This window comes from Lotus japonicus, chromosome 3 (assembly GCF_012489685.1).
Source record: "Lotus japonicus ecotype B-129 chromosome 3, LjGifu_v1.2".
NCBI classification, from domain to species: domain Eukaryota; kingdom Viridiplantae; phylum Streptophyta; class Magnoliopsida; order Fabales; family Fabaceae; genus Lotus; species Lotus japonicus.
In genome coordinates, this window is record NC_080043.1 from 79628341 (window position 1) to 79699394 (window position 71054).

The following is a 71054-nucleotide window of genomic DNA, read 5'->3' on the forward strand; positions in this document are numbered from 1 at the left end:
ACAATCTCCCCCTTTTTGATGATGACAAAACTAAGATTTTTGATGAACAATTCTTAAACATTAAACTGAATTCACTCAGAGTTTAGAGATATAGAATAATACTTATCCTGATGTGAATAGTTTATCTTGCTCATTCTGAATTCAAGTCACTGCTTGATTCTGAGCTTAGCTCCCCCTGAATCTAATACTTGATGAAAACGTTAGTAAAGTCTAGATTCTGAGCTAAATAATATAAGAGTTCAGAGTGAAAAACTTATGACATAGATGAAAATCGAGTAATCAGAGCGCATAAGTAATCAGAGTCATGGACAAGGTATCAGAGTCTTGGGTATCAGAGTCAACTTATAATCACTTCAGAAGAAGTGAAATGTATTCCTTGTATTTGCCCAGTGACACATCTATGGTCATGAAGGTGGAACTCTTAAAATCTCCAAAAGAAAAATAAATCACACTAACACATCTTACACATCAAAAACTGGGTTTACTCCCCCTTTTTGTCATAAGCAAAAAGCTTGGGGTGTGAAAAACTTAGCTTGAAGTACAAGGTACTCCCCCTTAGAGAAGGTCTAAGTTTAAAGAAAAAGAAAAAGATGCAAGAATCAGAGTTAGGCGAAATAAATGGAAGAGTTAATGCAAGAGAAGAACGTTTACCACCGGTCAAGTGAGTAAAGAGAAGGGTCAGTTACCAAGAACTTAACCTCGAGAAACCGTAGGAGCATTAACTTTCAGAGAGAAAGTGAAGCCTATATAAAGCGTTGGAGAGAAGGGTAAGCTTCACACCTCGAACAATTTTCAGTAAAGAAAAAAAATGGCATCATACATCGTAGCACTAGAAGAGCTGAGGAAGAAGGCCTTTGAAGAGGACTTGTTCCTGAACATCAGGCATCCAGAGGGCACAACTACCATCGCGGAGCTGACACGGACACTGCTGGAAGAGGACCTGCGTCCAGAGTTGGAGAGAGACCTGAAGGAATTTCTTGCCTTCGTGGAGGAGGTGCAAGAACTCAGCCGGCTTGAACTCAAGCTGCTGGAAGAAAAAGAAAGTTTGGAAGAGGAGCTCAATACTGCAGAAGAGATTCTGGAGAGGGATGAGCTAAAGGACAGGCTCAGCAACATCCAGCATGTACTGGAGCGTCTGGAGAAAGATAGGTCAGAGCAGCGCCAGGAGTGCAGAAGAATGAGGAGGGATCCTCCATTCTAGATTTTATGATGTAAAGAAATATGATGTAAACATAGAAATATGATGAATAAAAAAGATTTTTGCAAACATATGTGACACAAATATATATATAGATATGCATATAGAATCACAAACGAATAAAATAGAATAAGTAAATAAAAAGAAACAGAGTTTAAATAAAACAACGTTAAATAAAAAGAAAGAAAATGAAGAGATCCTAAAACTAAGGTTTGTCAGATCGTCGCAGAAGTTCCATCATCATGTGCTTCATCTCAATCAGCATGGATTCATGAATGTCAAGACGCTGTTCCATGATGTCGAGTCTGGATGAGCTTGTCTGAGTAGAACTGGAAGGAACATTCTGAGCAGCTTGAGGATCTGGAATGGAAGCAGAAGCAGCAGGAGTAAACACAACTGGTGCAAGTGCTTGGCATCTAAGAGCTTCAGCCTCAGCTTCAAGTCGCTCTGCCTCAAGTCTGGCTTGTTCAGCTTGAGCTGCTGCTAGACGTGCAGCTTCTTCTGCTTGAGCCTTCTTTCTCTTGGCTTCTTCAATGGCTTCAAGAAGCTTATTTCTCTGTTCTTGTTCATGAAGAGCCACCCTTCGAGCAAACCTTTGCTTTGCAGCCTCAATGCTCTGACTTCCCTCTGCATGCAGGAGCTGCATCATAATTGGAACTTGAGCCACTAGCCAAGTGCCCAGATTGTTCCACTCATCAGCCACACATTCAGCATTCTCACTGAGGTCAGTCTGACCGTGCACATTGCGGAGCCTCAAAGAGGCTTCATGATAGAAAATATTGATGCACTCAGAGAGAGATGTGGGTTGGAGGTGAGTATAGGGAATTATGGAGAGGTTGGTTTCAGGAGAGGCTGGGTGATTGCTGCTATGAGCTTCAGAGGCACCTTGTGGAGAACCAATGTTAATCAGTTGAGCATTGGGTTCAGAGGTTCCAAGGTGAGGGTCTGAAGTTTCAACCAGAGGATGGGGTGATCTAACCGAGGATTGGTTAGACACTGAATGTTCAGGTTCAGGTTCTGGTTGAATAGGCTCTTGTTGGTCAGGGACAGGGTGAGCTTGTTGAGCCAAAGGGTCTGCCTCTTGGATAGGATTGGCCAAGATAGGTTCATCTGGGTCAACTAGACGTTCAGGTCTAGGGCCAGGATATCTCCTAGGGCTTGGACAAGTAAGGTAATATTCCTCTAAGGTAGACACCTTTTCTTTTCTAACCTCCATGAATTTTCTAATGGATTCAGAGTTATTGGAGGGAGAAGAATCAGCAACATTGGTTGGGAAGGATACAGGTGTAAAGGCTGTTGAAGAGTCTGTATCTGTGGTTCTGGCAGCAGGACGTTCTGATGCTCTGGGAACAGAGTGATCAGACGTTCTGGGTTGTGGTTCTGTTTGGTTTGGCTCTGGTTGTTCATGGATGATTGGCTCAGAAGATAATGGGTCGTACGGAATGGTGAGGAGAGAGGTTGAAGGTTTGAGGTAGAAGATGAAGGTTGGAAGATGAAGAAAGATCGAGAGAGAAATCGAGAAGAGCGGTTTTGAAAAGCAGAGAGAGCGAGAGCAAAAACCGGAAGTGAAAGAGAACGTGTGTGTATAGTGGGTTTTATCAAATAACAGTTGTTGATTCAAAAAAGCACTTTAAGATCAACGGTTGAAAATTAAAGATAGATAGTAACAGTAAAATACACAATCACACACAGGAGAGAAGCACATCTACACGCAATCATAACAGACTGTCACACGGGCACAAGGAACTATGCATCAGAAAAACTGACACACGCGTTGTTGTCTCAGCTTCAGAGTCAGTACCAGTGGGCACACACACTCTGATTGAGTTACCTTCTGGACTAGACATCTTCTGATCAAGAAGTATCATAGTCAGAGGTTCTGATCCATCTTCACTCTGGACAAAAGTCCATGTTTAGATTTTTCAGAATAAAATTAAATCTATCCTCTGCTAAGGGCTTTGTAAAGATATCTGCCCATTGATGGTCAGTATCAACAAACTTCAGAAGAAGTACGCCCTTCTGTACATAATCTCTAATAAAGTGATACTTTACCTCAATGTGCTTTGCCCTTGAATGCAAGATAGGATTCTTACTCAATAAGATTGCAGCAGTGTTATCACAATAGATTGGGATATTGCTCTCAAGGATCTGATAATCCTCCAGCTGATGTTTCATCCAGAGCATCTGAGTGCTGCATATTGCTGCTGAGATATACTCTGCTTCTGCAGTTGATAGTGCAATGGTTGATTGCCTCTTGCTTGCCCATGAGACTAGATTGCTTCCCAGAAATTGACAATTTCCAGAAGTACTTTTTCTCTCTGTTCTATCTCCAGCATAATCAGCATCACAATAACCTGAAAGCTTATACTCTGATGTTTTCTTATACATCAAGCCAAGGTTAGTGGTGCCTTTCAGATACCTTAGGATCCTCTTAACAGCAGTTAAGTGGGTTTCCCTTGGATCTGATTGGAAACGAGCACATAAGTGAACACTAAATAATATGTCTGGCCTAGATGCAGTTAAGTATAGAAGTGAACCTATCATGCCACGATAGAGCTTCTGACATACTTTACCACTTTTATCTTCTTTCTCCAGAATGCATGTAGGATGCATTGGAGTCTTGGCCACTGTAGATTCCAGCATATTGAACTTCTTCAGAAGTTCTTTAGTGTACTTGCTCTGATGGATATATGTTCCTTCTGGTGTTTGATCAACTTGTATTCCCAGAAAGTACTTTAATTCTCCCATCATACTCATCTCAAATTCAGCCTGCATCATCTCAGAAAATTCTTTGCATAGAGATTGATTAGCAGAACCAAATATAATATCATCAACATAGATTTGCACAATTAAGATATCATCTTTATAAGTCTTGCAAAAAAGAGTTGTATCTACTTTACCCCTTACAAACTCATTCTCCAGAAGGAATGAGCTAAGTCTCTCATACCATGCTCTGGGAGCTTGCTTCAGACCGTAGAGTGATTTCTTCAATTAGAACACATGGTCTGGTTTCTTCTCATCTTCAAAACCTGGGGGTTGATGAACATAGACTTCCTCTGAGATATAACCATTTAGGAAGGCACTCTTTACGTCCATCTGATGTAGAACTATGTTATGATTTACTGAGAAAGAGATCAACAGTCTGATTGCCTCCAGTCTTGCTACTGGAGCAAATGTTTCAGTGTAGTCTATTCCTTCCTGCTGGCTGTAGCCTTGAGCAACTAGCCTTGCCTTGTTTCTGACTACATCTCCTTTCTCATTCAGCTTGTTTCTGAATACCCACTTCGTTCCAATAACATGGACACTCTCAGGCTTCTTCACTAAGCTCCAAACATCGTTCTTGGAAAATTGATTCAGTTCTTCTTCCATGGCCAGAATCCAATCCTTGTCCTGAAGAGCTTCATCTATGGACTTGGGTTCAATTAAGGACACCAATCCTTTCAGACTGAGCAAGGTCTCTTCAGAAGGTCTGAAGGCAGATCTGGTTCTGACTGGTTCGTCTTTGTTGCCCAGAATCAATTCCTTAGGGTGAGCTGCAGTGATTCTGCTCTTCTTCAGAGTTTGTGAGTTAGAGGGACCAGCTTCTTCCTCTGGTTCATCTTCCTCTGGCTCATCTTCCTCTGGAGCTTTGCCTTTGTCAGAAACATTAATGCTTAAATCTGCAAACTTTTCAACTATCTTTGACTGGTCATAGTCAAGCTTATCGTCAAATCTAACATGAATAGATTCTTCAATAGTCTTAGCATCAGTATTATAAAATCTAAAACCTTTAGATCTCTCAGAGTAACCGAGTAATAGACACTTAGAAGACTTAGCATCAAATTTATGCAATCTATCCTTCGTATTGAGAACATAACAAACACAGCCAAAAGGATGAAAATAAGAAATGTTGGGTTTTATGTTCTTCCACAATTCATAAGGAGTCTTATTCAGAATTTGTCTCACAGAGATTCTGTTCTGAATGTAACATGCTGTATTTACTGCCTCTGCCCAAAAGTGCTTAGCCATGCCAGTTTCTTGGAGCATGGTTCTAGCCATCTCCTGAAGAGTTCTGTTCTTCCTCTCAACAACACCATTTTGTTGAGGAGTTCTGGGACAAGAGAAATCATGTGCAATTCCATAGGAATCAAACAGACTCTCAAACTTGTCATTCTCAAACTCTCCACCATGGTCACTTCTGACACGCACAATCCTACAAGCCTTCTCGTTTTGCACTTGAGCAATGAAGGTAGAGAACACAGCATGAGACTCATCCTTGCGGGTTAGAAACTTTACCCATGTCCAGCGGCTATAATCATCAACGATAACCATCCCATATCTCTTGCCACCTATAGACTCAGTTTTCACTGGTCCAAAAAGGTCGATATGCAGAAGTTCCAACGGCCTTGAGGTTGAGACAACATTCTTTGCCTTGAAAGGGACTTTTGTGAATTTGCCTTTCTGACATGCTTCACAAAGAGCGTCTGAAGCGAACTTCAGATTGGGTAAGCCCCTGACAAGGTTTAGCTTGCTCAGCTGAGAAATCTTTCTCATACTGGCATGCCCTAACCGTCTATGCCATACCCACTGCTCTTCATTAACAGACAGAAGGCACTTCACATTCTGAGCCTCCAACTCAGATAATCTGATCTTATAAATGTTGTTCTTCCTCTTGCTGTTAAACAGAACAGAGCCATCGATCTGACTTACAGCCCGGCAGGACTTTTGATTGAATATAACATCATAACCCTTGTCAGCTAATTGACTTATAGACAATAAGTTATGTGTTAAGCCGTCTACCAATAACACATTATCAATGCATGGACTACTATCTACACAAATAGTACCAGTACCAACAATTTTACCCTTTTCATTTCCTCCAAAGCCAACTTCACCTCCAGGCTTAAGTTTCAGCTCTCGGAACATACGCCTTTCTCCCGTCATGTGACGCGAGCATCCACTGTCCAGATACCATGATTGGTGTTTCAGTGGAGCTATCAAGGATATCTGCAACATAGATAATCTTGTCCTTAGGTACCCACTTTCTGGGTCCTCTCTTGTTAGTTACCCCAGAGGTTCTGATCACCTTGGGTGTCTCAACATGATATTTTAAAGGAATATTTGCATGATATTTAGTCATAGAGAAGGATCCCTTTTTAAGAGGGTTTTTAGCGACTTTAGCAGGTACAGGATCAGGCAATATGGTACCAGAGGGAACAAAGCATTCATACAAGGATTTAGCTTTAGACACAGAGGGCTCATTTCTAATTGGTTTAGAATAGCCAATGTCATGCATTCCATTTCTGCTTACGCCATAGATCATTGAAGCCATTAAGCTTCTATCCACGCTTTTAGCTAGGAATCTTTGAAAAGACTTTTCATACTTAGATTCATTTCTACAATCAGAGGCATCACAGGCAACAATTTCTTCTAACTTAGCAATATGGTTCTTAAGCACAGAGTTAGAATTGATCAAGGCATGATTATCATTTTTCAAATCAGAGATAATTTTCTCATGTTCGGAAGGAGTTTTGGAAACAGCAGATAAGTTCTTTTTCAGCTTCTTATGCTTAGACAATAAGGAGTTATACTTATCCATGATATCAGACAATGCATGTTTCAGTTCAGAGGTAGAGAAAGAAGCGAATACCTCGTTTTCATCGTCTGAGTTAGGATCTCCTTCTGATTCTGAGTCAGAGTCAACAGCTTCCTTTGACTCTGCTTCCTTGTCTTTGACAATTGCCATGAGTCCTTGGACTTCACCATCAGAGTCAACATCCTCTGACTCTGATTCATCAAATGTCACCATCAGACTCTTCTTCGTCTTGAAGTGCTTCTTTGGCTTCTTGTCTTTCTTCAACTTTGGACAATCACTTTTGTAGTGCCCAGATTCTTTGCACTCAAAACATGTGACTTCCTTGATTGAAGACTTCTTCTGGCCTGAGGACTCATACTTTCCTTTTGCCTTTCCAGAGCCTTTGAACTTGCTCTGCCTGTGCTTCCAGATGCGGTTGAGTCTCTTGGAGATCAGAGTCAGCTCATCTTCATCAGAATCTTCTGATGCTTCTTCAGATTCCTCTTCTTCAGCTTGAAGAGCCTTTGACTTCTCAACCTTATCCTTTTCAGATTTGGATTTCAAGGCTATGGACTTTTTCCTCAGATCTTGCATCTCTGAGCGCTTCAGCTCATGGCATTTCAAAATGCTGATGAGTTCTTCTAAACTCATATTCTCAACGTCTCTCGTGAGCTCTATTGAAGTCACCAAAGGCATCCAACTTTCAGGAAGACACCTGATGACCCTTATGACATGATCTTTTGTTGTGTAGCTCTTGTTGAGAGGTCGTATGCCAGCTACAAGCAACTGAAATCTAGAGAACATTTCTTCAATGGACTCATTTGGCTCCATGATGAAGGATTCATACTTTTGGATCAAAGACAATGCCTTTGATTCTTTGACTTTCTTGTTTCCTTCATGAGACATCTTTAGAGATTCGAAAATGCCTTTTGCAAACTCACGATCTGTAATCTTCTGGTACTCTTCATAGGAAATAGCACTTAGAAGAATTGCTCTTGCTTTGTGATGTTGTGAGTACAGCTTCTTTTGATCTGCAGTCATCTCTGACCTTGGGATCTTCTTGTCATCTGCATCAACTGGACGCTCGTAGCCATCCACAATAATATCCCAGAGATCTGCATCGAAACCCAGAAAGAAACTTTCCAGTCTATCTTTCCAATATTCGAACCTTTGACCGTCGAACATAGGAGGCTTTGCATTGTAACCATCTCTTTGAGTTTCACTGGTGGTGGCAGCCATTGTTTTTCACACCGGCCCGGATCACTGAACACTGTTAGGTGTGGTAATCAGAACTTGCGCTCTGATACCAATTGAAGGTATGAAAAACGGTAGAAAGGGGGGGTTTGAATAACGTTTTCAGTATAAAACTTCCACCTTAAAGATTTTGACAAATCTTTCGAGAACTTAAGTGCAAAAGATAAGAGATAGAAAAGCACACAAGGATTTTATCCTGGTTCACTTGATAAATCACTCAAGCTACTCCAGTCCACCCGTTAAGGTGATTTCTTCCTTCTTAGAATGAAGGCAATCCACTAATCAGGTAAGAGTTACAACTGCACTTGAAACCTACAAGTGACTAACAATTACACTGACTTAGCTCACACTAAGATTCACTCTCTTAGTCTTCTCTAGGATCCGATCAACCTTGATCTCCTAAAGGAACTAAACAAACTGTTTATCAAAGAATCGTTTACAAGAGATTTGCTTCTAAAAAGCTAATAGTAAACTCAATGAATTTCAGATGAAAGAAAACTTAGAAGATTTTGAATATGTCTTGTGTATGTGAATGCTTCTAGCTTCTAGCCGTTTCTTTCAGTCTTCAGCCTCTTTATATACTCCAAGGATTAGGGTTGAGCGATGCATGGGAAATGCTACCGTTGGAGGGCAGTTCTGGAAAATCCAGCTTCTGCTGTGGCTGAGAACGTTAGGTAGGTCGTCAGGAAGGTACAGTTGCTTTTGTACTTGGATAGCGACGCGACCTTTAAACCTAGGAGACTTCTGATCAAAGGAATGCTTCGTATTGGAACTTGTGAAGCCGGTTGATCAGAGTCAGAGGGAAAGCACAGATCCTCTGACCATTGTATCTTCTGATTCTGAACTCAGAGGGAAGAACATGGCCTTCAGAGTTTCTTGCTTCTGGACTTCAGAGTTTCCACTATTCAGCTTCTGGATCTTCAGAGTCTTCTACACCATCAGAACATCTGAACCTTCAGTGTTTCTTGGTTATCAGAACTTCTGGATCTTCAGAGCTTCTAGCGACTGAGTCCACATCAGAGTTTGTATAGCTTCAGAACTTCTGAAGCTTTTCCACTGTTCATACTGAACATGGTGAATGCGAAAGCGTTGCTTGGGTCACTCTTTATACACAGTGCTTCTGATTTGTGTGAGATTGAGTTGAGGTCAGAACCTGCAAATAGCACACTCAGAAAAACACGTTAGAGTACCACAATTGTTCATATCAAAAGGTTAACTTGTAATCATCAAAACATAGAGTTGTACTACTAGATCAAAACTTGATCTTACAATGAGGTAGGAGATTAGGGTTCCCAATCTTGCAAAATCAAACAGAGGAAGAAGAACCAACATTGTAGGAAGAGGGAGGCAATGTCAAGGTTCACTTTTCTTCTAACTCTTCTCATTCACAGTTTAGGGTTTTCACCAACTTAGGGGTTTTTCACCTGCTTATTATTGATTCAATTCCTTTGTGACAAACATGACACAGAGCATGAAGGTGCATCATCTTTTGATGGACGGCCTCAATCCTCTCCATGGCGCAACAACGACATCTCAGGTATTCACTTCCTTTTTTTTTTTCTTTTTTTTTAATGTTCCTGTGTTTGTTATTTTTTTATGCAGCTTAATGTTTTTTATTTTTTTATGCAATTCATATTTTTTTTTAAGAGAAATGACCTAAATGCTAATCAAATCTAAAATTTAAAAAGGTACTAAATAAATATAGATAAAAACTATCAAAATCTAGCAAATCACAATAAAAACTCATAAAATTCTGAATTAATTAAAAATCTGAAAATGCAATAAAATACATAATACTCTAAAAATAAATCAAAAATAAATTAAGATAAAATCAAGGAAATAAACAACCTAAATCCTAATCAAATATAAAATTTTAAAATGTGTTTTTGTATGAGAATTAACCTGAGAATGACACGTGTAATTTTTTTTTATGAGAATTAAAGTGAGAATGACACATCACTAAGAATTAACGTGAGAATGACACGTCACTAAATCAACCTAGTGGAAGTTCTTCTTTTCTAATATATATTGATATTGATATTGATATTGATTGTGAATGAATTTCATTAGTATACCGGAAAGAATATATACTTTGCATATATATAGATGTCAAATATGATGATGTATCATATGAGAATGATGATTTTATGCGAGAACATGAGAATAAATCATGACCGTCAGATCTAATCATGAACGGTCAAGATTAAAACAATTTAATGATCACATGACAACTTAAAAATGTCATGTGACTTTTTATGACATTATGTTTTAATCTTAACCGTTCATGATTAGATCTAACGGCCATGATTTATTCTCATGTTCTCACATAAGAACATCATTCTCATATGATACATTCTATCAAATATTATCTCCTTTTTTGGTACATTAGTTCATCTTTATCTGTTTATCTTACTTTTTAATTTATTCTTTTTAATCTTAATTATTCTCATTCAATTATTATTTTTTTGAAATAATTAACATTCAAATATGATATCGAAAGATTTTCAAATCTAATTAAATATTTTTCATATATTTTAGTCCATGACCATTAATTAATTCATCAAGGATTTGGAGGTTATAATTTTAATTAAGTTTACTAACATACGAAACCAATCAAATCATTGTAAAAATAAACTAAATCGATAAAAAAGGAAAATAAAGTATTTGTGTCATTGCCACCACCTGATCAGCAAGGCCCCTTTGACTTCACAACACACCTCAAATGAGGTTCTTCACCTAGTTACCCGGGGCATCAAACAACAACCTTTGACTGCAATAAAGGTGAGCCATAACTCCTCAACTATCTCATGTATCAAAATGTGCCCCAACTAAGCAAAGTGTTTTTTTAGGGCATGTTTGATAGCAGTTTTAGTTTTCAGTTTTTCAAATAGTTTTTAGAAACAATTTTTAAAAACAGTTTTCAGAAAAAGAAAACAGTTTGAATGACATGTTTTCAAACATTTAGAAAACTGATATCTGAAACTGAAAACATCTTTTACCTGTTTTAGTTTTTTAGTTTTAAAAACTGAAAACTGTTTTGGAAACAGTTATCAAACAAGCTCTTAGTAAATTGTTTTGTATATTATTTAAAAAAAAAAGTTGTATCTCACCATGCCTAAAGTGCACCACTAGTGTTTTTAAATACTTAAGGACAAACCTAAAAGTACTTTATGCGCTGTTTGTGTAGTTGAGTGTAATTAAAAATGAGTTAGGATTCATCATTTACCAACACTATAAACACTCCTAAAAAATGAATTTTTCTATTTATGTCTTATTTTTTTCACATCTCATCATGTCTCACATTTATTATTTTTCTATCTTATCTTTCTTCTCTAAATGTCTACCAATCACTTTTCAATTAAAAAGTGAGCTACCAAAGTACCAACTAAAAAATGCATAAACCATTTTTTTTAAACTAAACATTATTCTAAGTTCTATTCATAGTTTAAAAGAGGAAAGATACATGCACTACACTGAATAATTTTTTTCACTTTCAACCAATCACATTTTAGAAGAGTAATGTTTCATCCACACCTCTCTTTTGAGGTGGAGAGGTGGAATGGTGAGAGAGATAGGAAGAAAAGAAAAAGCAAAAGAGAGAAAATATGAGATGTGATAGATGATAAGATGAGAGAGATAGAAATAAAAATAGGTGGAAATGAAGTGTTTTAAAAATGAGGTGTGTATATATCATTACTCCATTTTAGAAACATGAAAAATTCACAGATTCTTACCTTATTTAATTATTTCCGAATGTAAAAACTTGTACAAATCAAATTCAAACTCATTTTAAAATTGAAGATGATGATGAATGACATGACACAGGTTACATGTTACTGTCACTGTCACTGTCTAGTCATTGCTAACGTTAAAAAGCCATTACAATGGTTGGTGGGTCAGACCACACTGGGAGAGCGCCTTCTCTGAAAGTTCGAACTTACCCCTGATAACTCTCAATGTTCACTTCCGAAAGAAAGGGCAAAACTGTCCAAAACAAAATACATAGGTCTACCGTACAGTATAAAAGTATATACGCCCTTTCTTTCGCCAAAAGCATCGTTGTGTATTTGTACAGTATAGCTACGTATACAACACCTGGCGGCTATACGCGTCTTTATCTTGTTATCTTGTTCCTCAATCCATTTCTTTCGTGGTTTTGAGTCAGAGTCAATAATCAACACCCTTCCCTAATTTCTCGAATATTTAATTGAAAACCCTTTCCCTTCGTCTCAAATAGCAAAACCCCCAATTTCGCTATTTCGATTTCCTATTCTTGGTCTCAAACCTCCAATCTTTCTGCTTCTGGGTAAGATCCTGCTTCATCTCTTGTGACCCTTTTGTGATTTCATCCGAATTCTCAAATTTTTGGGTACTGGGTAGGTCTGATTTTCGGTTTTACTCTGAATTAGGGTTTCGAATGTCGATCTAAAGATTGTTCCTTTTTGTGGGTGTTTTGCTTTTGGTCTCAATTTGAGCTTGTTCGGTCATCTGGGTAGGTGTGTAATTACCCCAGGTAGATCTAACTGTATGAATGTATCTTGTTGTGAAAATTGGTTGGTGTTAGGGTTCTGGCTTGAGTCAAAGCCTCAAGCTTTTTATTTTTCATTGTTTCTTTCGTTGTTTCCTTTATCAATTGTGAAGATGTCATCTGCTGGTGTCAACAACACTCTTACCCGTGTTCCGAGGGAGACATTGTTGTAATAATTGGTTAGTTTTAGGGTTCAGGCTTGAGTCTCAAAGCCCTCAAGCTTCATTGTGTCTTTGATTTCCTTTAGTGAAAATGTCGTCTGCCGGTGTTCGCACTCTTAGCCCTGTCCCAAGGGAATCCTTGTTGTCTCCAGTTGGGTTCTGTACCCCACTGCACTTGTCGTTGGACCACGAGTTCATTTTCGTGTATCTGTCTTACTCGGGGTCGTTGACGCCAATGCGGGTTTTACCCTCGGATACCATTGAGTCGGTAAAACTCAAAATTCAAAGGACTGAGAGGCTTCCTTCGTTGACCAACAAGCCGAAGTTGGTTTGTGATGGCCGGGAGCTAGCGCGGAGCAATTCTCTACTCAAAGACTATGGGGTTACAGAAGGTAATGTTTTGCATTTGGTAATACGACTGTCAGATCTTCAGACCATCAGTGTGAGAACTTCTTGTGGGAAGGAATTTACCTTTCAGGTGGAAAGATGCAGGGATGTTGGGTATGTTAAGCAACAGATTGCGAAAAAGGAGCAACAGTTTGCTGATCCTGAACTGCAGGAAGTTATGTGTAATGGAGAGCAGCTTGAGGATCAGAGGCTTATTGATGATATCTGCAGCAAATATAATGATGCAGTGATCCATCTTTTTGTTAGAACAAAATATGCTGAAGTTAAGACAGGAGTAGATGAGTTGTCCATTGCCGCAGCTGAGTTGAACGAGACTAAAAGCTATGATGTTAGTAAAGATACAATGAGGGAGTATGAAGCCACCAAGCACTTCATGCCAAAAAAGGTTATTGGCAGAGATCTTCTTTTGGAGCCTATTATTGTTAACCCTAAAATTGAATTAGATTCAGGGATTTGGAACATGATAAACTCTACATATGATGGGCTAGATAATGGAAATTATCCAATCAGATCTGCAGAGGGTACAGGAGGGGCTTACATTATGCTAGATTCAACAGGGCAAAAGTATGTATCTGTTTTTAAGCCTATTGATGAAGAGCCAATGGCTGTCAATAACCCTAGAGGTTTGCCTTTGTCATTAGATGGTGAAGGCTTAAAAAAGGGTACCAGAGTTGGTCAAGGAGCTTTCAGGGAAGTTGCAGCTTATGTTTTGGACCATCCAATGAGTGGCCGCCGATCATTATTTGGTGATGAAAAGGGCTTTGCTGGGGTTCCCCCTACTGTTATGGCTAAGTCCTTGCATAAAGGATTCAACCATCCAGGGGACTTGACTGCTAAGATTGGCTCCTTGCAAATGTTCATGGAGAATAATGGAAGTTGCGAGGATATGGGGCCTGGAGCTTTCCCAATTAAGGAAGTGCATAAAATTTCTGTGCTGGACATGAGACTGGCAAATGCAGATAGGCATGCAGGGAATATTTTAATCAGCAAAGAGGAGGAAAATGGCCAGACTACTTTGATTCCGATTGATCATGGATACTGCTTGCCCACAAGTGTAAGTTCCTTATTTTACTGTTTAGTTGTTATCTTTTAATGCATGTCATGGTGCTTCATTGTTCTCTTGGTGAGAAGTGTAAACTTTGATTTATTTTGTTTTTTCTTGCTTGGTTATTGATGGTGGATGTTTATCCACAGAATGCGCAATTCTCCAGCTCCTGAGTATTGACTAGGGTTTTCTTTTGTTTTTTTTTTTGTTTTTGTTTTTGTTTTTCTTTTGTGTGAAACCATATAGTCTGGAGTGTGCTTGTGTAATCTGGGCTCCTCCATGACAACAAGGACAAGAGTGTTAGATGCTAATCTTCCCACAATGATATTCTTTACACAAATTTTGAGAAGTGGCCTTATACATTATTTTCTCTATGGAATTAGTTTCCTGTTTTTTCAAAGATATTACTGAATATTTTCTTGGTGGTTTGGAGGAAGGGGTTCAGTGATACTTTCTGCAAGTTTTCTTCTTGAATCTTATTTGAACTTTAAATTATTCATCTGAGGGTTTTTTGCTGTTTCAACAGTTTGAAGATTGTACATTTGAATGGCTTTATTGGCCTCAAGCTCGCCAGCCATACTCCCCAGAGATCATTGAGTATGTGAAGTCACTGGACGCTGAAGAAGATATTGCCATTTTGAAGTTCCATGGATGGGACCTGCCAGTTGAATGTGCCCGCACTCTTCGAATCTCAACCATGCTGCTGAAGAAAGGAGTGGAGAGAGGGATGACCCCTTTTGCCATTGGAAGCCTTCTGTGCAGAGAATCCTTGAACAAGGAGTCCGCGATTGAAGGAATTGTAAAAGAAGCGCTGGATTCTGTTCTTCCTGGCACAAGTGAAGCTACATTTCTGGATGCTGTCTCCGACATCATGGACCAGCATCTTGATGAGATCACCTGTTCCAATTCTTAACCGAAGTTTAGTTCTGTAATAGAATTCGTTTCGTAAATGCTGTGTTAAGTGTACATGTGTTCGAGTACATATTTATAGCTCAGATGATTATCTTTTCATTGTTTCATAGTAATGACTCCACAGGTATTGACTCATATAGTAGTTTCCAATATTTCATAAATTCTTTCATCATGTTTACCCTTTAACTTTGAATCCAGTAATGGAAGACAAATCCTTTACCTCATAGGTTAGTGTTGTTATATTTTAATTACTTAGTATTACTTTCTAGAAGTGAAATAGGCACACTGATAGAACTTGAGAGTTGCTAATTGTGTGTTGGGATACAATGAATTTAGGATAAGTCATTTTTCTTCCCTTTCTTATTTTTACTCCTCACTCTTATTTTTAACTTTCTCACTCTTGTCAAGCTTAGCCTAAAGATACCAAAGGTTGATTAGGCCTTGCATGCTTTGGGTGTAGTTGCATTAAAACAAATCATATGACATTTGGAGAATTTGTTACTCTCAACTGTCGTTGCTGTTAGGAAATGCATTTGGCATACCTATGGATGTTGCAAATTCAGGTTCTGAGATTGCAATACAAAAATGCTGTTTTCTCACGGCAACACATTTCTTACAAGAGCAAACCGCCAATTTGATCCCTAAAAGTTCAGCTTGCTAACGATTTGGTCCCCAGAAGCAGAAAATGGTTTTAAAAAGACTTGAATGTGCAAACCTGAATGTGCCTCATAGTATTTCCGCTAAGTCTCGCTAATGATGTGAGCTTAGAACTAACATGTCTGGTTTTTGCATGTTCAGGTCTTTTTAAAACCATTTTATGCTTTCAAGGACCACGTCGTTAGCGAGCTGAACTTTCAGGGACCAAATTGGGGTTTATTCTATCTTACAAACTTCTGCCATGCATATTAGCCATGCATAATAATGGTAGCCTTTTTGGGGAGAAATTAATTTCTAAAATATGAACTTTTTTGTCTGAATGTGGTGGTAATCTTATACTATAATGCCTGCTATAAGGTGTTGCAGTGACAATGCAACCCAAAAAAGGTGGGGACATTGCTTGCGCCTGCGCAATTTGACTCTGCCTTCAAAAATCCAAGCAAGGATGATATTTTGGAGCAACGAAGTCTTCAAAGCCATGCGTACCACAACTTTCAAGTCAAAGGCATGTGGTTGATGGATACAATCCCCCTATCTACACACTACGCATGCAAAGTCCTACATGTTCTTAGTCCGCACAATAGATGAAGGCGAGTTACAAGAACAACCCTAATGTTCAACTTCAGGTGAGAAAAGTAGGATAATAATAAGGGCGTTGTTTCGGTACCCTTTTAAAATCGGATCGTTTGGGACTCTTCAGTTCATTATTTAGAATATAAATAACTAAATTGAAAATAATAAAATTTCACCTATTTAAACATGCTTAATAATGCTACTAATATTTAATTAAAAACGAATACATTTGATAGCTTATAAATACGATATTTCTTAATTTAAAAAGATTAGTAAAGATGAAGAAGTCGCTTCAACAAAATAGTTGTCATCCCCGTAGGTCAAGAGTTTGAATCCCTCTTTGTCTAGTAAAATTTTAGTTGGTGGGCAACCCTTCTCAAAGAGATCGTCTGGCGCTCCTATATCAAGTAGTGGGTCTCCATTGGCTTCCCCAACATGTCATTAGCGTCCGCTCGATGGTCGGGGAGTGATTTCTCTCATTTCTACCTTTTTTTTTTGTTAAAAAAATAATTTCCTTCCCTAAGTGTATATCACCTCTGAAAAGTAGAAACAATAAGATTAAGGTGTCTCTGGAAAACCCAAATAGAAAATAGGTAACGGTCAGATGACAAGTTCAAAGACTCGAAGCTGTTTTTTGTCATAAAAAAATGTGGTTTCTCTTTCACATTTCATTATCAATAGAAGCATCTTTAGTGCCAATAATAATAACAATAGAAGCTTCACTTCTTACTTTCTTTTGTCTACCTATCACCAGCAGTAGCTTACGTGCGCCTAATGTAACAAGGTTACAACTATATCTTCCTCAAATATATACATATACATACAACTGGAATTTGGGTAGGAAAAACCGAGACTCGAAGTTTTGACTGATGATATCACATGCCAACATTCAGGCATGGCCATTTTCTTGAACCGTACAAACTTCTCATGCCATATTGCCCCGTAAGTGTTAATGGAGCAAGGAAAAACTGTTTTGAAAAATCATGCATGCCTTTAGACCAAGAAAAAAGGCGGGCATGCATGCTTCATGTTCGACGACTGAAGCATAGGACTTTCACTGTCTTCATCTGGTTTCATTGTTGAAAGTTTGAGAGTCATCATCCCTTTCTGGGTTTCTTCAACTTCCGCTTTAGCCTTTTATTGAGACAAACAAAGAAAAACACTTAAAACCAGTACAAAGTACAAACAATCATAAAATGATGAAAAATTGTCAATCTAAGCTTTTAAGTAATGTATCCTCAACACTGCTATATTATGGAACAATCAAGCTATGATTACCTCTTGGTGGTGCGGTCATTTAGCCCGAATACACCCTTCATTAGTGAGTTTATATCCACAGATCGCTCCTTCGTGATCGTATCATGATACACCTTGCTGCCAATCTCTTTAATTTGTTCCTCCACTTCTTCCAGTGGTTGGTCAATATTGAGCTGAAGTTCACCCTTCTTGATGACCGTAACACCAAACCCATTTGCTTTAGCATCTCGAAAAGCATCCTACCACGAAGGTTCAAAGAACATTCAAAATTACCCAAGGAGAAATAAGAAATTTTCATCATACAGAAAATATGTCTTAGCAGACCAAACTAAAGAAATTCTCAAAGGATCACATTGTGACACTGGAGTACTGAACAGTCTACAAAAGCATAAACAGAAGTAAAGCTTTATCTAGCCAATCTCTACTCAACAGATTCAATTCTAAAATCATTAATGGAACAAATAGCATTGGCTCAAACAACTTCATACCTTAGGAGGCTGCGCAACAACAAAGGCATTGCCATTTCCAAGCATATCCATATGAGCCTGAATTATGTAACAAAGGCTTTTACAGTCACCAGGGTCTTGGAAAGCAATCACATGATATGGCTTAGGCTCCAATTCAAGATCTTCAGCCATCTCAAGTGAATAAAATCCTACCCTCTGTTCTCCATCATCAATGGTGTACATCTCAATGCACTGACAGGAGAGAAAGGACAAATTGAATCGGCATAGAGTCATAAACAGGTAGAAGAATAAAAAGAAGAAGAAACAAAACCAGTGAGAGGAAAATCTGGAATTTACAAGGAGGAAAAGTAGCTTTGATCCAGTGGAACAATCATGCAAGGATAAAACATTGCTATTTCATCATTAATTTCATGTTTGCTAGTGAACTGGTGGAAAATAAGAATAAAATATATATACATACCAGTACATATGGAAGATCTAACCACCATAAGTAATCTTCTTCTTTATCGTCTGCATATTCACGATATTTGCTAACCACTGCTTGAGGTCCGTATAACTCCATCTCTCTTTTAAGCTTGTTGAGTTTCTTCTCCACGAAACTTTTATTCCTATCCGGTAGTTTGTCCATTAGTTCAGCTGCTTCCTCTATTTCTTTTTCAGTTATCCAGCGATCCAAATCCTTCCCAATATCCTTCATTGTAGACTTAATTTCAGGATCTGTCTCTGCATTGTAAGAGTCCAGAAAACCCTGAGACCATTTCTTTGTGTGCTGCCAATATTCCTTCCCTGATTTTTTGCCAACTTTAACAGAACCATCACTTCCTTCAATAACAGTCTTTGGATTTTTCAACTTCGTAATAGGTGCTATAGAATCATTCTTTTTTCCTTGTAAAGAGGAATCAGCTGATTTTTTAGCAGAGCTATTCTCATCCTTCATCACTGGTTTCATATTTCTGGTGGAATTTGCCTTTCTTTTATCCAGGAATTCATTTAGGACCTGCGGAATTTGCTCCACCGGGGGGCCTTTCCAACGAGGTATGATTTTCTCTGGCGGATCATATATGCTAATGCCATCTAGAAAAATTAAGGACATCTATTATCACGATGCTTATAATTATTCAAAAGAAAATGCTAGCTAATATATATTAAGAATTGAATCCCACAAAATAAGCTTATAAGAAATCCAGGAAAATGTGAACAATATTTTCATGTTGGCATACTTCCAGAAAACAATTAATTGCTAAAATTATTTCAAGAAACTGAAATTTGATCAAATTCTCTACATGATATAATTTTAGGAACAGGTAACTCTACCTGCTCCGTAATCAAGATTCTCAATATTGGAATGGAGCCATTCATGGAGGTGTGAAAGTTTCCTATTTTCTTTCTCCACGTTTTTCTCAAGACCTCTAAAGAAAGCTTCTTTATCTCCAGCACTCATCGAGTAAAATGGGTCCCGTCCAGACAGTTCATTCTCACGGACACGAAAGACAATATCTCTAAGATGATCATCCTGCATCCAGTCAAGTTCTCCTCCATCTTCAACAACTCCAAGTGATTCCATCTCGGTGGGTATATCTAAAGGTTGATCAACCCTCTCTCTTGCTTCCATGTAGTTATCTCTAAATCCAGCTCTAATTTGCTTAATAATGGGCTCAACTTCATGGAAGTTTTCCTCCAGCCAATTTTCTGTTTTCCCAGATAGCCTGTTTGCAGTATTAACACCATTAACTTCATGGTCTAAACTGGACTCAGACTTTTGAAGGTCTCCCACTCCAAGTTCAACACCAGAGTCTTCGAAGTAGTCATCCTTTGTTGAGCCAAACTCAACATCCTTCTGATTAGAATCTTCACTAGGATTTATGGAAGGCTTAGAATCTGATATTCCATTAAAAGCATCACTTCTAATTTGCTTAATTACAGGCTCAACTTCAGGGATATTTTTCTCCATACCAGGGCCATCAACTTTATCGTCTAAAGTGGTCTCAGACTTTTGAAGGTCATCAAGTCCTGGTTCAATACCAGAATCTTTCAAGCAGTCATTCTTCGTGGGGCTCAGTTCCATATCCTTGTGATTAGAACCTTCACTACCATTTATAGCAGGCTTAAAATCTGATATTTCTTTAAACGTTTCACTTTTGGACACAATTGTGTTCATCTCCAAATTCTGGTACCTCTGGTCATTAAAATCAATAACACTAGAAGACTTCAAATCAGCAATATTTTCTTTCACGGGTTCAATTTTAGGTCCTGTATCAGGATCTAGTTTGTCATGTCTCTTCGAAAGATAATCCCTAGCTTCCTTAACAGAGCGTATTATCCTTGGTTTCTTGTCCGTAGAACTTCCATCTGTCACAGAAGAGCCATTGATATGAGTATTAGATGACTTGCTATCTTCTCTGTCCTTCAGGTGCACAGCATTTTCAGTAGTTTTTACTACATGTTTATTGATTTCCCTATCACCATCTGAAGCATACAAATTGCTTTCATCAAAAGGAACTACCTCATGCAGAATTGGATTATCAATTTTCTCAGTGACATCAACAGCACCTGTCATTAGAATTGCATTATTATCTGTTGTTTCCCTTGCAACTTTGTTCTGATGATCACTCAAACTGTTATCTTGTTTGTTATCCTTTCTTATGACTTCAATCTCATGGGATGGTTTCTCAATCACAGGGTCATTCATTTCCATATCCCTGCTAACTAAAGAACGATCTCGTCCCTCAATTTCTCGTGCCTGCCTTGCCATTTCTCTAATTTCTTGAACTTTATTGTCCATATCCATAGATCCAGTTCTCACTTCAGCAGATGAATCCTGAACTAAAAGTTTATCAGTGGAAGCCTTAGCTTTCAGAATATTATTCTTGAGCTGTTCCTTATCTAACGTTGGCTTTTTTATGTTTACCACGGGTGTCTCCGAAGGTTCAGGAATAACTTCAACAACGCCCTTTGCCAACACCCCTCTCTCCTTTCTTGCCTTGATCTTCCTCCTCATCATCTCCTTCTCCATTTCTGTGTGCCGCGCCTCCTTATCTCCAAAAGCAAACAATTTCTTCACCGCCCACAGGACAACCAAGACACACAACACTTTGCCGCCATTCCCTGAAAGCTTAGGAAGCAATCTAGGCTGAACGACAAAGCCACGAATCGCCTTAACAAAACCACCCTCCTCCTCACCTTGAACCACAAACTTAGCTACAGAACTATTCCTGGCAATCACATTATTACCAGTCTCCATCTCCCTAGCCAGGTTCTTCGCTTCCATAATCTTACTTCCCACTTCAGGGGAATCCTCAATTACACCTCTCCCAACCCTGCATCTCAGTAATATCTCATCTTCATCAATTGACACACTTTTGACAGCACCAGATGAATCCTGATAAACAGTAAATATAGGACCAGACCCTATCCCCCAATACCCATTATCTTCCTTAAACTGCTCAACCCAATTCTCCAATTTACTCAACAAAACAGACTCACCCAAAACTTTAGATTTTGGTTTTTCTACTTCAACCACATTGTCAACAACAGAAACCCCTTGAAAACCTGTATCACTCTCTTCCACACCATTAACAGAAGATGGGTCAGTGGGAATATGATTAGTACTCACCTGCTGATCCTGAAGAAGCTTCTTCCTGAGCGAGTTGCGGCGGTTGGTGGGTCGGCCAAACTGGGCCAGAGTTCGAAAGTTTCTGGAGCTGGAACTTGATATATAGAGTGAAAACGGGTTTCTCCGAAATGGGTAGGTAGCTATGGTGTGGCTTGATGGGTTGAGAGTTTTGGGGTTGCAGAAAGTGGGGATTGGAAAGTTGAGAATGTCCATGGATGGATGAAGAAGCTACAGAGAAACAAGGGGTGGTGGTGGCATGGTTGAATGAAGCTTTTGGTTAACTATGGAGTGTGAAAATTGCCGCAAAACCTCGTTAGCTGAGATTGGAATTGCCATAAACCCCAAGACGATAACCTCTAGGGACTTTGCTTTGTTTGTTTAGCATGAAAACAAGTGGAAAGAGGGTGGAAGATGTGTGGAAAACACTATTTCCATCTGTTTGGATACATGGAAAATGCAGTCTTGATTAAGTGAATTTTTTGGCTAATTTTGAAAAGCTTGATATGATTTATAACAAGTTTAATGTTAACAACTACATTAAATTCATTTCTTTCAGCTATTTTTAGTCTTTTGATTTTTTTTGTGATAAGTTTTTTGGATGGGGGATGATACCCGTTTAAGGTAGAGAAAACTGTCGGGCTCAAATAACACTTACAGAAAATGTACATTTAAAAGCTGTCAAACTCAAAATTTTAGTTTTCTTTTATGATTTTCAAATTGTTGCCAATTTCATAAATTCACAAATAACGTCACTTTTGTTTGGAATTTTTTTTTTTTGCATTGTCACCACATCACAATATCCTCCAACATTATCACTGCTATCCTCCACCATCGCTATAAGTACAACTATGTAGTGCTTTTCATCGACTTCACCGCTCGATGCCCTACCATAAGGGTTCCGCTTGGAACCCTTCACTATTGCCCAACTTCATTTGCCATAACCTGACAGGCTGACACGCTTTACTCTTTGCCATGGAAGGAACTATGTGAGTGCAATGAGAATGAAGAGTTCCATGTTGAAATTATAGCGATGGAGAATGATAAGAAGTTACATCACTCAAAGGTGCTGAGTGGAGGCGATATTAGAAGATTATGGGAACAACAATTATAAAAAAGGTTTTCAACGATGACAATTGCGGCAGAGGGTATCGAGTGACAGTGATAATTGGGAGTATCGAGAAGCAAAGGCGATGCTAGAGGTTATCGAGTGACAATGGATGATGTCGAATGACAGAGGCAATGATGGAAGTTGTTGGGAGGTAGTAGATATGGAGGGTGTTGCGATGGTAGGGGTGGTGGTGGAGGGGTGTCAGCTAGTGATGGAGGTTTCAGTTGGTGATGGTGGTAGTGGTATTGATGGAGGGTTTCAGTTGGTGATGGTGGTAGTGGTAATAGAGGTTGCTAGCACAAAAACACGAGAATTGAAGTGTGACACAATTTTCAAACAAAGTTATGATTTTTTTATTGACTTTAAAAAACAAGATTTAAATCATAATTGGATTAAAAATCATTTTAATTTCATTTTAACTAAACACACTTGATGTGAGACTTGAATGAATACTCACTTTAGCGCCACATATCTTCCAATATCCAAAGTCTAACATTTCTTTAACTTCATCCTCACAAAGTAAAAGTCAATTCTCATGACTGACTTCGTTTCTGGAATGAACCCTCTTCAGCTTTCGTCTCTTCTCTTTTAGCCACTTCTTAAAATTCTTCTTTTAATTCTGTGACCCGTTGCAGTAATAAGTAGCATCAGTTTGTGGAGACAGCTTTTTAGTCTTTACATCTAGATGCAAGGGCATGATAATGCCCACTATGAGCCCCACATTAATACTCTCAAAGTAAAGAGCTCCTCTTTGGTCCTACACTCCAACCTTTTAGAATAAGAAATAAAAAAAAGCTATTCACACCCAAATTTCAGCTCCCTGGGAAAGAGATAAAAATAGTAGATAAGTGAGAAATATGATGTGAAATGTGTGGAAAGAAAAGTATGCGGAGTGTGAATTTATAAGAGTTCGTTAGAATATGACTCAGAAAACGATGCAGAACAACTGTTTAAACTATTATAGACATTAAAGGTAGGAAATAGCAGCATAGTATATGATTTCTAAATGGTTAGAAAGGATGATAAGTCAGGTTGTCAATGGAAAGTTTGCAGAAAATGTAAAACAAAAAGAATGAGAGAAAAACTGTTCCAGGAATTTAGCATATGATACACGTAGGACCAAAAGATTTGACTAGTATATATCTTGGTTAGAACTCCAAAAAAGGGAGAGGTACTGCTAGTGCTTCTTTTGTAAGTTGAAACCTCAATCAACATTCAGCAGGCTTAACTACTTTCCAAAATTATCAACAGCTTGCAAGAACATTACCCTCTAAATAAATTACATGGAGGGGAAGATGCAAGCAAAATCTAGCTATACATGTTGGGTATGTCCACTCCACCCACAGGGGTTCGTTGTTTCCATATCTTTCCCGTAACTTCAACTCTTTACTATCCCCACCTGAGAAGAAAATTGCCATGTTACGATGCACAACAAGGCCGTCATGGCTGTCTCTAACTTTCTTGTGGCTATCTCTAATACTTCTTGGACTGCCCTCATATGTTAGTTTACGCCCGCTTCCTCCAACCTCAAGACTGTAGCTGTAGCTCCTGGCTTCTCTTTCATCTCCCATGAAACGGAGGAATGCCATGTAAACCGGAGCCGTGCCTAGTTGAAAGGCTTCAAAATGGAGACAGAAATAGTGACCATAACAGTGGAAGACCTAACATAATAAAACAGTTAGCCATATCAATTTGGATGAGAAAACAACAAGTGCATATAATATAGATGTATTTGTGCATGAAATCAAGGAAACTCTGCTGCAAACGCCTAGTAATGAATATCACATCAAGGTATTGTAGATGTATTTGGCATTGTTGTTTTCTAAAAGTGATTATGCTTGTATAGTTTCATTGTATGCATGTTTGGAAATTATTCTAGAATTAATTCTGAAGCCGGAATCAATTCTGGGGAGAAGCTTCCTTGAGTAGCTTCTGTGTGTCAGAATTGATTATGAGGAAAAAGAAGTTGATCAAAACGTGCAAATGTCTATAATCTCAGACGACTTTCTTTCCTTTTCTTCTTCCAAGTGTTACTTAGAGAACAGCGTACTTACTGTTAACATCCATGTAGCATTTTCTACTTCCATGGGATTAGCCTTGACGTAGCGGTGGTTAAAAGTGCATGCAGAATACATATCAACACGGTGGTCGTCCCTTAAATGAGCAACAAGGTGTGGAATATCCCCAACAACAGAGCAGTCTGACCCAGTGTAAGGGCAATTGTACGGTCTGAAGTTACAAATAGACTCATGTTTGAGTTTTCTGTAATAGGGGAATATCTCTGGACACCCAAGAGATCTGTATTCGCAAGGCAGTTCAAGTGATTCTGCTATCTTCTCCAACGCCAGACACCTTATATCACCCAGTTCCTGTCTACAAGTTGGGCACCTATTGTGTACCCTTGTCTTACATGTCGAACAAAGGGTATGCCCGTTGCGGCACTGCAGAAAAAAGTTAACATTGGTTTTAAAATCCACCAAAACATTAATCAAATTTATCTCTGTATTCATCAAGGACGAGAAACTCCATACCTAAAATATTCCTCCCAAAAAAATAAACAGTCTGATCTGATACACCATTACTTGTTGAAATAAGCAAAAGCTGAATTGTGAAATTAAATAAATTACCAGATTTGCTCAAACTCCAATATTTATAAATATGCAAGATGTGTGAGAACCCAAACCTGATGAGTGAAGGGATGTTAACACCTTATACTTTTGTAATTTTATTGTTTCCATTCCAGGTACTTTCCATTCGAAATTAGTAAGATGATGAACAAGAGTACAACAAAAGTTTTAATATGACTCTTATAGGCTACTACTGTACTACGCCAAAGGAAAAAACTCAACTAAAACCCAACAATGTCTCATGACATCTCACTTGGACATGTGCGGCATTTTCTAAACAGAATGTGTAAAATTTGTCACTCAATAAATTCATTCGAAGCAGAACTCAGAAACCCTGTATGCATGTGACTTATTTTTTCTTCAAGCTCTTTTAATAGCCTAATAGACTAAACAACCCAATAAATTCCTCTTACACTTACGAATTGAATAGTCCTTGCCAAACTAAGTTCTTGATTGACCAAAAACATTGATGAAAATCCTCAATCCTCATAGACACTTCATTAATTATATAGCCTAGTAACTAATGTGTTGCAGTCTACAAAGTATATATCCAGTGTTATTACAAAAAAGACCAAAAAGCTAAGGCTTTTGTAGAGATAAGTTTTAAGTCACACCATACCCTGCCACTACCACATATAGGTATGTAGAGGATGGGGCAATAATTGTCTTGTTTAGACATTAAAGTCATTTAAATTTTCATCATCCAACATATCCATCTAGCACCACCCCGTAGGTCAGGCAAAATCACCAAAGCAAGCATAAGTTATCATTGTTAGAACCACCATGGATTGAATAGTCCTTTTTTCCATTGCTTTGCAAAGCAATGTAAACATAAGTGGTTTGGAAAAAATAGCCTCTCTAACATTTAATCATGGCAATGCCAGTACAAAATATATAAACAAAGTCCAAACGAAAAGAAACTCATGGCCCCTAAGAAGTAAAAGTAGTTAACAAAAAAAGGAACATAAGATTAACAGAAGAATATCCAACTAATGATTAAAAAAATGAGGAAACAAGGTACCAACTCAAACCAACATGCACTGAAAAAGCAAGCAGAATCGGAGGAAAACAGGGCATTCAAGAAAGAACAGACCTGATGGATTGGAGGGTACATTGCATTGGTGCAAACAGGGCATTCAAGAATCTCGTGGACACTGGTAGCAGTAGGACCATTGCCATGTAGCTTGGTGACTGAAGAAAACAGATGGGGACGCACATCCTCATCCACCATGATCAAGGAGGGTACAGTACTATCAATGCTCCCTGATTCCATTGTTTCAGCCAGAACGACAACGATAATAATTGATACCAATCCAACAAAATCAAATGACAGAAACCAAACCCCAAATAGGAAGTTTTTGTTTTCCTACCTTGTTATTCTCAGACAACTAATGACATTTTTGTCAGAATCAAAGGGGTCTCAGCATTTTACCAAAAGAACCACACAGAGAAGAAGAACAAGAAGAAGAAAAAAGGGAAGCTTCATCAGATAGAATACAAAATAGAAAAAGGAATGGAAAGAAAATTAAAGAAGAGTATATTTTAGGATGAGCTCAGAGTGGGTCAGTTCAAGAGAAGAGAAGGCACATTATTTAATATTTCGCTCAATTCCAATATAACTGTCACTCTAAAGGTCGTTGCACAAGTATTAAGAAATAGTAATTAATGTTTTTGTTTTATTAAAATTATTATTCAACTTCCTCTTATACCTTTTATGTCTCTTATTAATTATAACTTTTCAATTTTCCTACCACCAATAAATGAAGGGTACAATTGATAAAATATAATTAATGTTCTTTTGAAATCGTGAAAATGACAAATAAATAGGAAAAAAAATCAAAATAGTAGAAGTTATATAGGAACAGGGGAGTAACTTATTAAGTAGGTTATTAACATAAAAAAAATAAAAAAATAAAGTTAATTTTAATTTAATGTAAAATTATTATATTGTATATTTTGTAACCAAGAAGGATAATGGAAGGAAAAGGGAACAAAACCTCTAACCTTTTGCAACAAAGAAGCCAACCCTGCATCAATGAATGGTAATCGGGAGTCGGGACAACAGCTCCAACGGACACATATGTATCATATGTGAATTATAATAGTATTCTCAATCCTGGTTTCCCTAATTACGAGGTTCTTTGTTTTAAAAGATTAAGAGATTAATATTCATTAAACGCTTAAGCGATTAATATTCCTTCTATAAAATTATCTTTTAATTTTCTAAGGTTTAGATGGGAAAAAAAACATGAGAAACAATTATTTCAAATTCCCAAGACAATCACACGCACTCTCTTGGGGCAAATCCGACCCGAGATCCAGCCAAGTCATACGCGATGCGGATCCCTTGTTGTTGGATGTTACCGATTATGGAAAATGGACCACCCCATTGAGCGAATGCGAAGCATGAAGGTCCGGTCTTGTTGGTTTTCAACGTAGCAAGAACGTTCTTCGCCGGCAAGGACACGTCAACATCCCGAAAATGGAGCACCACAGTGGGAACCTTTGCCTCTCTGAGCCCTGATAGGTCATAACAAGTATCGAACGACTCGGTCTCGGGCCCTCGCTTCAAATGCGCAGCCGCAACCCGAAAAGCGTTTCTGAAAGCCAAGTAAGCCGGTTTAATGAGTTGTGTCACGGTTGTGCCTGAATCGATGATGACGCCTCCATTACCATATTGGTCAAACCGGAAGAGGGAAGGTGAAATACCGCGAACCGGGATGCCATCCACACTGATGCCAAGGAGCTCAACGTAATAGAATCCATTAAGACGAGGGTTCGGGTTCTTGAGCAAAGGAGTGAATCGCGCGGTTCGTGGGATAGCCGAATCGCCAAAAATGATGGAAGATGGTTTTTGGGAATGGGATCGGTCCACTAAACAATATGAGAATTTTTTGTTAAACCGAGTTCCGACTTGACCTAGAAATGACAGGCTCCCACCACCAATACCCATTAAACCGGCGGTTCCACCAAAATCACCCTCATTATCATGGCCGCAGCCGAATGTTATACGTTGTAGGCGGGTTTTTCCAACCGTCAGCGTTTCAGTGGAAAGATCGCCGGATGTGCCGGAACCATCGCCGTAGGTGACTTGGTATTGGCATTGATTTTTCTGGTTGCATCCCGGCTGGTCTTGTAGTTGGCAAAGGGAGGAGTTGCACGAGATTTCGTCGAAGGAGGTGGATTTTTCCGGGTCAAAAATCTCGTCTGTCTGATTGTAGCAAATCTTGCAAGGCTTGCACTGGAGCCAAATGACGTCGCTTCCAGTGTCAAGAAATAGATTCACGTACCTTGGGGGAGTGCCAATGCCAATGCGTGTGTAGTACGCGCCGGTTCCATGTGGGAAACCCGAGATAATTGGGCTTCTGAAACCCTTCCTGGATCTAGGAAATCTTAGTTGGGTCTTATTGGATTCTTCTCCTGCAGCTTTGGAAGTGAAGGCTTTGACCCTGGCAGCGTCTCTTTGAAGCATGAGGTAGAAGAGCTCCTCTGAGGTTTTGTTAAAGAAGAGAACGTCTACATGGTGGAGGGGAAGAGTTAGGGTGTTGGAGGATTCCGGGTCGAACTCTAAGGGTTCGGATTCAGGCCATATGAGTGAGGGAAATGAGTCTGATGAAGCAGTAAAGACAGTGAGGAATATAACTAATAGGAAAAAGAGAAAGGAGTTTTGAACTTTCTCTTCCATTTTACTAGAAACTAAGAAGAATGAGATAATTATTCATAGAGGTGAGCAAGGATATATAGTGGACTCAAGTTCTGAATTGGTGACCACATCCATGTCTCCTATATAGAAATAATATAAATACCATTAGTACATACGCATCTAATTTAATTTTATATTTCATCATATTTTTACTCATTTTCTTTTTATTTCTTTTTTCTTTTTTTAGCTACCACATCATACATCATATCATTTATTTCTTTCTTATCTTCTTATACCTTATAGGGTGTGAGCTGGATGTTGGTGTCAAAACATCTTTATCCATTGTTTTAACTTATTTTTGACTCACCTATCATCTTTCATCTTGACTAACCATCACTATTCCTCATTTACTTACATTTATTATGAGAGGTATTAATGTGAGTGTTACCTAACTTACTTTAAGAGGTTATTTAACCTCATATCAATAGACCGATAGAATTATTTTTAAATGAAATAAATTAAAAATAATCACATGGTCCACCTAGGATAATATGCTAAATAGCCTTATTGGTTAAGTTATAAAAACTCCATTAATATGAGTTAGTGGTGAAAATTTGAGAAAATAAAATAAATCTTATAGATAAATATTTGATTGGTAAAAAAATAAAGTTTGATTGCTTTGTTTTCAAGTTTTTTCTATAAAAAAAGGTTACTTAAAGAGTTTTCCCAGGTATCAAAAAAAAAAATTCTAAAGAAATTTTTTCTAATATACATACATATATATATATATATATACTAAAAATATTATATTTATTCGTATTGATAAGACAGACTTAATTACAAATAATGGCTATAGAAACTATTATTACAATATTAATTAAATAACTTTTCAGTTAACAACTTTATTGTTATTATAAAATATAATAATTATTTAAAAACGGTCCAACTAATAATCATAATATTAAATAATTACTATATTAGTTAAAAATTAAACATATTCAATATTTTTAAATAAATAGTAATGATATTTAAGAACCGTCCAAATAATAATAATAATATTAAATAATAATCATATTAGTTAAAAATTTAAACATATTTAATATTTTTTAAGTCATATTTAATATTTTTAAATAAATAGTAATGATATATGCCATAAAAATATTAATTTAAATATTAATTATCTAAGAACCGTCCAAGTAATAATCATAATATTAGATACTTATTATGTTAGTTAAAAAATTAAACATATTTAATATTTTTAAATAAATAGTAATGATATATGCTAGATAAAATATTAATTTAATTAAAATTTAATTTAAAAACATTTAATAATGAATTTAAAATACTTATATAAATTGCAAATATTAAACTTTTTTTTAGAAAATAAAAACGTATATTAGATAAAAAGATAGGTCCCCACTAGGGTGGACCACTTATATTTTGGTCCACCGGTGCTCCAAGGGTTATTTCAATCATTTACAATATATTAAAAATATATTTTAAAATTGAGATGGTGAATAGGTGATTCTAATGGTTCCACTATAGCAATTCTGTCTTCATTGCACCACCTCTATGAACCCAAATCCTGGAGCCAACCCATGTTGCATTCCGACCCCAAAATGCACTCCAGCACACGACCGATGGTCTCTTTGTGGGATGACTACTCTCGTCACAAGTGGAACTTGCGGAATTGAGTACAAAGATTTGAACTTTAATAATGCCCATGATGCTTTCTTCTATTTTTGACCCTTTTTTAGTTAACTCTTCGTGATTTGGTGTGGTGTGTTTGGAGAAAAGGCACGCCATTGTGGAAGAATTGATGGGGTTTTGGGAAAATGTGCATACCTGTGCTAGAAACCAAGATGATCTTAATAAGTGCTTGAAGCAATGGAATGATTCAGGTTTTGAGGTTACTGGATCAGTTTGTGATCACATCTTCCACTTCAAAGATGTGAACTTTGATAAATTATCAGTGCAACTCTAAATTTATCACGTTGTACCCATATTCATAAAGTTTCGACTCTCCCATTTACAGATCTAGGAACCCAGAGCGTTGACGGTGGGTCTATTGTTCTAGTTTCCAAATCTTGGCCACAAAAATTGGATTTGTGGCCTTGCGATTCAAGGACAGTGGCTGGAACGACGAAATGCATCGAAACTTGCAGAGAGCTTGAACTACACCTCTGCTGTAGTTTCACCATGTTGTTGTTCTCCTCCTTCTTCTTCAGGGTCTTCTTACTCAATCTCTCCCTCACCCAAAAACCCAACAACAATGCCCAGATTTGAGAATGCAACAGAGGGGGAGAACTAGATCGGCGAAGGCGTTGTCATTGTAGGTGGAAAGGGAGAAGATCCGGTGGCGGTGGTGGCTGCGGCGTCATGGTCGAAACGACGATGGCCACAACCATGTGGAGATTACAGGGTAATGGTGGTTTTGGGTCTATTGAGGGAGAGAGAAATTGGTAATGGTGGTATTACAATCACACCCTTTTAACACTAATTCAATCCTACCCACTAAATTTAAGAATATTCCTATATTCCTTCATTTAACGGTTATAAGCAAGAGACCACCGGTGGACCAAAATATAAATGGTCCACCCTAGTGGGCACCAAAAAAATAAGCCTTGGAAACAAACTCTTCCAAGTGAGCAAAGGTTCAAGTAAAAAGAAACAGATACAACCATCCATATATATAGGGGATGTATCTTATGAGAAAGATGATTTTATGTGAGAACATGAGAATAAATCACGACCGTTAGATCTAATTATGAATGATCTAAATTAAAACAATTTAATGATCACATGACCACTTAAAAATGTCACGTGACTTTTACTTTTTTAAAAAAGTCACATGACTTCATGTTTTAATCTTAACCATTCATGATAAGATTTAACGGTCACAATCTATTCTTATTTTCTCATATAAAAACGCATTTCTCATAAAATACATTATATATATATGTATATATATATATATATAGGAGTATCTAGTGAGATAAGGGTTTTTTATGTGAGAGTGAGAGGAATCATTTTGGACCTTTGGATCAAAATCAATGGTGGAGATTAAAGGCTCTTAAAAACAACTCACGTGCCTCCTCTCTTCCTCTCTTTCCCCAAACCCTTGGGAGTTGGGTTTGGGGCCCCCCCCTATGGGGCTCCGCGCCCCACCTCTTTTTTTTTAACCCATAAATGCCCTACGGAACTTAAACTTCCGTATTCAATAAAATAGAATACGGAAGTTAAAATTCCGTATTATAACTCTGACAGTCATCACCTTTTCCACCATTACTCCTCCCTCCACCAACCCCTCCACCATTACTCCTCCGTCACCAACCCCTCACCAGCCCCCTTAACCCCCTCAATACCTCCAGACCACCCTCTCTCTCACCCTCTCCTACCTCACTTTCATCCTCACTTCCATTCTTCCTACCACCACCACCAACTCCTTCATTGGCAAGCTCTCCACCATTGGATGCAAAAAGATAGCATTTGAGGTAAGTGTTGTTAGTTGTTTGTTGTATGTTGTTAGTTTAAGTAGTTGAAGTTGTTAGATTAAGTAGTTAGATTAAGTAGATTAAGTAGTTAGAATGATGATTTTCTGAATTCTGAGATGTGTTAAAATACGGAATATAAAGTTTCGGAGTCTATACGAAAATTAATATACCGTATTCAATACGAATTATAAATTTCCGTATTCAATACGAATTATAAAGTTCCGTATTCAATATGGATAATAAAGTTCCGTATTCTCTTCCAGGGATGACAGAATCATTTTTATTTCATGAATCCCAATTGATTGAAGTTGGATTGAACAATGCTCAACCTGAAGAGGTGCCACCACCAGCATTTGTACCCCCGTGTATAAGTATAGATGTCTCGCATTTATTTACAACTGATCAGGTATTCTTTGAACAGATTTTTGCATTGTTTTGAAAGTGTAATATATCAATTCTTATTATGTCTTGATCACCCTTGTTTATGCCTTGTTTGTGTGTTGGGTATGCATCATTGAACAGATTTTCCCTACCCGTGATGATCTTATCAATTGGGTTCATGGAATTGCGATTGAAAATGGATATGTTGTGTTGATCACAAAGTCAGATAGCGGTGGGAATGGAAGCAGAAAAGCTTATGTCATGTTGGGGTGTGAGAAGCATGGTAAGTATGTTCCCTACAGAGACCCTGACCTTGTTGAAGGAACGAGAACACAAAAGACAGAATGTCCTTTTAGACTAAAAGGACGACCTATGAAAAATGGCATAGATAGAGATTGGCGGCTAAAGGTGATGGAAGGTACACACAACCATGAACCAGCTAGGTCACTACTTGGCCACAATTTTGTTGGTCGTCTAAATTCCGAAGAGAAGGAGCAAGTGGAAAAAATGTCAAAGAGTTGGGTTCCACCGAGAAAGATGCTGTTGACTTTGAAGGAAAACAATTCTTTAAACTTGACTACCATATCTCAGATTTATGGTGCTTGCAAGAGGTTAAGAAAATCCCTCCGCGGGTCATTGACAGAAATGCAACACTTGTTGAAGAAGTTGGACGGTGACAAGTACGTCCACTTTGAAAGACATGAGCCTGGATCGGAAGTCATTAGGGATGTATTTTGGGCTCATCCAAATGCTATCAAACTGTTCAACACATTTCCATATGTAGTGATTATGGATTGCACATACAAGACAAACAAATATAAAATTCCATTGCTTGAGATTGTTGGACTGACTTCCACAGATAAGACATACTCCATAGCCTTTTGCTACATTGTTAATGAGGGCACAGATGACTACGTTTGGGCACTGGAGTGTATGAAGTCTCTATTAGCTGATCAAGCCATGTTGCCTAAGGTGATTGTTACTGACAGGGATCTTGCCTTATTGAGTGCTGCTAAGCAAAGCCTTCCCAACACCAGCCATTTATTATGCTTGTGGCACATCAACAAGTGTGTTTTGGCAAAGTGCAAACTCTATGTTGGTACAGATGATTTTGCTGAATTGGTTATGGGGAAGTGGGGAGAGGTGGTGGATGTTGCAACAGTTGAAGAATTTGAAGTTCAATGGATGCAATTGTTTAATATGTGCAAGGACAAATACAGCAACTTTACCTCCTATTGTTCTACTACATGGTTGGTCCACAAGGAAAAATTTGCCAAGGCATGGACAAATCATGTGATGCACTTTGGAACAACAACAAGTAACAGGTACAAAAATTATATGAGCTTAATTTATGCCTTGTTATATGTTTTTCATTTGATAGATTGTTTACATTGGAGAGTTAATAAGATATCTGTTTGTTGTTTGCAGGGCTGAGGGTGCACATGCCAGTTTGAAGAAGATGTTGCGGGATTGCAAGGGTGACCTAGCCACTTCTTGGGATGCGTCGCATAGTTTGACATGTAATCGACATACTGAAATATTAGCATCGTTTGAGCGCAGTATTCACAGAATTGATCACATTTTCATGTTCCCATTTTACACAAATATTAGAGGATTTGTGTCAAACAAATGCCTGCAGCTCATCGACGATGAACATATAAGAATGAAGTCCTACGGCGGATGCGATTGCTTGTTGAGAGAGACTCATGGACTACCTTGCGGTTGTGAACTTGCAGGTCACCGGTCAACCACTCTCTTGTCAATTAATTCTATTTGTTATTGAAAGTGACACTTTTGTGAACTTGCAGGTTATGAAAGAATTCCATATGAGTCAATTCATCCATTCTGGAAGAGACTGAGTTGGGAGCATGTACCTGAACCTGTTGCAGATACTATCAACAACCATATTTGCGGCATGAACCATGGAGATATGCAACCAGAAGTTGAGGCATTGACACATTATTTCAGTTCTTTGGATACTGGAGGGCAGAGTATGGTAAGGAGGAAGCTTCAAGCTATCTATTGTCCTGAAAGCAGTTCACTTTGTACTCCTGAGGTTCAGATAAGGTCCAAGCGCACTCTTAAGGCGAACGAAAGAAAACCACCCAAGGTTAAAGCAATAGGATCCTTGACTCGTGATCCTTCAGGTTTTGAGCATGTTGATAGGGAGATCAAAGAGTTCAGAATGTTGAGGACGATGGTAACTGTGGCTATAGAGTCATTGCTGCATTACTGGGACTACCATCAGGTGAGGAAGGTTGGCCATGTGTTAGGGAAGCGTTGATAGACGAACTTGAACGACACAGAGGATTGTATGATGAAATGTGGTCCAGACATGTGGTTAATGCCTTACATTCTCGACTCACTCTTCCTCCTGATCATCCGTCTGCCTCCACGGGCTCTGCCTCCACGCGCTCTACCTCCACGACCTCTGCCTCCTGCAGCTCCAGCTCCTCGGACAGCAGCAAAGGCTACTCCCTGGGTACCGATGAATGCGCTGGATCTAATAAGATCCAGCGCCCTCTCAGTGAGGGATCGGGCATGCGTGCCAACTGCAAGAGCATCTGGCACCTCCAGTGACTGCTCCAACAAGTCCACGACCCAACGCACAACCGTCTGCAAAAATAATGTACATAAATGTGAGTGTACAAATAAAATATCATGAACAAAAAATCACAATTGCATGAAAAATAAAATTCAAACTTACCACAGCACTGAACTCCTCCCTCCTATCATCAGGGATGATGAACCGATGGGACACACCGCCATACCACCTCATGTACTCCTCCACAGCCTCTCCCGAATGAGTAGCAGGGATCCCCTGAGGGCGCAGGTGCGGCACAAAATCAGCATAGGCAGCATCTGCGGTCTCAGCAAGGGACCCAGTCGTCTGGATCTCGGAGGGGTGTCGAGGGACATCCTGGATGTAGCCAAACTGGCGCAGAACCCTCTCTGGTAGATGTCGTCGAACAACACGGCCAAATGGCGTCCGGATGTAGCCAGAATACATGGCCCTCTGATCCCGTGGTCGATGAGCCCGATGGTCCTCAAATGGGGTCCATATAATGTCATCCACCGTCAGCTCATCGAGCATGACTCGCCTCTCATCGAGGCCTGCATGCCCGACCCGGGACATAACCCACCGCCGCGCCCTAGGCTGGTCCTGCGAGTACTCCGGATCCGCCCTCCGGATAATGACGCGATCAGAAAGGTACTCGTAGGCCCATCCTAGCAAGAGTGAGCTGAAACCTCCCATCTGGGTCGTCCCCCTCCTGGACGCTCGATCAAGCTGGTCGTACAACGTAGCGAGCGCAATCGCGCCCCACGCGTACTCGGACACTCGACCGAGATCCTGCAACATACCTATCCAGTAGACGGTCGTGTGGTATCCACCGCTCTTGCTAGCAAAGAGCGTCGCGCCTAGCTGGTTCACCAGCCAAATCCGTGCAGCGTCCTCATATCGGTGCTCTACAATGAAATGAATTGAGTTAACAGTTAATAACAATACAATAATAATAGATACTATTTAATCAAGTAATAATTAAGACATACCCTCCAACGCAGCATCATACAGGGTCTGCAAGACCTCAAAGCGAATAGTCTGGCTCCTGTTCTTATCAAACTCAGCATGATAACGAGCAACAGATCCTCCCATCAACTCAGCACATAGCGCTGCACACTCGTCCCTCTCCCCCCTCCCAGGCGTATAGAACCTCGACCCCATTGGGAGATGGAGAAGAGCCGACACGTCGTCCAGGGTGATGGTCATCTCCCCAAACGGCATGTGGAAGCTACTAGTCTCCTCATGCCATCGCTCCACAAGGGCCAAAATGAGGCTTGCATCTGTCTCCGAGTAGCTGCACCAGGGTAGCTGATGAAGACCCGTCTGCTCAATCAACTCTCGAACCCTCCTGTGACTGTCTGAATCACCATCACAAGCAAGGTTCCAAACCTTCCCCCCAGCTGTGGCCACCCTCAAGTGTCGACGGTCCACATACCGCTCGTCTGTGCGTAGGAGTGCATGCCACGTCCAGGGAGCCTTGTGATCAGCATAATGCGTGAGAAGCGACAGATCAACAGGCCCCCCCGGAAACGGCGGCAACCTCTGGATCAGGTCCTCCTCGCCACCCTGTGCCTCTGGCACGACATCAGCATCAACATCAGGAGGAGGAATACTATCCTCGTCATATGACCCCTCCTCGCCGGATGACTCCTCGTCGGATGACTCATCGCCGGATGACTCATCGCCGGATGACGACTCGCCTGATGACTCCTCGCCTGGTGACTCATGGCGAGGTACCTCAACCATGGGAGACGGCGGAGTAGGAACTCGATCAGTAGGCTCAACTGGAGCTGGAGCTGAAGCCTCTACCATGGGCGACTGCATAGAATCAACTGGAGCTGGAGCTGAAGCCTCAACCGCGTGAGAGGTCGCAGCATCATCGCCGCGCCGGCTAGAAGCATGTAATCGCCGGTGTCTATCCTCTGTAGGCCCCGCATCCTCACTAGCTCGAGACCTCTTTCTGTTCTTCATTCTCACTATATATTCAGAGCAAACATTTTCTAAATAAATTCACTGAATAAATTATACTCGCTCAATTACTAAATTTCTCAATTAAATCTCTAAATAAAATCACTAAATAATTCACGATGTTTATAACTAAATTAAAAACATTTTATAAATTAACTAAGCTAATTAGATTAGGTTTTATAAATAAACTAAGCTAATTATATTAAGTTTTATAAAAAAAATTTATAAATTAAGTTTATAACTCTAAACAGACACAAAATACGGAACATTAAGTTTCATATCCAATACGGAACATTAAGTTTCATATCCAATACGGAACATTAAGTTTCATATTGAATACGGAATATTATGTTCCGTATCGAACCAGAACTCCATTAACGACATTGCATGATTGGAACTCGCCCCAAAGACCAATTTATACAATTTCAGCCAACCTAACATCTACTTAAGCATAAATCGACTATCCTAGGGTTGAAAGATTCCATAATTTCAAGTTAAATGGTGAATTCAAGTTGAAATCCAAACTTACTTACCTCTAGGTTCAATGCAATGAATGGGGAGAATGGGGTTGATGATGGAGACGATGGTACCCTGTCCAGATGATGATTGAAGCAAGGAGAGCGTCGGTCTCGAAGATTGCAGAGCAAGGGTTGGGAATGGTTTGGAGCGCTGAAATGAGTTTTGAAAAAACCCCTGTCGATTACATAGTAATATAATACGGAACTTTATATTCCGTATTGAATACGAAATTTAATATTCCGTATTCTTGTAAAGGGGGTTTTTCCGTAATTTCCCCACTTTAAGTGGGGCGCGGAGCCCCATAGGGAGGCCCCAAACCCAACTCCCCAAACCCTTGTTTCCCCTATTTCCCCTCATCGCCGGTATTTTCCCTCATCGGTGCCGCTTTCCATATGTCTAAACTGCAACTTCGATTATTCAAATAGTCACAAATTGCATCCTCATCTCTATTTTTGTATCTGACATGTATTTCTAAAGAGAAGATAAAATAAGCTTTAACTAAATGTTGTTTCTCCTTATACTTATGTTTATGAAAAACAATCAAATATTGAAAAAACCCAGATCAATCATGAATAGATCACTGTCCTGGGTGTCGCACACAATCAACGACAAGCAAATCACACATGAAATAGAAATACTCTTTTTACTTTACACAAATTTGTTCGTGATGCTCACAATTGTAATAGACCGACTTAAAAGTTAGAAGCAACCGAAAATTGTCAGAGAAAACATGATCTTGCGACCTGAAACGACGATGATGCAAGCAACCATGAGGAAGAAAGCTATAGAAACAGCCAGTGCAGGAAAAACGAAACTACAATGCTGCAACGATGGAGAAAATGGGGGTTAGGAAGTCACGTGAGTTGTTTTTAAGAGCCTTTAATCTCAACCATTGATTTTGATCCAAAGGTCCAAAATGATTCCTCTCACTCTCAAATAAAAAACCTCCCTCTCACTAGATACTCCATATATATATATATGTATGATAATTTCTAAAACATCTATATCTATATATATTAGAAAAGAACAACTTCTAGCATGACGTGTCGCTCTCACATGTCAAGTTAGTGACGTGTCGCTCCGAGATTAATTCTCACTTAATTATTTACACGTCAGCTTTTCCACCTATTAATTCTCATTTAATAATTTACACATCAGCTTTTCCACCTTGACCCTATTTGCCACATGTGCCCTGATTTACATTTTTTCAATTGCACAACTCACTGTATCTTTTCAATTGCATCTCGGTAAAAAGTCTGCTAGGGTTCCACTGCCTTTCTCAAACACGAGTCTGCTAGGGTTCCTAATTTCTCTCTATTGTTTCTCTGCTCCGCACGCGGCTTCTTCTCTCGGCGGATTTCAATCTCTCACCGCCCCAGATCCAATACCCCCACTACCCTAGACGAGTCAACCACCGCTGTCGACGCCGTTTCACCTACGAACCCCAATCCCATGGCGTTCGTCGTTCCTCAACCCACACCCCGAAGGTCTCTCGGCCTGAATCCCTCCTCTTCCTCCAATGGAATCATTGGATTATTAAGTGTGTCACCCTAAAGGTGATTCACAAGTGAGTGTGTAGAGCAGAGATGTGAGTGAATCGTTTTTAAGCTCTAATATGAGTTCTTGGTTGTTGATTTCTTTTAGTGATTATTTGGTATCCTTTCTTTTGTTTGAGGAAGAGACTTTTTGTGTGTGAATTCTTTCTGTTTTTGATAAATGAAAGCTTAATGGATTGCAAGCCACAAAAAAGGCGCACATGAAGCCGCTGGAATTGTTCGGTGATAAACTTTATGAAGGGTATAGTTAACCTTATTGGCCATTTACCTCGCTGTTCGATACCGGCAAAGCACGGTTGCACGCGGCGACATGTAATGTAAGCTTCTAAACAAACTATTTTTTTTATCAATTAATCAACGTGTTCTTCTGATGATACTGTGCTTCCTGATTGGTCTTCTGGAAATTTGTTTTACCCAGTTAAAAAGATTTCAAATCTATTTGATTTTAGGAATTTCATTTGCTGATGATTCTCTACAGCAGAGTCAAAAAGTTTACTTTTTGCTGGTTTTAGGAATACATGATAATAAGTTGAGACTTGAACAAGTGAGCATTCCTCTTCAGCCAAATGCACCAAATTGCAAGGCTTCCATTTTACATGATGCAAACTCTGCTGAATGAGAAACACTCACTTAGGCTGTTTTGTGGCAATTACATTGAAATTCAAGATAATGGGATTCCTTTGCTTTGTGTGCTTATTAGCAAATGTACTTTAATTGAATTTTTCTTTTTCTTGCAACTGTAGAATTAGTAGCTGGAGGTGATTAAAATGTTCCTTAGAAGAATAGTAGCTGCATGTCCTCAATCAAAAAGGATGTTCAGCTCTTCTGTTAGCCATGACTATTCAAGTGCTATTCAAGAACTCAACAAGGTGAACTTTTTCTTTGCCTTTTTCTGCTACTGAGGTATAGCAAACCTTATTGACCATTCAAAAATTTCAAGAGCACTTTAATGATGGTGTTGACAAAGAAAACAGTAATGGATCTGAAGTCTGAACATTCAGATGCAAAGGAGTTGACATGTGTCGGTGGGCTCCAAGAAGAAGAATTGGAAGCCAAACTAGATTACTTAGAAGAGGAAGCCAAAGCCATTTTCTTCTCATGTCTCCATTTTCTACTGATTTAGTTCACCCCATTTAAGAATTAAAAATATTATGCATTAGCTTGAGGTTTGTTTATATTTTTTTGAACTGACCTATATTTTAAATGTGAATTTGTGCATTCAGGAGTATGAGTTCTTCTTTAGTTTTTGTGATAATTGTGAAGCATCTAATTGTGAAGTTACTGGTTATACTTTTACGAGTTGCTTTGGTTCTTGGTTCTAGCTGTGATTGTAAGTTTTTCATTGAAAGCCTACATGGCCAACTTGACAACACATTTGTACCACTTTTTTCTAGGTATTTTATTTTTGTAGGCACAATCCACTCTCATCCTAACTTGAATCAGAAGTGAGCAGAAGAAGTTTCCTTTCTTTGGTTTTGTTTGATAATATCCCTTTAAAGTTGAAAGCTGATTTCTGCTTTAATTTAGGACATATGGTGAAGTATTTTAGCAGAGTCAAAAAGTTTACTTTTTGCTGGCTAAAATGCAGTGAAGGGATCAACTATGATTGTACCCGAGGTATGTTATGCCAAATTGCTTTTTGTTCTCTTAGTTTTTTTGTCTCTTATTTTTATTTTTTTGAGGGGGGAACACTGCACTATCTCATTTAATTTGAAATGTGGATTTCCTAACAAAATGCTATACAGATTAGGAGTGCCCTTGAAAATTGATTTGCTCCCAATCAATCTTAAGGTGCCTATAAAGAGCTATGTATGTGTAGTATAACATAGAAGATTATAGCTTATATTTTTCGCTCATGAATATTATTCTAAGGTTTCTCATCATAATCTGGTGAATTTTAAACCAATGAGATTGTTTTTAAAATGAGTTTCTTATTTCGGATGACTATTGTCTCTGTATCTTGCACTGTCAAGTTATGTGATTAGAGTTTATTGGGTTTTGAAATAGCTTTTATACAGTTACTATCACCTAAAGTTGGTTAATTTAATTTTGGTGTTATTTTGTTATTAACATAGTTTAGCAAGGATTTTTCTACTGGTGCTTTTTTGGATTTGTTTTTTTCCTCAACCTTAAGCAAACCTTAACAATTGATTTAATTGATTTATGATGAGAAAGACAACAAAACCTTAGGGTCCTGTTTGCTTTAGTTCATGATATCCTATCTTCAATGCTTACTATTCTTAATGCAACTATTTTTAAATCACTAACCACCATTGGTGAAAAGAATTAAATTGTTTTGTGCTTTAATGTGCTATGTTCTCATCAATCCCTAATTTCATTTCAAGCATCTCATCTTATCTGTTTAACTTCCTTGCAGAATCGCAGTAAGCCAGTGACAGTCTTTCACTCTGTTTGTTCCATTACGGGCATATGTATATGATTTGTTTGCAGGAAATCGTTAGTACTTATTATGAGTATGAACACCGAAGAGAATGGGGCAGCCGCAAGAGGAAACCATCAAGTTGCAGGGAACTTAACATGGTAAGTTCTCATACTACATGATTTAATTTTTTTCATAACCATTATCAAGGCAACATTTTCATAACATGTAAAATTTTGAATATAACTCTTGGCCTACAGACTAAGAACTGAACAATTAAGTTCCAGTTTTATCACCTAATCACCTAAGATAAACTAAAAGATTATTTTTCTTCTTCATTCCCCGAGGTTTTTCTGATTTGTTCTTTTGTTTTGTAATGTCTCTTATTGTTTGTGTGTTACTAAATGCACTGCTTTTATCATTTGTTATTTGTTTTTCAAACTCCTCTTCCTCTGATAGGTCTATGTGGAGGTTCCAGGTTAAATGCTCAACTCCTCAATTAATTTTATCTTTTCCTATAAATTGCTTTCAATACTTTCAAATTCCAGGTTATAGATTGGATTTGGACATTATTTTTCATTGTAGACTGCTTTGATTGATTGGCTAGATTAGAAATGTTTTCACTGAAGATATCATTGATTGAATTCATTATACTTGCAGGTATTTGCTCTAAAGCTTCGGGTCATTAATTTAAGTCTTTGTATTGGTGTTTGAAATCCTCCATATGATGTGATTAATTACTGCTAAATGGTCGAGAATTCTCACTCATCTCACTCATCATATATGATATTCCTTCTTATAGTGTATTTTTCATGCGCAGCCTTTGAATGCTGCAGTTACACATTCCAATGTTTCTCTTTTTATACTCCACGCACCTATACATTGCTTCTTGCAATCTGGATTTTATTATAGATACAGGTGAGAACTGAGAAGTTAATCATACATTTAATTAGTAGTTCTCCCATATCATTGAACTGACGCATCCTTAGGTTACAACAGTTGTTCTCTAAGTTCCCTTACAATATTAGCATATGATGAACAACAAGGAAGATTAATAGAAGAAGACCTCCAAATGATATATTTTGATTCTTATCTCAAACTTTTATTTTTTTGTACTCTTTATTTATGACTAGCATTCAGTGTATTTTGATTTTTCCATGTGAATGTTTTCTTGCCTAGATAAAATGTCCCTGAAGCAATCATGGATTGATGCTTAAGTAAAAGGCCTGACATATATGCTTTCACGAATTTTTTGTCTCATCTGATTCTGAGTTTTTTACTTGCAATTTGATATGAGGCTAGAAGCCACATGGGGAAAGGATCATCTATTATAGAATCATATTTGCTCTTATTTGACAGATTGTATTTGGGGATGCAATTTCGGGGGACATTGGAATGTGCTGCTTTTTCAGATAGATGAGTTCGTGTTTGACATTGAGCTAGATGGTTTTGGTTTCTTATAAAATTCTCTTATGTTTCCAGCTTCCTCTCCTTTTTAAAAGATTATTTTTTCAAATCTTTCTCTGTTGTCTGTACTATCTTCAGCAGATGGCATGGATAGGAACTAGATGTCTATCATATAACTGAAGAAGACTTTTTATCATTTGTCATGTCCCTTTTAAGTTATTTACTTTTTTGTCTACAACATGAGTATCTAGAACAGAACATGAACAATCATGAGTTATTTGCTTTTTTTTTCTATCAAAGGCTTTTTGTAGTTTTTCCTATATGTGCATTTAAACTGGATTCTTATTGGCTCTTTACCAGTTGGAAACTTATCCAGGATTTCTTGATGGGTCCCTGCGTCCAATATTAGACTGATGACTGTGCTGATTTGGCGTGCATTTATTCGTAGTCTACTGGAGCGTTAATGGGGTACTTTGGGCGGGGCGGGGGGGGGGGGGGGGGGGGTTGACAAATATGGGAAGGAGAATGAGGCCTATTTAACAAGGAGAATATTTGATGTGTTTCAAGTTATAGGTTTTAGGATTGGTAGTTTAAGATTCCTAGCTTTTGTAGCTCTGATATTAAATTGTATTTTAGTTTCTATTTTTGGATATTTAAAGTGTTTTTTATTGGTGTTCTTAAATTATTCTTTATGGAAATAATTAATATATTTACTTTTATATTTTGTTTAAAGTTTTATTCTTTCTAGAAACAACAATTTGATTGAGAGGTTACTACTATATTTAGATAGGTAAATAGAATGTATAACCGGAGTATACAAATCCTCTCCACTAACTTGACCTATGAAGTTTAGTAAGTCCCGTCTTTACATCGCAGCTGTTTGATTCTTTTGGATTGCAATGCTCTAACCTTCTTCTAAATCCAAACCTATTTTGAAAAATGCTCCAACTTCTCTTACTCTTTGTTAGGTTCTACTGATCTTTACAAATGTTTGATCATTCCTTTTCTTGCTCTTCATCGTACTCTTTTTTCTTTTTTCATTTTGTTGGTCCGCAACCTAATAGATCCAGATATATGTATTTTCATCTTGGTAAGCAAAAATCTTTTGTACCTCGCATAAATGAAGATATTTACCGATTGATTCATTTATATTTTTAATCTTTATATTTGTTAAATGAGTGTATGAGTACAATATACTATAATTGAGTTTCACAATTTAAATTTTTAAAATATCTTTATTCTTATTATGATTTTTTTCATTCTTAGTATTTCAACTTATTTGAAAGTATTGATTGATGTCTTAAATACAATAACGAAATTTGTCGTGCAACGCACGGGTAAAAAACACTAGTAACTATTGAAAATAAATAAGCACGAGAATTTCTAAAAAAAAAAGCATGAGAACAACCAAAGGTATTTACACAAGTTCACAAAGAAACCTTGTATATTTCCTCCCTGTTATGAATATTTGGATGCTCATCAGAGTTAAGAGTCAATGGGCCAGACCCACATGTATACTTGTTCAACACTTCAAACTTAATATTATAAATACAAGGGAGAGTATCTCATCACACTATTTCTCTATCTCTTGTTTCTCTATTCTCCTATCTTATTTACTTGCTTACTCTTTATTTATAACACGTTATCAGCACGATAGTCTCTCCATAATTCATAAGTGAAAGAATAAGTGTCACTTCCAGAGTAAGTACCACATCCATGTGGAAGGTTATAATTTTTTTTTCTTCTTCCTTCTCCTCTTCTTTTTTGAATCATTTAAGTACCAATTTTTGCATGAATCCAAGATTCATAGCCTTACGGTCCAGAAGCACTGTCATTGAATTATTTTGCATGAATCAAGAAGATCTTGATTCATAGCCTTAAATCAAGAAAATTCAAAGTCTTACAGTCCAGAATCACTGTAGTTGAATTATTTTGCATGAATCAAGAAGATTCATAGCGTTACAGTAATTGAATTATTTTGCATGAATTAAGAAGATTCATAGCCTTACAGTCCAGAAGTACTATAATTGAATTATTTTGAATGAATCAAGAAGATTCATAGTCTTACAGTCGAGAAGCACTGTAATTGATTTTTTTTTTTTTAAATCATGATAAATGATCAAGGTGATTGAAAGAGATGTGTCTATCATGTAAGCTACTGCTATATTAAGGAATGATTGAGATATTCCCTAAAGTAAATATTTCCACAAACATGACAAAAGTTGTGATCCTTTAAGGCATGGGTAATTGTCCCTGAAGAACATCAAATTGTATATTTGATATTGTTTCATTTGTTTCATGAAATGAAACTTTGTGGTGGCTCTCTAGAAGAAGCCTATGAAATTTCAAAGCAATATTTTAAAAGGAATCATTGACAATCTTGAAAAGATCCATAGATCAATAATCTTATATTTTTCAAGAAACAACCCCAGATGCGGTTGCAATCCTATAAATGGTATTAGCCATGATAATGACTCCTTATATCAGAAGTCTTCCTGACACAATGTGGTGGTCAGTCAATGTGTCCTATTGGCACGGTGATGAAGCAAATTGCAGTGCAATTACTAATAGCTTGCTGAGAGGGAGCATAATAATATGTTTGTGACTTACACTTAGGGGGCGAATGTTGAGAATTAAAGTGTGAGTTACAGTCTCACATTGGCGCATGATCTCATGCTTTCTACTCCCATTATAACCCCTTAAATTGATATCAAAGTATATAAATATAAAGAGCATATATAAACATTGTTGCTAGATATTGCTTGGATCGGTAGTAATCAAGACATGTAAAGATGTCAAACCTATTGAGTTTTTCCATGTGATGGATATGAGTTAAAGGAAATTATGTGATGCAATACTGATCTTGTGACACAACTGTCATGTACACAAATCCCTTATTAATTTGAAAGTCTTGAAGGACTTTATTTACATCTAATTGATGTAACGATAAACTATGGGTTGAAAATATCAAAATCCTTAAAGGATTTAAAACGTCAGAAAATTTTACTTCAAACATTGAAGTATTATTTTGAATTAGAAAGTTATATATATGGAACAAATTGAATGTGATTGGCGTGACCGGTTAGACCATCCCGAGTCTTATGATGCGAAAGTATATGAATTCATATGAGTACCCATCGAAGAGCATGGAGATTCTCCAATATAATGAATTCTTATATATTGTTCTCATGACCAATTAATAATTGGTGAAATATATGAGTTTAATCTCTCATACTCTTGAGTATATTAGATGCGATACATGTGCACGTATTCACTCTTTTTATGGGTCATTTAAGTATTTCATAAATTTATCGATGCATCGAATAAATGACCAAATATATGTCATCAATTCTCAATATTGATAGAGTGAAAATTCCAACCTTGATCAAGTTGGTAAATGACATGATTTTGAATATCTAGTTGCACACGTTCGTATTCAAATGATCTAGCTGAGTTGTTTAGTTGAATGCCTCTTATTTATAGCTAGACAATTACATATGAGAACAACTATCCTTATTTATGGACATGTGATTTTGCAATTAGCAGCATTGACACGCATCAAGCCAACAATTCATTAGAATTCTCCCCATTGTAATTGGTTCATGGTCAAGAACTTAATATCTCCCATCTAAGAATTTTCAATGTGCGTTATATATTTTCAATTGCTCCACCACAACGCACTAAGGTGGGACCACAAGAAAAGCTGAGATTATGTAATCAATTTGAGCCATTATCGATAGATATTTCATATCTTACTTATTGTTTCTCAGCATTAGGGGAGAGGAAATTAAGCAGCTCTGAAAATTTGTGAAGAATGCATATGTACACTCGCACTATGAACCAAAAGTTCAAAAGATGCATTCTCTGACCTAAAAGGAATTATTAAATTTCTTATATGCTGCAAATACCCTTCTCTTACTTAATATCCCAGTTGGAAAATTTATTATTAGACTAAGACATGCCTAAAACTTGGTTCAAAAATATATATCATAGAGAAGGATGATGGTCTTGTTGAGGAGGAAAACTATCTTGAAAAGTGTAGAGACTACAAAAATGTTTATTCCTCCTAAAGAGGTTCAGGTACCTGTAATTATTTATTGAAGAGATCTCATATGATTATGTCTCTACTAGTCGAAACAAGGAACCAAAATATGAAGAATTGTCGACATGATGAAGTAGCGCTCGATATTAGAAATATGTGCGAGAATCTTGAACCCAAAAAATAAATGAATGGGTATGATTGGCCATAAATAGAAAGAAGGCTAAAAAGCATTTTTGGCCCCTAATGTTTTAAGTTTGTGCAAATTCTGTCCCTACTCTATTTTTGTCGACGTTTCTACCCCTCATGTTTTCAAATAGTGCACCGTCTACCCCTCCGTCAGTCAGGCTTTCTCAAGAGAGGTTCCTGAGTTGATTGAAGAGATGAATAGAAGTATATGAAGTTGATGATGATCAAGGAATGATATAAATTAAATTTGCTTGATGTATATATCAATTATGTATGTAACTGAACTGGTTAAATGCATGTTTTGCTACTTACAGGTCTTGAGTTTGAATCTCTCACGCCTCTTTTTTCCAATTTCACTTCTAATTTCCACGTGCTAGGTCCAAAAAATATTTTAAAAAAAAATCAAATCAGCTCATTCCGTTAGTTTTTTAACGTCTGACTGACGGAGGGGTAGATGGTGCACTGTTTGAAAACATGAGGGGTAGAAACATCGACAAAAATATAGTAGGGGCAAAATTTGCACAAACTTAAAACATCAGGGGTCAAAAGTGTTTTTTAGCCTAGAAAGAAACAGTGCATTTGCTGAATTTAAGGGTCTTTGGACCTCATATCTATACCCTAAAGGTATAAAGACGATAAGGCTTAAAGAGTCTTTGTAGTAAAATGAAATAATGTTGTCATATTTAAGACACACGTGTGAATCGTGGTGGATACTTGGAGTTACAACTTATTGGTATGACTCACTTTAGATTGATATCTCTATAAAACTCCTTGAAGATTGTAAGATGCCTAAAGCACACAATTCATGTTCTCAACAATGAACAAATTACTATATTGAAGCAATCTAGATGATTATTTGCTTAAGCACGGTCACAAAATGACCTAACAAACTCATGCATTTATGATGAGATATGAGATTGTTTATGTCATAATTAATGTTTATGACAATGGTTTAAGAGTTCACAAAAGTTGTAGATTTGCTAAAGAAAGAATTTGAGATAAAAGAGTTGAGAATGAAACTTTTGTCTAGCCTTATCAATTGTGTATCTAAAAGATGAGGTATTTATGTACCAAGGGACTTATATTGCACAGGTACTAAAAGGATTCTATATGGAAAAATCAAGTACATTGTGCACTCTATTGATTGTAAGGTCATTAAATGTAGATAAAGATCCTTTTAGACCTTGAGAAAAGAATGAAGAATTATTTGGTCCTGAAGTACCATATCTTAGTGCTATCAGAGCATTAATGTATCTGGCTAGTCATACTCGACTTGATATATCATTTGCTATTAACTTATTAGCAAGATATAGTTCTTCACCTACACGAAGACATTGGAATGGAAGAAAACAAGTCTTTCATTATCTTAAAGGCACAATGGATATGCGTTTATTTTTCCCCTATATGTCCAAGCTTGATCAAATTGGTTATGCAGATGCTGGATATTTGTCTAAATATCTCAAACATGTTACTTGTTTACATGTGGAGGAACAACCATTTCATGGAGATCTGTGAAACAAACTATGATAGCCACCTCAGCTAACCATGCAAGAATATTAGCATTACATGAGGAAAGACGAGAATACGTTTGGCTGAGATTCGTGATTCAATGCGTACTTGATATTGGTGATTTGTCCTCTGGAAAGATGCCGCCAACAACTATATATGAAGATAATACTACATGCACTGCTCAATCAAAAGAAGGATACATCAAGGGAGATGAGACAAAGCAAATATCACCGAAGCTCTTCTTCACTCATGATCTACAAAAGAATGGTGACATAAACATCCAACAAATTCGTTCAAGTGATAATTTAGCAGACTTATTTACGAATGCTCTTCCAACTACAACATTTGAAAAGCTTGTGCGGAATATGAGAGTTCGTCGACTCAAAGATCTCAATTAAAATGCATTGTACTCTTTTTTCCTTAACCGTGTTTTTTTCCCATTGGGTTTTTCATGGTAAGGTTTTTAATGAGACAATGTATAAAGACGGACTATAGAATGATGTACTCTTTTTCCTTCACTAGGTTTTTATCCCACTGGGTTTTCCTAGTAAGGTTTTAATGAGACACATTCTTAAGGGATAATCATCCAAGGGGGAGTGTTATGAATATTTGGATGCCCATCAGAGTTAAGAGTCCATGGGCCAGGCCCACATGTATACTTGTTCAACACTCCAAACCTAATATTATAAATACAAGGTAGTCTGCACCTAGCAAAGTATCATCATCACACTATTTCTCTATCTCTTGTTTCTCTATTCTCCTATCTTATTTACTTGCTTACTCTTTATTTATAACACTCCCTACCACATCCTTGATTAATTAGCTAAATAGTCTGCAATTACATTACCTCCCCGCATAACATGTTGTACCTTAATAAAATTCACAACAGACATCAAATAATCAAATTAAACTCCTACACTAGCTTTGAACAATGTTTATCCCCACACATTGCCCAACCAACTACCAAAAAAGAATCACTCTGAATAATAATATTTTGAATGTTAAACTGCTAACAAAATAACATAGCATGTAAAATGGCATGTACGTCTATCTCATAAGCTAGGCTGGGCGAGACTCTTCACCACAATAGAGGCCCCACCCATAGCCGTCAAAGGGCGATTAGAGTAGCCTAGCAAAAGGCGACTAGGCGTGATGACTATGTGCTAGTATTCGAGGAATAGAAAACGACCGACATAGGGTGGGTGAGTGAATGTAAGGGTTGTTGGGCCGAGATTTATAAGGCCCAAACATCCCAATTAGCTTATTTCATAGGGTTTCAATGTACCCCTATAAAAGAGAAAACTTGTACCTTGAGAAATGACGTTTTGGCATTTATTACATAGGCGGCTAGGTAATTACAAGATCCTACTTCCGCTAGAGTTTTAGGCCTATCACTGTCATTATTGTTTCTATACTGGAACATAAGCCCATAAGTGACATGTTCCTTTAGCAAAATAACACAACCCTTTTCCATTATGATCACGTAGAACACCCGATATTCCACTTATGCTTTGATTACCTTTGCACGCTCCATCTACATTAAATTTCAAAATCACACCCATTGGGGGGGGGGGGTCCAAGAAATGTTCTTGCGCGCAGGCACATTCCGGAAAGATAGCGTGATATTTTCCAACCCCATAGAAAAATGCTCCATACTATAAGGACACTTTGGCCATATCCCTTTGACCTACTAGAATAAACGAACTAAATGATAATCCCAAATTCTTTCAACACATACAATCTTATGATTCGGGAATCTATTACGTGTGAGAAAGCTATAAGCACCCCACGACACTCGTTATAAGACAGTAGCTAAGATTAATTATGCAAGATTCCTTAACTTTGAAAAGTACTTATTCTACCCCATTTTCTCTTATTTTATCTTTTTCATGTCTTCTTTATTATAATATTTTATTGGCTTTCATAAGGAAAAAAAGAAGGTTTTAATTTTAGGGTGCCTGTTGGGCTAAATATCTCGGCCTACGTATTCTCTGTGAAGAGACATTGAGACTACGTAGTTTTAACAAAACAAAAGATATTTTTAGGGTTTTTTTATTTGGTGTCTGGCAGGTGTTCCCGCTCCTACGTACCTCTATTAAAGGGCTCAAAGGTTAACTTAATTCTAGAATTTATTTTTAATTTTGAAAAGACATTAATTTAATTTAAAAAGAAAACGATTCAAGCCATAATGACACGTGCCGACTGTTTCTTCATTTCTTTAAAAGAAAGTGTTTGATTATTTTTTGAAGAAAGCGGTTCAAGCCACCATGACGCATGTCGAACTATTTCTTTATTTATTTAAGGCTTAAATGCACTTTTCGACCCCCAAGTTTACATTTTTTGCGATTGTTGACCCTAATCTTATTTTTCTATGAACCAAAACCCTCTCCAGGCAAAAAGACCAGCCATCTTCTGCATGCAAATTTCCTGGAGAGGGTCTCGTTTCGTAAAAAATAATATCAGGGTCAACAATCGCAAAAAATGTAAACTTGAGGGTCCAAGAGTGCATTTAAGTCTTTATTTAAAAGAACGTATTTGATTATTATTATTTTTAGGAAAGAAAGCGATTCAAACCACAATGAAGCATGCCAAATCGCTCTCTTTGTACCTCGTACCCGGTACCGCACTCATACCTGATATCGTACTCGTACATGTGCATCTAGCCTGCAAGGATTCACTTTCACATAACAAAAGAATATCATCTGCAGATGATTTATATGAAGATCATCTCCCACCCATACCCCCGCATGGCCTATCACCTTCCAATAGATGATTCAACATCACAGATAAACCACTTGCACATAAATTAAAATCAAAGGTTTGCCCTATATTTCGACAGGATTACGTTCCTTGATCTACTACAATCATCATCGATAGTTTTCCCTATTTATTTGATCAGATGTAAGTGTTATTTGATTGCGTAATTGCTTTACTCTAATTACAATTGACTAAAAAAAACGGTGAATTCTGTGGTGCCTGTGGGAAAATGTGGGTGTGGCGTCTGCATGTGGTCTCTCAAATAGAAAAGAGACATGTGGCAATTATTATACCAGATTTTTTATTTTCCATCAATTTCCATTTTTTCTATAAATTCAAAATAGTTTATTATATTAATTTTGAGAAAGATTTTTTAGCAATTGTTAAAAAGTTGTCTCTGGTTAATATGAGTTTTTACCATGAGTGAGATTTTGTTTGAAGATTGAAACAGACATTAATGGTTCATATTCTATTGTTCTTGTTCATCCTCAACACTCCAGTAAACCATATTCTCATACTTCTTCATCTTCAATTCTTAATCTTTCAGAGAGGAGAAACCCAAATATCACTTTTTTCATCTTCCATTTTGGTTCTCTTTCACCGATCAAGGATCAAGTGCTGAGTGGAACGACTTTGTAACGCCCCAATTTCTCAACTGAGGAATCACATTAGTAACCTAACAAAGTCTAAGGACTATTCTGAAATCCCTAAAATCCAAGGGAATTTTTTTTTTCTTCTGAAAAGCAACTAAACACTTCAGCTAAAAGGTTGGAAACATCTCATAACTTTATTTAAATAACCTGTTTCCCGATATACTCTAATAATAGTTTACAACACCATAAGTAAGGTTCAAAAATAAGTATGCGCACTTTAATAGTGGCAGAAGCGAGGTTTTAATAACAGAGTTCTCATATAGAAAAGGAGACTCAAACATAATCCACAAAGGAGAAGCAAAGCTGCTTCTTACACCTCTACTCCACCGCCTACGACCAGATCTCCAACTCGAGCAGCTAAGCTTCGGCGGAAGGATCTCCATCGTCTAATAGCGTTAAGCGTCCAAACAACAGGTAGCAAATAGAAAGGGTTAAATCCATGCCATTACCACGCATAAGAGGGAAAAGCATGCTATCAAAGTTTAAGTGCGTAACATGGCACATACGCTAGCAACTTAATTCAAGATAGATAACACCATATATCTACCAACATGAGATCAAATCATATATCAGCATATTAGCAAAATCAACAATATGGTTTTAACTCGGATATCAACAACTTAACAACTTATATTTATTCAGGTATCCACAACTTAACACCCTAGGTTTAAATCAGATAACAATAAAATCGACAATATAACATCAAATCAGATATCAACAACAACAACAATACAACATCAAATCAGATATCAACAACTTCAACAATACAACATCAAATCAGATATCAACAACCTCAACAATATCAATCAAACAATAACGTCTCGCAAGACGGGACAATCACGTGGGACAAACCCACCTCATCGCCACTTTATAACGTCTCAAAAGACGGGACAATCACGTGGGACAAATCCACCTCATCGCCACTTATTGCGCCACACAAGACGGGACAACCGGGTGAACACAATCACCTGAACGCCACTTATACGTCACTCAAGACGGGACAACCGGGTGAACACAATCACCTGAACGCCACTTATACGTCACTCAAGACGGGACAACCGGGTGAACACAATCACCTGACCGCCACTTATACGTCACTCAAGACGGGACAACCGGGTGAACACAATCACCTGACCGCCACTTATTGCGCCACACAAGGCGGGACATTCGGGTGGACACAACCACCTCATTGCCGCTTATCGCCACACAAGGCAGAACAACCAGGTGAACACAATCACCTGATCGCCTCTTAGGCTTAGGCCCTATATGCCAAGTCAGTCAACGACAATGACCAAACCAATTATTAATTCGGAGTAACCACATGTTATTCCTATTATCAACGAACATAAATCAATTCAATTGCATACCAACTCAGCTCAATGACAGAAACCAGTAAACGACCGAAGCCTCTCAGAAAACGGAGACACACGTCTCAATAAGTTCACTCGGCCGAAGCCTTCAAAAAACATTTGGCTCAAGCCTCAGAAACAGTCAACATAAGCAAGCATACAACATTGCAAGCACAATAATCATAATCCAATGTCAATCAATATAAACATCTTCATCTCAAACGCAGGCAGTGCGATAAAAGCAGGCAAGACTCAAAGACGCTCTAAAAATGAGTTACTCTTACCTTCGTGAGTAGAAGTTGTGCATGGAAGTTGTGAACCTAGAACAAGGAAACACAATCATCAACACAAGCCTCACTAGGAGCAACACGATCTAATAATACTAATCGAAATCGTAAAGAAATCTTTTAAAGCTTCAGAGTTCACATTTGGGGCACGAATGAACAACGGAGACTTCGTTCGCTAAAACGAGCATAACTCGAGCTACAGAACTCGGAATGACACGAAACCAAAGCCAAAATTTTGACAATCGAAAGAGCTACGCAATGGCTCAGGTCATAGAGACCCAAAAATTATTTTTGGACACGGTACCCTAACAAATAGGTTTCGGCCACTCTCAAAAATAGGGTTTCCGAACTTTTTCTTCGATCTAATTCAATTCCTAGGTATTCTTAGGCGATATCTAGGCCAGGGAAACTCTCAAAAAAATTATCGGATCGAAAAATAGAACAGGGGTATTTTGGTCAAGATTTTTAGCTCGGAAACTCAAAATCAGAATTTCGAAAAACAAATTAGATGGGGTCGATACCAATGACGATTATGACGACTAATCCTACTAACGCTAAGCTCAGTCGAGAGTTTTAAGTCTAAAGGGCGAAGCTTTGGTCAAAAATGGGTTTTTTTAGCAGAATTGAAACTCGGCGGCAATTCGGCGAGATTCGGCGAAATGTAATCCGCTAAACATGCTCTTGGGCATGCAGGGAATAAGTTTAGATAGAGAGATCGAGTTATTTGGACATTTTTACAAAAAGGTCAAAACTTTGAGCACAGAAAGACATAGAGAAAAGTGACAGAATTTACGATCAGAGGTAAGGAAAAGCATGAGTACCTTGAGGCCTACGCGTAGCAACGAACTGTGCGACGATCAGACAAGAATCGGCGAAAAGATCTCCTCCCTTTCTCTCCTTGAAGCTCGCGGGTTTGGGTGTTGATGGTGGTGATGAAGTTTTGATTTTTTTCAAGCTATTTATAGGAAATGGAAAATGCGGGAAAATGAATATTTCGCGATTCCGATTTTTCCTGCACATTCCTCTGTGAATTATAAGATAGAATCCGGCGAAAGAATTCCAGAACTCAAACTAGGTTTCTTGGAATTTGAGAAAACGATTCACTAACGGTGTTAATCGATTTAACCCGAAAAGTTACTTTTTGCAGTTGATGTCGGAAGAGAAAACTTCCTTCTGAAGAAAGATTAGAAACATCGAAAGAAATGGGTGTACATGTGTGGAATCTTCGTTTGAAGCCCCGAATAGAAAAAGTCTTCATCAACAGTTTACTTTAAGGTTCTTGAGCTATCAGGGATCCAGTTTCGGAAAACTTCCGAGAATCGAAGACGATCGTTCGTACATTCCAGGGTTTCGTGTCGAAACACTCGTCAGGGAAAGGAATAAGAGAAATTCTTATAATCCTCTGAATATTTTTGAATTCCGCTTCTACAGTGCTTTAAGAGCGGATTAGCCTTTTACTAACGCTTTCGCCCTAAGACGGAAGTGAATAAAGCTCGTTCTATAACCTATAGTGATTATAGTACTATTCTTAGTCATTTCCTGAACTTTCTTCTTCATAACGCTAATCCAAACATTAAACACAAGTCAAGTTCCCCTCACGCTGACAAAAAATCCTATGCGTGAGTTGGAAATTAATTATTTATTTAATTCTAAAATCCTGGGTCTTACAGACTTATTCGTGGATCGAGTGTTATTGGTGGTTCATCTTCCTTAGTATTTGAAATATGTTGTCTGTGCAACTTCGTCTTCTCTCTCCCTCTGTCGTTAATTTCAAGCTTATTAACTATTACCCAAAATTTCCATAGATACCAAGACGATGCACAAACAAAAAATCCAAACTTTAACATCAAAATGGAAGACCCAGATGATAAAATCTATGTAAAACTGGAAAAAAAAAGGAGGGGGGCGAGACATTGGACCTGCACATATGGGTGAGAGAGCAAGGGATTGTACCTGAGTGAGATTTGTTACTGAATGTTGGTTGAGGAATACCGCAACCGCAGATTTTGCAACAGGTAGAAACTCCTCAATGCCTGAAAAAATACCCAAATTTTCCATAAAAACCAAGAACCCTAATGCACAAATCTAAAAATCCAAACTATAATATCAAAACTAAAGACCTAGATGATTTTTATTGTTCGGATAAGCCACAATCCACAATATATATAAAAAATGCACAAGGGGAGAGAAAGAAACCAAAAAACAGAGGAACATGGGAACATGCAAAGCGTGAAAGAATAGAATAGCAGTCATGGTGGGATAAAAACACCCATGGAGGCCATCGGATGAATTATGAATCACGAATCTACCGCATCGACCAACAATGTTTACCCAGTTGCCCAGATGATAAAATCTGTGTAAAACCCTAGAAAAACAAAAGGGGTGGCGGAAAATGGTAAATGGGTATTGAAAAATCTGACACCCAATTACTTTTACCATGGTAACTGATTTAATTAGGGACCACTTAGCAAATTTAGAAACTTCTTTTAATTTAAACAATATCATTTTAAAATCATTTTAGAAAAAATGGAAAAGACACCTCATTTAATACGTGTTTTGTTGCTACTCGTCCAACTAGGTAGATGCACCATACCTACTCCTGAGAAGAGGCACCAAAGCATGCACAAAAAAAAATTAAAAAGATCACGAGCAAATGAGCAAAATAGTGCTCACCACCATGCACCACATCCACATGTGATTCGCATTAATCATCCCTTGAATTAATGATAAATGAGAAACGCGTGTGGGATTATTCTTAATTTGACTTGATCAACTCTTTTGCATGTTGCGCAATGATCCAATTAAATTTTAGTGCGACCACTAGTAGGTAGGACGTACATTAGCTTTATTTGTGTGGTTCAAATAGAATCAAACCTATACTCAGAGTTGACACTTCACAAGGAAAAAAAAAACCTAATATCAGAAAAATAATACTTAGCATACATCAATATGAAGAAATTTATCTCACGTTATATTAGTGAGAAACAAAATTAGAATGTATGTGTATGAAAATTATCATAAAAGAAATTGTAATGAAGTAGAAAAACTAGAAAAGAAAAACGTGAGATCCATATATTATAGTGGTAGATTATTTCTATTTCTTCGTTGGTCGTACCAAGTTGGAAAATTCTTAATCGATATTTTTTTTCATGGATCCCACAGTTTGTCTTTTTTTCTTTAAACATATAATAATGTGTAACTGTATATGCATTAAACCACTGGAAATTAAAAAGAAGACACATACTTGTACGGTTTGTTTTACCACCACACCATATGTCGCGGCATTCATGAGCCTTTATGCTTTGTAAGATGAACGAATCCCCGCATCCTAGCTATACCCTTTGTAATGGACCTTCACTTCCTCTTAAAGCCAAGAATATTCAGACATAAGATGTAACAACTTATAACAATATGAATTTTCACCAAAGTAATATAAAGGGTATAAAATTAAGAATTTTTGTAATCCAAAGTTCAAGACGGGAGCCAAAAATAATTTCTTGTCAGACGTGCTGGTAATTCTTTAATAGATTTTCTAGCTAGGGATGTATACACCTACGTTAATACGGTGTGGGTGGAAGAGGTTATGTAGTGTTGTTTATGGTTCTTTTGGTGAACAACGATGTACTTGCTTCTTTGCATTCTAGCATTTAATATATTTGATATTAATTTCAAAAAAAATCTTCCAAGTGGTAATGGTCATTGACAAAATAATGATGATAATAATAATAAAAATAAATAAGGTGAGACTAGGTTGGAGCTTTACTATTTTGATCCACTTGTGCACTATGATTAATTATCATTGGATCTGGAAATATTGGAACATTCCTTAAATGACTGGTTACGATTGACTAGTCTTAAAAGGATATAGATGCAATATATCATTTTATCCTTGCCACTCTTCCTTTTGCGCAGGGGAAGGGCCTCCTCACCTTGGCCAGAACTCATGCGGTCTTCGTTCCATGGCAAGAAAATCACTGCTGCATTCCTCCATCAACCCAAGCCTCATCACATTACCTCCCTGGACATCGCTGTTAAACCCATTTGCAATTCCCCCTTAGCTAGCAACTTCCAAAATCTCGCACATGTCTCCACCCACGCGAACTCATCGTTTAGTCAAGCGGGGTGCCTACAAGGTTCATCGTCACTGCCAATCCACCTTCGCACTGCAGGGCCACCATTATGGCTCATCACCTACATGGCTGAGCTTGAGTCTAGTTCAACTCCTCTGCAATTGTACCAGCTCCTTCCTTCTGGCCCACGATCTCTATCTCGATTTGTCACTTCATATTGATTCATTTCTCCCTTTCCTTGGATCTATTTCCCTCGTCGTTTCACAGTCTTTGTGCGTTGTGTCTTCCAGAACTTGGTCGTGGGGAGGGGGGCTCTTTCCTCAAAGACCCAAGTCGCCATGACGCCTCCATGATGGCATGTTCTAGTGAAGGAATCTTGATTGGGTGGATGTTGGTATGTGTGTGTGCTTTTAGGAACCAAAAATGGGAAAGGACGAGGAGTGGGTCGTCGAGGAAGACACAATTTGGACTGGGTGAGACCCCCATTCCCTAAAGGGGCTCGCCCAGGGACAATCGGGATCGTAGGCAAGACGCTCACTAGTGGCGAGGGAGGTGACTTAGCGAGATTAGGACTTCATGTAATAATGGTTGCGGTAGGCGGTCACTTATTGTATGGGAGTTGGGCCGAAAGTGTTAAAGCCCAACAAGCCCAATTAACGTAGGAATTTACTACCCCTACAAAAGGGAGCTTTATTTATCTAAAAGATATTAGGTTATTATCTCACCCTTGCTCTACTAGGGCTTGAGGCCTATACCTTTTCTGAGTGTTCATTCCATAACACAATTAGAGAAGAAGAGGTTATCACGGAGAAACGAGCGGCAAGGAGGGAGAGGGGTAGACTGGTCTGAGAGGGAGAGAAGGGAGAAGAAGAGAAGGGGTAGAGTTCGAAATACTCCTTGTACACTAAATAATAAAGATCCATATTAGTCTTTTCCAAAATAAAGATATATAATTGGTGGTTGGGTGATCTATATCATTCATCATGTACGGCAAGGAATCGGACGCAAGAAGTCCATGTAAACTTGACACGACCTTGTTGGGGTTCTAATGTTCTATCAAAAAGCAATTACCCACCCCAATGTCAGATAAGTTTAGTCACAACACACACACTTTTCCTTCCCAAATCGTTTTCCTTTTCTTTACTATATATTCGAAATCCTAGCCCTCGTTTATGTCCACAACGAAACACGTGCACCACATGTACCTCGATGTTGCAAAATCCATTGAATGAAAAAGAACTCAGCACGTGAACGTTGAACAATTCAACAATGAATTTAATTAATTATAAATACATAAAAAGCAAGACACGAGTCTCGTGATGCTTGCAAGTTGCAACACTGCAGGACCACGGAAAAAGGCTCCACATTTATTGAGATTTTGCACAACGGTCCTTCTGTTTACTTAATTTTGCACCACGGGACCCGTGTTTTTATGTTCTTTTATTACTGTTTACCAGCCTACTTTTTGAGCATCGTTTGTTGCCTCAAACTCAGGTTAGGTAGGTGCTTTTCTGCATCATCAGTTTGATACCTCAAACAAACTAAAGCTCATTACAGAAAAAGGGAAACAAATTAACAAAGGAACTGTCTACAGTTTAAGTGCAGTGCCCACTTTTCCTTCTTTTCATGCGCTATAGTTAGTACCTAGGAATCCATTTACAGTTACTGCAGATGATCAAAATAAGACCAAGAATCTATACTAATAAGTAAAAGTTTGCTGACTAGTCTGGACATTCCAAACAAAGAAATGCAGCATATGCATGCAGAAAGGAAAATAACATGATGCACTACTCCATTCAATAGAAAACGTAATTACATACACAAATAAATCTAAGGATGAAAATAAGAAACTAGTCTTCTTCCCATAGCAGCTGAAAATGCATTTATGGTAGGAAAATGAATGAGAGAGATCACATATTTGTACAAAGTAATGAAGTACCCCACATAAGAATGGATTGAAAATCTGGAATTACTCACAATAGTATTATAGATAAAGAAGAGGGTATCTTTATCCCAAGAAATGAGATCAATTGAAAAAGCAGTGGACAAAAATAAGCTAATATTTCACTGTTATGCACAGAACTTGGTAGCATACAGAGAGAAAAGAAGAAAACCCTATGAGTCTCTATGACCAAGATAGAATGGTTAAACTAAACAACAAAACAATTTGACATAGCATGAATAATACTTCTTATGATAAACTGTGTATACTATAAACAAACATAAATGGAATGCCCTACACGGTTAATACTTCTTATGATCATCTATTGTATAACAAAATTTCTGAGGAAGAAATAGATTTTTTGGTTTCTTCTCTAAGTATCATACCTATGGACTATGTTAATTGCGTTTCCCATGGCTATCCTACCGATGATGATAATGGCGGCGAGGAGTTGGATTCTCTGGAAAACACTGCAATCAACTTCTCCTTTGTCAGCTGCTCAGGGCCTTGGGATTTAACTACGAATGTGTGGAAGACGGTATCATTTGAAGCTGTGAGATTCGACTCTACAACACTGATTTCTGCCTCTTTGAATGCCTGGATGATTCTTGAAACAGGATGAACATCAACAGAGCAACTCACTTTTACGGTGACCCCATCTTGTGTGGCTTGAATATCCACATCAGGAGCTCCAAAATTCTGATGATTTTCAACTCTTGGGTTGGCCTTCTGCAACACTGATTCATCTCTAGAGGTTCTTCCAAGTCTTGCTCTCTCTGACTCCAAGTTCTTGAGTTTTGCTTGTAGCTCATTGATGTACGAAATAGCATCTCCCAGCAGAGATGCCTTGTCCATCTTGGAGATGTTGGGAACAACAGCTCGTAAAGCGTAGAAGCGTTGGTTCAGCTTCTCACGCCTTTGCCTCTCGGCCTCCACGTGATTGAGGGGCTCTTCCCTTCCATTAGCCGGCTTCCTGCCCCGCTTCCTCGGCCTTCTGTCATCGGCAGCACCCGGTTTCTCCTCCTTGCATGAGCCCTCAACATCAGAAAGCTCTGATTCTGCAATCACAGAAGGCCTTGATGTGGCTCCTGAGAAATCAATTTGCATCTGCACCTGCCTTTGCTGTTGAAAGTTATTAAGCAGAAAATCATGCCTTGCACCGCCATTGGCTCGCTCCGGCACACTGCTTTTCGAGGTCCTCGGAGGAGCAAATATCTCTGCAGAGCCAGGCTGCCACAAACTTTGACCAGCTCCCCAACTAGTACCATGAACACCATTGGGAAAACCTATGCTTTTCCCATTGGGAGGAGGATGACCACCCCATGGCCTCTCTTCCATTTTCCTAACAGCAAGTTTCTCCCTGAAAGGAGTCACAGTCACAGAGTTCAAATCCTGCCCAAAAATCTTAGGAACTCCAATTCCCTCTACTCTATTATGATAATGACCATTATTATTGCCATGAATACTACTACTACTATTCTTATTACCATTACAACCCCCAATTGCTAAACTAGAAAAGGGGGCACTCTCATCTCTCTTTTCACCAACCAAATCCAGTGATGAAATTGACTTCACCCTGGTGAGTGATGATTGTGCTGAAAACACAGATTTCACAGCCTGCAACAATTCAATGCTCTCTCCCACCACTCTCACAGAACCCATTTCCAACACACCCAAATCAGTAGGGACTAAAACAATAGTTTGAATTCCAGCAGATTTTGCCAAGAAAGACCTCACACAGTAATCAGAACTAGATTTCAATGCATCCGAGATCCACGAATGCTTCCCGGATGCAAAACACTGACCTGGACCACCATGCCCACGAGGGAAAGAGAAATACATGGAAGCAAGAAAGAACATCTCCGTGTCGGTGACACGGTCCAACCCAATAGCATAATTGTCCTCATCTGAACCCCCAAACGTTGTGTGAAGCTTCTGCAGCACCCTCTTCCTCACCCTCTGCTGCTTCTCATCTTCAACACGAAGAACCCCTCTGATTCCTCCTCCTCCACGTTCTTCCCCCTCCCTCGGCTCCCTGCAACACCCATCTCCCCAAACCAGAACCCAATCCCCATGTTTGGACTGCGAAATTTGCCAGAAAATTGCATAGTTCCAGCTGAAGTTCGATAAATTGGGACGCTCCACGAGATCCGAAAGCTTGTTCTGCAGATTCTCGCCAGTCCCAATCGTCATTAACTGATTCTCATTCGAAAACGAGCCGGCAAACAAGTAAGCAAAAGCGTTTGCGCCTAGAACCTCTGTTCCCATGGCTATGTCATCTTCATTCCACAACCCACCTCCTCCTAACCCCGCCTCAATCTTCATCTCCAAATCCAGAATCTCAAATCAAACGAAACTCAGCACAACACCGCCAATCTCAGATCTCACAAATTTAGGAACTAGGGTTCCAAGAAACACGCCCCGGAAAATCAGAAAAACAGAAACCCGAAATGAGATTCACGAAACTGAAGCGACAACGAAGGAAAAACAGACATTCTTAGCAAACTGAGGTTACCATGTTGTGAACAAAAACATGGAGGAAAACAGAGAATTGAAGGGTTGCAGAGAATAAGAACAGGTTGAAAGATGAGAGAGAAGAGAAGAGAGAGAGAGAAGTGAAGAATGGCGGTTATGTGCAACACTGTGAAATTGTGAGTTCTAACTGCAAAGGAACAACAAACTATGGTTTGTGGAACTAAGGTTAAGAGTTGACTAGGGTTGGGTACCTGGTTGGAAGTTGTGAGGTAGTAGTAGAATGAAAACGATTATGCTTTTATTTGGATGTTTTTGTTTGCTCCTTTGATGTCTATCTACCAGTCTGCTACTGCAAATAAAACACAGATGAAAAATAAATTAAAAAATTGTTTTTTTTTTTTTAAACACAGTTTCTGAATGAATGAGCATGTGTGAAATTTATGACAAGAAAACAGACGAAGGGAAAACAAGGGGCTATTTATTTTCTTTGTGTGTATTATAAATAGATAGATTTCAAGACAAGCAAGCAATGCATGTCAATGCTGCATTTGGATACACAAATATTTACTTTAGATCTTTCAACTTTTTCTCTTAAATACTTTTTCTAACGAAATTAATTAGATTTCAGTGATTATCAGGTATATGGTCGTAAAATTAATCATCTACCACCAGAATCAGCACGTTAAACGGTAGGAGGGTTGATCAAATAGTTTTTTCCATTTATAATAGTTAGGAATATAAAATTAATTAGAAAAAAATAATATTAAGAATAACTTAATTCTTTTACTAAAATTTTATCCTTAATTTAATGTGTGCTTTTATTATATTCATGAAAATTATATTTGATTGTATATGTTTTTTAATTTATGTTTAATATTTTTATTTGGAAATGTCTCATTTTCTATGGATAAAAAAAAATTGATGTAAAGTTTGCTTCATGTTTAAGGAATTTATGGTGCTCGTGCTAAATAGTGGCACACAATAACTCACACGTGAGTTACAGTTATGGCTCGTGAATCATTGATGAGTGAGTGGAGTTAGTGTGCGCATGTTAAAGATGGTGGTAACAAGCGCTTGGTTGACTCTTTACCAAAAAAACAGGGGTTTATTTCGTTTTGCGAAGTGGAAACAAGGAAGAAATGTCTTTAATTGGCTTTTCAAGATTTATAATTAACGAATCAAACATTCCCAATTCTTGCAAGTCGCAAGTCATTTTACATATTTTGAAACAAATATACTCATATTAAGAAGTGGGAAATTTGTGTGTACCAATAATGTAGTAATCAGTTTTCGTTCAAAAAAAAAATAATGTATCAGTCATGTTAGAAATCTTACATTGGTTAGAGATAGAGTATAGATAGTCTTTATAAGGGTTGTGCAAACTGTTAGAAGTCCCACATTGACTAGAGATAGAGCATAGATAGCCTTTATAAAGGTAGTGCAAACCTCAACTCTTGAGCTAGCTTTTGTGGTTGAGTATAGGCCCCCTAATTTCTAATATGGTATCAGAGCCTATCCTAGATCCATTTGTTGTTTGTTGTGGAGACCTCCCATTATTGGGCCACCCGTTGTTGTTGATCCCACGTTTCAGGTTGTTCAGTCCTGGACGTGAGGGGGTGTGTTAGAAGTCCCACATTGGCTAGAGATAGAGCATAGATAGCCTTTATAAGGGTAGTGCAAACCTCAACTCTTGAGCTAGCTTTTGTGGTTGAGTATAGGCCCCCTAATTTCTAATACAAACCTCAATTCTTGAGCTAGCTTTTGTGGTTGAGTATAGGCCCCCTAATTTCTAATATGGTATCAGAGTCTATCCTAGATCCATTTGTTGTTTGTTGTGGAGACTTCCCATATTTGAGGCACCCGTTTGTTGTTGATCCCACGTTCCAAGTTGTTCAGTCCTGGACGTGAAAGGGTGTGTTAGAAGTCCCACATTGGCTAGAGATATAGCATAATTTAAATAAGAGAAGATTGTCATAATTTTCCAAATAAGAGACAAAAGAAAGTAATTTATGTGAGGCGATTAGTGGCGGGCCAAATTTTGTGTTTAAGGAATATTAAAGATTGAAAAAATATCTGGTTCTTATCACTCCATCCGATTGTATTTACTAATTACTTTTTCAAGGTTTTTTATAGCTTTTTAAAAGTCAATTCTATATTTCCGAAACTAAAAAGTGGCAATTTTGACAAGTGTCGCTTCTTCATTTTATGTTCTTCTTCATATGTTTTCTCTCTTCTCTCTCATACTATAATTAGTAGGTAGATGATGTCATATTTATATTTTTTATTTTTTTGTAATTTAAATATTAAATAATTACATATTTTCAAAAATAATTAATGTATTAATATTGCATTTAATAGTTATTAATGACACTAGAATAATTAACAAAAAGTCAATTGTGACTTTTTTCGAAAAATAACTACAATATTAATGTGACATTTAATGGTTTTTAATGTTATTAGCATAATTAATAAAAGTCAATTGTGACTTTTCTACCATTAAAATGTTAGCTAACAGAGTTTTTTTTAATAATTATGGTTATTTTTTATATAATAAAATAAAAAAATTAATGTACTTTCTTACATTCAAATCCATAAAAAAATTGATATCAAATAGTTTTAAAGTATTGATTTGGAATTTTTTTTTTTGAAAACGAAATGAATATTATTAAATAATAGCTTGAGCCAAAATGAACTCAAGGCAAGAGCAAAGTACAATCTAAACAAGAATAGATCATGACATACCTAAGTGCATAAAAGTGCACAAAACTCACCACAGGATGTCCTCTAGCGAATTCCCAAGAAGGAGCATCGTTAAAACCTTACTTAGAAAAACTCTTTGGGAAAAAACCTAACAAGGAAAAAGAGTACACCAATTTGGGAAAAAAGTTTTAAAGGATTGATTTGGAAATTAACTAAAAAAATTTGTATTTTATGTTTTTGTACATGTGGAAGATTAAAATGGTTTTGCGAATTAGAATGTAACTAAAGTAAGGGAAAAAAAACGCAAATACGTGTATTTAAAAAAGAAAAACGAGAGAAAAAATATGAAAATATCGTATGTATGCCGACAAACTACTTTTATTTCATTTGTGAATGGCACGGAGTCAGTACTACTCCCTCCGTTCCTATTTATCTGTCTAGAAAGAGAAAGTTCACACAAATTAAGGAAAACAATTAATTGTGTTGATTTTCATAAAAGCATTATTTGTTTTCCTATATCACCCTTTAGAATGTATTTTATCTTTCTTCATTTATTGTTTCTATAAGGGTATTTCTTGGAAAAACATCAATTAATGCTCTCTTGAAACTCTAAGTGGACAGATATATAGGAACAAAAAAATTTCTTCAAAGTGAACAGTTAATAAGGAACGGAGGGAGTAGTTTATAATAATATTTTTATAAATTTACCTACACATGAAAAAGATTTTGAAAAGTTGCTAATTATGAAAGAGAAATTCATTTGGAAAATAAACAAAATAAGTAAAGTGAATATAAAAATTAATTAAATTCGTATGCTTCTAAATAAGAACAATTTAGAAAGGTAGTAAGAACTCAGTTAAATTGAGCTACAACTGCGTATGGATTTAAGATATAAGAAGTGTCATCTTTGTATACATGTTTGTAGATGAACTGGAAAGTTGATGCACTCCCAAAATGCAAGAATTTAGTATGGAGGGCATGTCAAGACATCTTACAAAACAGATTTAGTTTGATGTAGCTTGTCCATCGTGCTTACTGGAACCATAAACGGTAGACCATCTTTTCTTATCGTGCCTGACTTCCCGCACTATCCGATTCGCTTCCTCCCTTTCAAATTGTATCCTTTAGGTTTCGGTGAAGTTTGTGCATTAGGTATTGAGTTGGATGGAGATTGATCATAGTTTGGCCTTGAACGTGATATCGATTTTCCTCCTTGTCTTGGGCTATCTGGAATCATATAAACAAATTAGTCTTCGATGAGTGTTGGATTCCTACCCATGCGGTGATCGCTAAAGCGCAAGTAAACTTGGTGCCAGAGGTTGGCTCAAATGCAGTCCTCATAACAATGCCTCTTATCTCAACAGAATCTACGACACAACAGCAAGTATTGAGACGGAAACGACCAAATCATGGAGTAATCAAGGTGAACTTTGATGCATCTTTTAAGGTATCGCATGGTGTCGGGTTTAGGTTTGTGGCTCGCAATGAGAAGGGCCAAATTCTTGCAACAACAAATTGCTTTTCTAAAATTAATTCTCCCCTTCTTGTTGAAACATGCAACTACAGGTGGGCTTTTCGACTAGCGATTAAAATTGTGTTTATAACTGTTGAGTTTGAAAATGACTACTTATTACTACATAGAGCTTGGCTGACAAAACTGAAGAATTCATCTTATATTTTTTCATTATTCAGAATTACTGTTTTTTCTCTTCTATTTTTTTTTTTGTTATTATAAGATTCCTTATTGTCTCACAAAAAGGTCTTATAATAGGGAACATAAATAGTATTTGGATAGAAAATCTTTTCCCTTAATGAACTTATTAGGCTAGAAGATTATCCTTTGAATTTATTGCCTATTTTGTCTTCAAATGTTTCATCTTTTAGTGTTGATTAATGAATTAATGAAAGCTCCTTTAAACCGTACATGTATAATTACGTGGATACTAATCCTCCTTTACACTTTGTTTGGTAGAGGGAGGTTTGGATAGAGAGAGATGGAGAAGAGAGAGTTAGGGGGAAGTATGTGTGTTTGGTAGGTGAGAGGAGGGAGATTGAGGGGAGAAAAAGTGGTGGGTCCCACCACTTTTTTGGTCTCTCCAAATTGAAGAGAGATTGAAGAGAGATGAGTGAAGACTTGATTTACATTATGTTTGGGGTCTCTCTCTTCTCTATCTCTCTTCTCTTTAAATCTACTATATTTCTCACCTATTTCTCTCTACTCAACTTCTCTCTTTTCTATTCTCTCTTCTCTACCAAACAGAGTGTTAAGGTAGTAGCAATTTGTCATCACGCGTTTTGGGTGGCTCCCATCCATCATGCCTTTACTCCCAAAACAAACACGTTTTCGCACATCACACGCATTCAACGTTTTCTCCTTTATGTCTTTCCACGTGTCACTATCTTGATAGAACTGAAGGAGACCGGCGAGGAGAACACCACGTGAAGTTCACGTGAACCAGGTTGGCCTATGGCGGAAAGAGCACGTGAAGTGCATCTATGCAACTTTTGGCTCCTTCTCATCATAATTGTTTGCCTTCAATACGATATTATTTCCATATACCCATTACTCAGAATAGTCATAAATCTAGTGTAATTTATATTTTAAAATAATTAGTAGTAGTAAGAAAATCACTCTTTCAAAAAAAAAAACACACTTTCAAAAAAAAATCACATGTATTACGTGAGTCATTTTAAAAATTCAAATTTAAATTCAGATAAAGAAAATTAATATATTGACTAATCCTATCCTACTCGATCATATGATTGTATCAATTTAAAGATATATAAATAGTGTATAACCAAAAAATGTATAGTATTTAAATTTTATTAGACTTTATCATATCATACCTAATACTGTCAAATTTAATACTATCAAACTTTGTATTATATAACATACCAAACGAACTCTTAAATTAAATTATTTGAATTCAATGAATATGACTAACCTACTTCTCCGTTCTTATACATAAATTTATTTTTATGAAAAATAAAATTATTCCTAAATATAAGACCTTTACAATGTTAGTAGAGCATTATTATTTTTTTTTAAACTATCTTCACATTTAATATAAAAGAGATAATGTGATTTTAAAATAATAACTTAAAAAAAATTAATTAAATATAATCTAAGAAAATAGATAAATTCGTTTATAAATTTATTGGTTGTAACTATTTTTCTTAATCTAAAATAATAAGCTAAAATAAATTCATGTATAGGAACAAAGGAGTATACATTATTAATTAACTGAAATGCATTGTCGCATGCAAAAAAAGGCTTCTTACATTTTAAAAGCGTGTTTCAACCGGATATTTCAAATTGGTTGGTGCCATGCCAATTCATACTTCATATGAATAATCAAACATGTTATAATACTTTCTTTTCGTTTGCATGTGACTAATCACTTTGTATTTTTTTTTACATCGAAAAAATAAATTACACTCGCCATGAATCGATCTCTGAATCTCATCTACCCAACTTATATGCTCTCAACTCTTACTACTTAAGTTATCCTACGAGAACATAATCACTTTATCTTTTCTAAGATCAATATAAATATATTGAAAAGTCGGGTGACGTATAAAATAAAAGAAATAATGATTCATAGACATCTAAATAGTAGAAACACCTTAAACACCCCTATTTTCCTGCGGATTTGGCTAAATAATACACTGAACTAACCACCTAAATACACATGACTAACCATAAAGCACATAACCGTGTAAGCTAAGTTGAAATTCATAAATTCAATTTTACACGGTTCTGTGCTTTATGGTTAGTCATGTGTATTTAGGTGGTTAGTTCAGTGTATTATTTGGCCAAATCCCTAATTTAGGAATTTCAACTTTACACGGTTCTGTGCTTTATGGTTAGTCATGTGTATTTAGGTAGTTAGTTCAGTGTATTATTTGGCCAAATCCCTAATTTAGGAATTTCAACTTTACACGGTTATGTGCTTTATGGTTAGTCATATGTATTTATGTGGTTAGTTCAGTGTATTATTTGGCCAAATCCGCAGGAAAAAGGGGTGTTTGGGGTGTTTCTACTATTTAGATGTCTATGAATCATTATTCAAATAAAAGTGGGACTGAGTCCAGTTACAACCTTCTCAACAAGTTATTTCAGTAAAAAAAAAAATAACAGTATAAGCTTGGTGCGCTGTACCCCTCATTACTTTATAACAAAGTGCAGGGAGCTGGTGAACTAGTTACAATTAATTAGTTAGAACAAATCTGACATAAATCCTATATAATCAAGGAACCGACCAGTACTACCCAGGAAGGGGTAGGGCGAGAGGGAGACGATGAAGATTCAGATTGAGGAGAGCGTAGGGGAGGTGTCTGGGACTGAGATGGCTGTGGGGTGGAATCCGAACGGTGTGGTTGACTTCAAGAGGGGTTCCTGCAAAGACACTTCAATGCCTAAGTTAGTTCAGGAGCTTGGGGCATAAAATCACTAAGTGTTGGAGTTAGAAAAACCTACCTTGGCTGCTGTTGAAGGAGTCTTTTATACCTGGCCGAGAAGCTAGTGTAGCTCCACGTGGAGGCATAAGTGCCTATATCCTAAGGGGTTCCGTACTGTTGGATCTCTTTGGAGCTTCTGTTGTACCCAAGGGTTCCTAGTTACCAATAGCTAGACCTCGAGCCTCGCTCCTAGCCTCCTATGGCTGGGCTTTAGGGTCAGGGATGGGATAGTTGAGGTGATTCACATCCTACCCCCAGCTAGCGTTAGTTGCCCAAGCCGCGGTCAGACCAGAATGCGAGATTGGTCTCGAGTCGTTAGTCGGGGGTATGTAATTAATCGGGCAAAGGGTGTGGTCGGTCTTACGGTCTTACCGACTCCCAGAATAGTAGTCCCCAACTATGGACCACAAGGGTTGTGGAGCTTGAACTAAGAGGGTAGTCGATCCTACCGACTCTAAGAACACCATCAACGAAGTCGGAAAACAACAAAAGAATAAAAAAATACATACACCTAAAAAAATAAAATACAAATGTATGTCAAATGCTCAAACTCTCCCGCTTGCATTTAACAATTTTGGTCATTTTACCTAACAAGATATAAGCTAGTGTAATGTAACTCTGTTTGTACGCTCTATGAAAACACACTAATATGATAATGTCTTGCAATAACCATGAAAAGAGATAGCTAGCCCAACCAAAAGTAGGTGGCTGGAAGTTGCAAGCACTAGTGACATGCGATGGAGGCATTAGACTTCGATGGTGGCCACAACGATGGAATTAGGAAAAAGAAGAACTCACACTAAAAAAGGAGAAAAATCTCACTTATTTAGATAATAAATTCACTTAATGTAGAAGACATTAATCCACTTATTTTAGGAAAAAAAGATGTACCAGCCATAAGAAAAAATCACCCCAGAGAAGGAGAAACCCTTTAAAGAGGGTGACGATGCACTGTCTAGTCACTACAACATTTTAGCCCTACGGCAACGCCTCTCATTGCTACGGATGGAAAAGCGTTGCCTTAGAGCACATTAGAAAAAGTTTTCTTATAATGTTGTTTGAGTCATGTAAAGATTACACCATTCATCTGCAACATGTGAATAAGTGTTCTCAAAAGTCAAGGAGAACGTTTTTGTTACGCTATTTTTATGCTACACAAAGAAAACCGTTTTCTAATACCAATAGATTAAAAAACCGTTTACTCACGATTCTAATTAATAACCAAAAATATAACATAAAAAATCCCAAAAGGTCTCATTCACCGGAAAAAAAAAATTCTGATCTTCTTCTCACACGCGATCTTCTCCCTCTCCACCGCGATCTTCTCCCTCTCCAGCACATTCTTCTCAT

At 37.6% G+C, this 71054-nt stretch overlaps 7 protein-coding genes and 1 pseudogene across 14 annotated transcripts; 2 read left to right on the forward strand and 6 right to left on the reverse strand.

Moving 5' to 3' along the window:
* Positions 1-12154: 12154 nt before the first annotated feature.
* LOC130746269 (phosphatidylinositol 4-kinase gamma 4-like) lies at positions 12155-15221 on the forward strand. The gene is made up of 2 exons (XM_057598838.1): positions 12155-14157; positions 14675-15221. Exons 1-2 carry the CDS (start codon positions 12787-12789, stop codon positions 15059-15061), a joined length of 1758 nt encoding a protein of 585 aa, XP_057454821.1. The 5' UTR covers positions 12155-12786; the 3' UTR covers positions 15062-15221.
* Positions 15222-16926: 1705 nt separating this feature from the next.
* Positions 16927-22030, reverse strand: LOC130746270 (uncharacterized). Its single transcript, XM_057598839.1, has 5 exons — positions 19329-22030; positions 18475-19088; positions 18036-18245; positions 17569-17786; positions 16927-17424 (listed from the first exon to the last, which is right to left on the reverse strand). The coding sequence occupies exons 1-5, from the start codon at positions 21838-21840 to the stop codon at positions 17388-17390; spliced, it is 3591 nt and encodes a 1196-aa protein (XP_057454822.1). The 5' UTR covers positions 21841-22030; the 3' UTR covers positions 16927-17387.
* A 1874-nt stretch (positions 22031-23904) lies between these two features.
* LOC130746274 (E3 ubiquitin-protein ligase SINAT3-like) lies at positions 23905-27051 on the reverse strand (annotated as a pseudogene).
* Positions 27052-27422: 371 nt separating this feature from the next.
* LOC130746273 (aspartyl protease family protein 2-like) lies at positions 27423-29063 on the reverse strand. Its single transcript, XM_057598842.1, has one exon. The coding sequence runs from the start codon at positions 29045-29047 to the stop codon at positions 27644-27646; it is 1404 nt and encodes a 467-aa protein (XP_057454825.1). The 5' UTR covers positions 29048-29063; the 3' UTR covers positions 27423-27643.
* Positions 29064-34041: 4978 nt separating this feature from the next.
* Positions 34042-34670, forward strand: LOC130746275 (uncharacterized). The gene is made up of 2 exons (XM_057598843.1): positions 34042-34205; positions 34309-34670. Exons 1-2 carry the CDS (start codon positions 34066-34068, stop codon positions 34661-34663), a joined length of 495 nt encoding a protein of 164 aa, XP_057454826.1. The 5' UTR covers positions 34042-34065; the 3' UTR covers positions 34664-34670.
* Positions 34215-38250, reverse strand: LOC130746271 (protein MAINTENANCE OF MERISTEMS-like). 2 transcript variants are annotated; one of them, XM_057598840.1, is made up of 4 exons: positions 37945-38250; positions 36433-37419; positions 35588-36348; positions 34215-35496 (listed from the first exon to the last, which is right to left on the reverse strand). In XM_057598840.1, the coding sequence occupies exons 2-4, from the start codon at positions 37412-37414 to the stop codon at positions 35230-35232; spliced, it is 2010 nt and encodes a 669-aa protein (XP_057454823.1). In that variant the 5' UTR covers positions 37415-37419; positions 37945-38250; the 3' UTR covers positions 34215-35229. The 2 variants fall into 2 exon arrangements, with proteins under 2 accessions (XP_057454823.1, XP_057454824.1); XM_057598841.1 differs by lacking the exon at positions 37945-38250 and having other exon boundaries at positions 36433-37563.
* A 14272-nt stretch (positions 38251-52522) lies between these two features.
* Positions 52523-56867, reverse strand: LOC130746278 (uncharacterized). 7 transcript variants are annotated; one of them, XR_009022076.1, is made up of 4 exons: positions 56253-56472; positions 56010-56089; positions 54054-54089; positions 52523-52806 (listed from the first exon to the last, which is right to left on the reverse strand). XR_009022076.1 is itself a non-coding variant. In XM_057598850.1 (4 exons), exons 1-4 carry the CDS (start codon positions 56675-56677, stop codon positions 52585-52587), a joined length of 366 nt encoding a protein of 121 aa, XP_057454833.1. In that variant the 5' UTR covers positions 56678-56867; the 3' UTR covers positions 52523-52584. The 7 variants fall into 7 exon arrangements, 3 of the variants coding, with proteins under 3 accessions (XP_057454833.1, XP_057454831.1, XP_057454832.1); XM_057598850.1 differs by lacking the exon at positions 56253-56472 and adding an exon at positions 56650-56867; XM_057598848.1 differs by having other exon boundaries at positions 56177-56471.
* Positions 56868-60168: 3301 nt separating this feature from the next.
* LOC130746279 (transcription factor MTB1) lies at positions 60169-62777 on the reverse strand. Its single transcript, XM_057598851.1, has one exon. The coding sequence runs from the start codon at positions 62391-62393 to the stop codon at positions 60486-60488; it is 1908 nt and encodes a 635-aa protein (XP_057454834.1). The 5' UTR covers positions 62394-62777; the 3' UTR covers positions 60169-60485.
* Positions 62778-71054: the final 8277 nt, after the last annotated feature.

Excerpts from the sequence above, each read along its gene's own strand:
- LOC130746269 (XM_057598838.1), top strand. The coding sequence starts at position 12,787 with ATGTCGTCTGCCGGTGTTCGCACTCTTAGCCCTGTCCCAAGGGAATCC. Across the intron at positions 14,158-14,674 it reads GATACTGCTTGCCCACAAGT|TTTGAAGATTGTACATTTGA; the intron begins GTAAGTTCCTTA and ends CTGTTTCAACAG.
- LOC130746279 (XM_057598851.1), bottom strand. The coding sequence starts at position 62,393 with ATGAAGATTGAGGCGGGGTTAGGAGGAGGTGGGTTGTGGAATGAAGAT.
- LOC130746270 (XM_057598839.1), bottom strand. The coding sequence starts at position 21,840 with ATGGACATTCTCAACTTTCCAATCCCCACTTTCTGCAACCCCAAAACT. Across the intron at positions 19,089-19,328 it reads GAATCTTGATTACGGAGCAG|ATGGCATTAGCATATATGAT; the intron begins GTAGAGTTACCT and ends TAATTTTTCTAG. Across the intron at positions 17,425-17,568 it reads AATGACCGCACCACCAAGAG|GCTAAAGCGGAAGTTGAAGA; the intron begins GTAATCATAGCT and ends TCTCAATAAAAG.
- LOC130746275 (XM_057598843.1), top strand. The coding sequence starts at position 34,066 with ATGCAATTGTTTAATATGTGCAAGGACAAATACAGCAACTTTACCTCC. Across the intron at positions 34,206-34,308 it reads GGAACAACAACAAGTAACAG|GGCTGAGGGTGCACATGCCA; the intron begins GTACAAAAATTA and ends TGTTGTTTGCAG.
- LOC130746278 (XM_057598848.1), bottom strand. The coding sequence starts at position 56,309 with ATGACTGCTATTCTATTCTTTCACGCTTTGCATGTTCCCATGTTCCTC. Across the intron at positions 54,090-56,009 it reads CAGTAACAAATCTCACTCAG|GTTCACAACTTCCATGCACA; the intron begins GTACAATCCCTT and ends TCCTTGTTCTAG. Across the intron at positions 52,807-54,053 it reads CACAACTTCTACTCACGAAG|ACGATGGAGATCCTTCCGCC; the intron begins GTAAGAGTAACT and ends TAACGCTATTAG.
- LOC130746273 (XM_057598842.1), bottom strand. The coding sequence starts at position 29,047 with ATGGAAGAGAAAGTTCAAAACTCCTTTCTCTTTTTCCTATTAGTTATA.
- LOC130746271 (XM_057598840.1), bottom strand. The coding sequence starts at position 37,414 with ATGAAGAACAGAAAGAGGTCTCGAGCTAGTGAGGATGCGGGGCCTACA. Across the intron at positions 36,349-36,432 it reads GTATGATGCTGCGTTGGAGG|AGCACCGATATGAGGACGCT; the intron begins GTATGTCTTAAT and ends ATTTCATTGTAG. Across the intron at positions 35,497-35,587 it reads GGGAGGAGTTCAGTGCTGTG|ACGGTTGTGCGTTGGGTCGT; the intron begins GTAAGTTTGAAT and ends TTATTTTTGCAG.